General features: G+C 34.5%; 2 protein-coding genes, 2 long non-coding RNA genes and 3 pseudogenes across 17 annotated transcripts; 2 read left to right on the top strand and 5 right to left on the bottom strand.

The window, feature by feature from the left end:
* Positions 1-12,191: 12,191 nt before the first annotated feature.
* Positions 12,192-20,491, bottom strand: LOC149668096 (uncharacterized). 5 transcript variants are annotated; one of them, XR_016367954.1, is made up of 4 exons: positions 20,049-20,491; positions 19,576-19,653; positions 19,396-19,485; positions 18,792-19,333 (listed from the first exon to the last, which is right to left on the bottom strand). It is a non-coding gene; the product is annotated as an uncharacterized LOC149668096 (long non-coding RNA). The 5 variants fall into 5 exon arrangements; XR_016367955.1 differs by adding an exon at positions 12,192-12,493 and having other exon boundaries at positions 18,950-19,653; XR_016367953.1 differs by having other exon boundaries at positions 18,792-19,485.
* Positions 20,492-37,382: 16,891 nt separating this feature from the next.
* On the bottom strand, positions 37,383-47,667 carry LOC149668095 (exportin-7-like; annotated as a pseudogene). The gene is made up of 16 exons (XR_016368077.1): positions 47,653-47,667; positions 46,229-46,378; positions 45,993-46,172; positions 45,814-45,933; positions 45,607-45,753; positions 44,778-45,508; positions 44,567-44,705; positions 44,234-44,475; positions 43,887-44,152; positions 43,761-43,809; positions 42,630-42,795; positions 42,409-42,547; positions 41,886-41,926; positions 37,811-37,948; positions 37,631-37,729; positions 37,383-37,565 (listed from the first exon to the last, which is right to left on the bottom strand). The product of XR_016368077.1 is annotated as an exportin-7-like (transcript).
* A 1,377-nt stretch (positions 47,668-49,044) lies between these two features.
* Positions 49,045-49,519, top strand: LOC149668094 (queuine tRNA-ribosyltransferase accessory subunit 2 pseudogene; annotated as a pseudogene).
* Positions 49,520-49,550: 31 nt separating this feature from the next.
* On the bottom strand, positions 49,551-52,359 carry LOC149668093 (uncharacterized). The gene is made up of 3 exons (XM_089841290.1): positions 51,046-52,359; positions 50,176-50,680; positions 49,551-49,906 (listed from the first exon to the last, which is right to left on the bottom strand). Exons 2-3 carry the CDS (start codon positions 50,347-50,349, stop codon positions 49,721-49,723), a joined length of 360 nt encoding a protein of 119 aa, XP_089697416.1. The 5' UTR covers positions 50,350-50,680; positions 51,046-52,359; the 3' UTR covers positions 49,551-49,720.
* A 3,652-nt stretch (positions 52,360-56,011) lies between these two features.
* Positions 56,012-56,486, top strand: LOC149668092 (queuine tRNA-ribosyltransferase accessory subunit 2 pseudogene; annotated as a pseudogene).
* Positions 56,487-56,517: 31 nt separating this feature from the next.
* Positions 56,518-59,326, bottom strand: LOC149668091 (uncharacterized). Its single transcript, XM_089841288.1, has 3 exons — positions 58,013-59,326; positions 57,143-57,647; positions 56,518-56,873 (listed from the first exon to the last, which is right to left on the bottom strand). The coding sequence occupies exons 2-3, from the start codon at positions 57,314-57,316 to the stop codon at positions 56,688-56,690; spliced, it is 360 nt and encodes a 119-aa protein (XP_089697414.1). The 5' UTR covers positions 57,317-57,647; positions 58,013-59,326; the 3' UTR covers positions 56,518-56,687.
* A 1,837-nt stretch (positions 59,327-61,163) lies between these two features.
* LOC149668090 (uncharacterized) lies at positions 61,164-65,626 on the bottom strand. 9 transcript variants are annotated; one of them, XR_016368126.1, is made up of 7 exons: positions 64,006-65,626; positions 63,902-63,946; positions 63,702-63,788; positions 63,548-63,642; positions 63,245-63,449; positions 62,709-63,191; positions 61,164-61,457 (listed from the first exon to the last, which is right to left on the bottom strand). It is a non-coding gene; the product is annotated as an uncharacterized LOC149668090 (long non-coding RNA). The 9 variants fall into 9 exon arrangements; XR_016368130.1 differs by having other exon boundaries at positions 64,379-65,626; XR_016368125.1 differs by having other exon boundaries at positions 63,702-63,946.
* Positions 65,627-72,089: the final 6,463 nt, after the last annotated feature.

Raw genomic sequence — 72,089 nt, 5'->3', positions numbered from 1 at the left:
CGCGTGACGCCTTAAAGAGTGTCGCGTGACGCCTTAAAGAGTGTCGCGTGACGCTTTTAAGAGTGTCGCTTGACGCTCTTAAGAGTGTCACGTGACGCTTTTAAGAGTGTCGCGTAATGCTTTTAAAAGTGTCACATAACACATTTAGCAGGTTTTATAAAGCTAATACCACCTGATCACCAATTCCTTTTCCTTAGCTACTTTTTACTCAGGGATAAAAATATTTTCTTAAGAAAATATCATCTTTAAAAAATGCTGTTATATTTACTTTAATACGAACAATTACGTCTTTTTCCTTGCATTTATAATCTTTGGATTGACTTCAAAATTAAAAGATATATAGAAACGGAAGACCTCATATAAAAAAACAAGTTATTGATTTTCAATCCCGCAGTATTATTATTTAATTTCCATGTTTAATTTCAAACGGTGTTTTAAAGGTTTTTATTACCGAATTTACACCAAATTATCTGGAAAAACTCAAGGTGATGAAACTCTATTTTGGGTGTTTTTAATTTGCAAAACATTTGTTTTCTTAAATTACACTCTTTTGAAACTTCCATTTCGCTAAATATTAATTATCCACAAAACTATTTCATAATCATAAGTCAATGAAAAAATGCGAAATTGTTCTCTCGCCGCTCCCGCGTTATTGTATGGTACTGTATGAGACAGTTTAACTATAGCAATTAAAAATTTACAGAATTGTGCTAAAAAATACCAGTTTATAAAATTTAAAGTCTGAGATCTACCCTTATAACACCCTTTCCGAAGAAAAAGGAGTAATTCCAGATAGATTTTACACCTTTATTAACTAAGCTTTTTTTCGTAGATAATGGTCACCTTTAAAATACCAATATAACACCGTTTTTGTTATTCATGTGAAAATGTTAGGTGTTATATAGGTGTTTTTAAAAAGTACACCATTTTCACTCCAAAGAAACACTCAATTTTTTTTGTGTGTTGAAACAGTTTAACTGCCGTTCTTCTCTGATTCGTGGCCATAGTTCCCTAATTTTATCCTCCAAACAGTAATTGCATGCCATTTTAAAACTTAATGACAAATCCAGGTCACTTTGATTCTCTAGCAATCAGGCTAGGAAATAAGACAGGTTTACAGGTCAAAAAACCAGTTCATTAATAGCTTTGACCACTTTTTTTATTCAAAACGTGAGGGTCACTGGTCCCAGTGACTAGTTTATTAATTCCTACTTTTATTAAAAATTGATATGGGGACCTCTTTAATTATTTTCATTTTAACATAAATTTCGACTCCAGGAGTCCAGTCGTGTATACAACCCTAAGCCGAGAGAGATTTTTTAGAAGAGAGAACGACCACAAGTCCTGAGACCAGTAGAAAATTAAATAGGGGAAGGGTCACTGGTCCCGGGACCAGTTTCATATTTAAGACATCAGGGGTCACTGGTCCGGAGGACTAGTTCAGAAATAAAGCTTATTTCCAAGCCTGCTAGCAATAACCTGGCCATCTTGGGTCGATTCAATGGTCCTTCAACCGTCCAACTCAAATTGTCGAGATGGTGCTCCAAGCTGGTGTCGTTGACGTCGTCGTTAATTTCGTTAAGCCACTTAATTATTTCATGTCCTACGTCAGTCAATATCAACATGGTCATTTCTTTAAATAGTGTTGGTACGTTGGAGCGCTTTAGATAGACAATTGCTTGGTCGTTCAATGCCTTGGCCTCCAGACAGTAGCGGTTCAAGACAAAGTTCTCCGCAAAGGCGCCGTCGAACTTAAATTTATCCAGAAAAGATCGTAAGGATTCTTTATTTGCCTTAACCCAAACTGACGAGGCGAAATTAGTCAGGGCTTGACGTTGCAAAGAAATCATAGGCAGTTTGGCCAGCTCCATTTTGAATTATTCAGTACGACTTTCGTATGGATGCGTCGACGTTTAAGGATTCTCAAATGCGAGTAATAAACTTCACTGAATTTCGTGGCTTTTCAGAATCTGTAATTTATACGTTGTGGCTTCTCGCTGTTTTTCAAATGCGACTAACCTAAAAACCATACAAGAACTAATGGCTATTATTAATTGTTTACATCCGAAACGAAAAAGAAAACCATGACTTAATGCAGCCATAAGACATCCTACAGCAAAAAAAAAAATCAGAATATCGGCCGCCTTGCATATTACCGATTTTATCATAAGCTAGGGCTTAGCTTGTTAAGCCATTCCTCGGACAATACTTCAGTTTTACTATACTGATAACTAATCACATTTGTAACACTAAAATAGCGAAGCTCAGAATGTTTTTAACGCTCATACGACAAGCACTTACCGAACAAACTCTGCTCAAAATTAATTCATTCCAGTCCCAGCGACAAAAAATGGTTAACTATAATGGCGACGGTGTGTTTTAATTAGGCTTAAGTTTGAATATCACGCGCGTCACGACGCAAGCTGCTCGAGCTAGCAGCGCAGCGTCCGGGAGCGCGTGATCGAGTGGGTTATGTTTGAACGGAAGATGGAACTACAGAAGGATTTAAAAACAAGATGATAAAGACCCCTGGTTAAATGACTTGGAGATATTCATATTAACAGCACTCTATATGACCTCCGCCATATTTTAAAATGGCGGGCCAGGGTCAACGCCGCGTTCCTTCGCTCCTGGTAGAATCTCCCAACCGAATTTAGAATATATTTATAGGAACCATAAAACACCGGGGCATTTTTAAATAGTAAGCTACAATATAAAGCTATCTCAGTTGTGACGTCAGTGGCTAGGTAAAACGTCACAGACTTAGCTTTGTTAGAGGGCGGCCATGTTTGGTTCTAAGGGCAAATAGCATGGGTGACGTCACACCAAGGCTTCAGAATAAAATGATTGAAAGAATGTAACAACTACAATTGCAATTCTGAAGTACTCTAAATAATTAAAATTCTTGCGTATGAATTTAGATGGGAAAAAGTTTATTGTGACCAAAAAGTAAACATTAAATTGGTAAATATTTGAAAATAAAAGACTTTTATTACTCAGTGTAATTATTCTTTAAACAATTTTTACGTAAGTATCTAACTACAAATGCATTACTTATTTAAAACTGAGCAATTTTGGAAAAAAATCCTTCAGAACAAAATTCGATGAAAACGTGTTTAGAAAACCAAAACGCATTAATTTGGGAAAATACTTTGCAAAACACAAAATTTTAAGTAATTTTATACTGATTGTAACAGTTTAACAATCTAATCAAAGCGGTTGAGATTCCAATGCGGAAAAATCTCAATCAAAATCTCAGCAATAATATCCTTAAAAGGAACTAAGCGACGATCATACTCTGATGCCTTAATTAGGTTTTCAGCTACATTCTTGCTGTAAAGGGCACGAGCGAGGTAATATTTCAAAAGATTCAAGTCGTGTTTAGCCAACGAGTAGACAATTCTATAACGATGATTTAGGTCCTTGGGGTAACCCTTGGGTCCAACGCTTTCAATTACCATTTTAATGGAAACATCGTCTTCGTTGCGACACAGTTGATAAAAGATGCGAGGCAACAATGAAGAAACTTTTATTAACTCTTTTTTAGTGAATCTGGTCCAATAATGTCTGAACAAAATCCTAGAGTTGTAACGTTTGAAAAACCCCAATGATCCATCAGCTAGCTCTAACAAATCATTGCCATTTGAAGCATTCACTGTGTCTTCCATCTCGCTTGCGTGCTGGTCAAATGCCTTTACAAACTCGGTATTTTGCCATGCAAAGTAATTGAAAGTTGTCCTTAACATGAGGATAAGGCACCAAGGCATGATCTCGCGCATTTCCATAAAATTTAATTGACTTAACAAATAAGCGAAAACCGATTCGTCGCAGAGCAAATATTTTTTTACATAAAATGATTTGAAAACATTCAAGGCCTCATTTTTATCTGCATCACTTAAACTATTAAATAGAAATTTAACTGTTTCAATAGTATAACGACGACTAAAAACAACCTTAAGTAAACATCCTACATCAATAGACCTTCCATAAAAATTTAACACCAAGTCTAGACGGGTAAACAATACGTTCCGCAAGTGTTCGTCTAGTTTACAAATCCAGTATTTTACCAACGCATTTTCATCATCGAGATCTTTTAACTCCCGTTCTTCTCTGATTCGTGGCCATAGTTCCCTAATTTTATCCTCCAAACAGTATTCGCATGCCACTTTAAAACTGAATGACAAATCAAGGTCACTTTCATTCTCTAGCAGTAATCTGACCATCTTGGGTCGATTTAATGGTCCTTCAACCGTCCAACTCAAATTGGAGACTTGGTGCTCCAAGGTGGTGTCGTTGACGTCGTCTTCAATTTCGTTAAGCCACTTAATTATTTCTTGTCCTACATCAGTCAATATCATCATGGTCATTTCTTTAAAAAGTGTTGGTATGTTGGAACGCTTCAGCTCGGCAATTGCTTGGTCGTTCAATGGCTCGGCCTCCAGATCGGATCGTAAGAATTGTTTATTTGCCTTTATCCAAACTGACGAGGCGAAATTAGTCAGGGCTTGACGTTGCAACGAAATCATAGGCAGTTTGGCCAGCTCCATTTTGAATTATTCAATACGACGTTCGTATGGGAAAATGCTGGATACGTTGACGTTTCAGGATTCTCAAAAGCGAGTAACAAACTTCACTGAATTTCTTGGCTATACAGAATAGAGATGGGCCGATACCGATACCATATCGGTATCGGTACCGATATTTGGCTTTAACCGATATATCGGTATCGGTTAAAAATGAACCGATATTTCTACCTGATATTTTTTGAAGAAAATAAATACTTATGTTGAGAGTAGATAGTGCCATAAGACCTAAACTCTGAGACAGCACAGTTTTTCATCTATTTTTGGATAACGTAACTTGTGTCTAAAATGGGTTTTATAGTTTCAATTACCGAAATTGGATCGAGAATCATCTATAGAGATGGGCCGATACCGATACTATATCGGTATCGGTTTGATATCGGTTTAATCGAAGGATCGGGTAAAATATCGGTATCGGTACGTATCGGTTTCCCAAGTATCGGATCATATCGGTATCGGTTTAAACTGGTATCGGCCCATCTCTAATACAGAATCCGTCATTTACACGTTGGGGGTTCTCGCTCTATTTCAAATGAGCCTTACCTAAAAACCATATAAGAACTAATGGCTATTATTAATTGTTTACATTCGAAACGAAAAAGAAAACCATGACTTAATGCAGCCATACCGAAACCCCTCCCCCCCAAAAAAACCCATGAATTCCTGCAGCCATAGCATCATAAGACATGAATTCATGTAGCCATAGCAAAATAAAACATTAATTCTTTCATTTTACCCTTGTATTGACTCAATTTTGTTACAAACGGCAAAACTGAAGCTACAACTATTCAATTTTAGAGACTTCCCTACATCACAATATTTTATTAATTTTTTCTCTCAGCTGAACAATAAAGAATGAAATTACTGAAAGGACGCAACGACTACAATTTCAATTCGGAAGTGGAAGTATGAACTTTGTCGTGACAAAAAAGAGGAAACATAAAATTGGTAAAAACCCCCAAAATAAGAGTAAGCTACTGAGCTCAGTGTAATTAATCACTAAACAATCTTCACAGAAGTATTTAACTACAACTGCATCCAATTCTAAATTACTTGATTTAAAACTGAGCAGTTTTTTAAAAAAAATTCTTGAGAACAAAATTCGATGAAAACATATTTAGACTGATGGCGCCCCCCTATCGACGAGCGAAGGAGTTATTAAATATAAAAACTAAAGCGCGGAAATCCAAGTTGCAATTTCTTGATTTTTGAAAACGTATTTTTAGTTTACCTTCGCTACGTGTAGGGGCGCCACTAGTCTTTCACCCCATCACACATGCGAAGGGGTGAATGCCTTAAAACCGTCACAAAAACTGACTCTCAACAGTTCCTCTTGAATCTCTATGCATAAAATACGCTTCCAGCACAAAAAAACAGAGGTGATCCTAAACTATTTCAGTCCATATAACTATGTCTAACTAGTGTCTAAATCGTCCCAGTCTCTCTTTTATTCCTAAATGACCCTGGGTAATCGATTGAACCTAGTCACGCACTTCGTCCTAAGGTAAGCTATCTTTCGTAACGGAAATATTAACTTAGGGGAAGTTCCCAAGTCCCATTCTCCTCCAGTACAGTTCTTCTTAGGAAAACATAACTGAATTCCTCTTTTAGAATTTCCTATTTCTTCTCCTTACCCCCTTCCCGCCCCCACCTTATACACTTAATCTTAACTGAGAGCTTTTTATCATTATTTTTTATATAGGGACATATCTTTAAAGGAAAGGTATATTGTAGAATGTTTTACTCCAAAATTCCAAAGACCTACACATTTCAAATTGGAACTAAGAGAGTTCGGTCTTTTAAGGGTGGAAATTTAAACTCGAATTAGTTTTAGTTTTACAGTAATTTATAATTAGATTTGTTCCATAAGTTTGTCACTGGTTACAAACTGGAGCTTGTAATTTTGAAGTGATTGAGTAGATCATAGATTCTGGGTAAAGCGACGCCGACGCCTGGTGAGGCGCTGTCAAAGACTTAGTAATACCAGGGATAGATTTAATTTCAGAAGTAGGAATGGAGAACGGTTAGTATTTACTTCAGTCCGACTCAGCCCTGTGTAGAGCCCCTCCCTCCAACACGTAACGAAAAATTTAAACTATCTTATTGGCTGACTTAAACAACGTTTTGATGACGTTGCTGAAGGGGACGGCGAAAAATACGCAATCCCTTTTTACCTCTGTCGCTATGACCCGCCTCTTCTTTCATAACCCCCCCTCCGTCCCGTGGAAGGGGATCCGGGCGACGCGTGCCCAAATTAATATGTTCTCCAATCTCCATTCCTACTTCTAAAATTAAATCTATTCATGCTACCACCAACTATCGTCCAATAGAATTTTTACCCAAATGTCTTCTATCCAGCGCTGTCTAACGCGTAGAATCCAGAAAGTAAACTTAATTGCCCGTTATCTTATTTAATATTGAAAATAGACAAAAAGTACCATTTGAAATAGACCTACTATGTTATATGTTATTTCGAACAAAAAGATAATTCTATCCTACAAGTCCTTTCCTTTAGAAAGTTGTAAATTAAAGAGTCTCACGATATATACTTGTGTATTTAACGGTACTGTGTAACTTGGACAAATATAAGACATTACAGTTTCTCTATAGGCCTACAAGTTTTGTAATTTCCAGTTTTGGTAATGGAAAATTTTGAGTTGATAAAATTGAGTATTTAATACTTCTCTTCGAGAAAAGTGTAACACCACAAAGCGGGGTAATTGTAACATGATTCTTCCTAACCAACATTTATTATAGCAAGGTTAATTGCTAAACCGAATCGCATACGCCATGTAAATAGTTAATTCCTTATCATTACTATATCTATTAGCGCTGCTTAACTATTTGCCAAGGCGAATGCATGCGCTTGTGTGTTAATTTTTGTTACAGCACGTCAAGACAATCAAGGTTTGTTGGTTAATTGATTGCTGAGGATTTAGTAAATACCAAACAGTTATAGAATTCACCCTAGCACGGTGCGATGCCCATCTGAAGTTTGATGAGCACGAGAGCAAACAAAAAGGGACCATGACTCCTGGGTAGAATCATGTTACATAACTAAAGTATTAAGATGATACAGTGTCATCCTTCTTCTATTATCAACCCCTTCTGGTATGACCTTAAAAGCTACCAATGTCATAATGTAGAAGAGCTAAAACTAGTTGTTGGGGACTGGACAAAACCATCCCTCAAATATGGAAGCAGGAAGTGTCATGCCCTATTCCAAATTCCCTCACTTTCCAGGTTCAAGGCTTTTCCCTTGGCAAGTAATTTTTCCTCATAGATTTTCCAGTTTTAGTTGTTTGTTTGTAGAACAGTTTTTATTTGTTCGTGGAACAGTTTTTATTTGTTCGTGGAACAGTTTTTATTTGTTCGTGGAACAGTTTTTATTTGTTCGTGGAACAGTTTTTATTTGTTCGTGGAACAGTTTTTATTTGTTCGTGGAACAGTTTTTATTTGTTCGTGGAACAGTTTTTATTTGTTCGTGGAACAGTTTTTATTTGTTCGTGGAACAGTTTTTATTTGTTCGTGGAACAGTTTTTATTTGTTCGTGGAACAGTTTTTATTTGTTCGTGGAACAGTTTTTATTTGTTCGTGGAACAGTTTTTATTTGTTCGTGGAACAGTTTTTATTTGTTCGTGGAACAGTTTTTATTTGTTCGTGGAACAGTTTTTATTTGTTCGTGGAACAGTTTTTATTTGTTCGTGGAACAGTTTTTATTTGTTCGTGGAACAGTTTTTATTTGTTCGTGGAACAGTTTTTATTTGTTCGTGGAACAGTTTTTATTTGTTCGTGGAACAGTTTTTATTTGTTCGTGGAACAGTTTTATTTGTTCGTAGAACAGTTTTATTTGTTTGCTGAAAAGTTTTACTTGTTCGCTGAAAAGTTTTACTTGTTCGCTGAAAAGTTTTACTTGTTCGCTGAAAAGTTTTACTTGTTCGCTGAAAAGTTTTACTTGTTCGCTGAAAAGTTTTACTTGTTTGCTGAAAAGTTTTACTTGTTTGCTGAAAAGTTTTACTTGTTTGCTGAAAAGTTTTACTTGTTTGCTGAAAAGTTTTACTTGTTTGCTGAAAAGTTTTACTTGTTTGCTGAACAGTTTTGTTTGTTTGTGGAACAGTTTTGTTTGTTTGTGGAACAGTTTTATTTGTTCCGTTCGGGGAACAGTTTTTATTTGTTCGTGGAACAGTTTTTATTTGTTCGTGGAACAGTTTATATTTGTTCGTGGAACAGTTTTTACTTGTTTGTGGAACAGTTTTACTTGTTCGTGGAACAGTTTTACTTGTTCGTGGAACAGTTTCAATTGTTCGTGGAACAGTTTTTATTTGTTCGTGGAACAGTTTTTATATGTTCGCTGAACAGTTTTTATTTGTTCGTGGAACAGTTTATATTTGTTCGTGGAACAGTTTTACTTGTTCGTGGAACAGTTTTTATTTGTTCGTGGAACAGTTTTTATTTGTTCGTGGAACTGTTTTATTTATTCGTGGAACAGTTTTATTTATTCGTGGAACAGTTTTTATTTGTTCGTGGAACAGTTTTTATTTGTTCGTGGAACAGTTTTTATTTGTTCGTGGAACAGTTTTTATTTGTTCGTGGAACAGTTTTTATTTGTTCGTGGAACAGTTTTTATTTGTTCGTGGAACAGTGTTTATTATAAAAAACCGTCTTGGTTTGGACCAAGGCCGAAAAAACAAACGATATGTGTGGGGTTTATCAATTGACTGAAGTTTCAGATATTGAAATTTTTTTTCTAGTTATTTTTATCCACTCAATCCTTAATCAATATTTAATTCAATCAACTGATTTTACTGTTAATCGATCTAGTCCCTCTAAATTAATTGAAAAAATTACATATCTACGCTTTTTCAAGAACAATTACATTTTCCGAAAACATTTTATCATGAAATTAATTATTTTGAAGGGAGTACGTGTTGAGGGATCAGTATTGAATATTTGAAATGTTCTTCTGGATGTCTAAAAAGAGCAAGCGAACTTTGGCATAACTCGAATGGAAAATGGAAATATTTAATTGATGCCAAACCAGGGTGTTGCGCGAATTTATACATTAAATTTCGTATATCGAAATGCTACATTTCTATTGTCGCCTCTATGAAGGTAAAGTTGCACTGGAACTTCCATTTCCATACTTTAGAATTTCTTGGTCATAACTCAGTCTTCATTTGAAACGTCACCCCCCTACTTTACACCGGTTACGTATTACGCGTAATCATTTTAGCAAGCGTAAAGATCATTTCGGAAAACACAGGGGCGAGGCCACCATTGGGGTGTATTCTCCCTCGCACCAAGGGTCATCGCCAGACGGTGCCAAAGTTCACTACGGGCAGGACGCTAGTCAACTAGCACTGCCTATAGCGGTGCTTCTAAGCGAGCGAGAAAATGAAAGAGAGAAAACACCCCAATGGCGGGATCACACCTGTGTTTTAGTTTCTCTGTATGTAATTTCCAAACTCACTTACAAATGTACTGTACACCGATTAAACTGAGTGATCGGTCGTTCGGGCGCTAGCGAGTGTCAAGCCATAACCATAACCATTCATGTACACGAATGTTTTATAGTGTTAGGTTAACAAGGTTGGCGGGCAAGTCCGGAGTGTCATGTACCGTTTACTAATGTGAAAAGGTTTCGATCTATATGGTAATATAATATAGTGTGTTGCGACGGCTCAGATGACCCATACACTGGAACCACTGGTGATTATAAAATGCAATATATTGGGAAAATAGAGGAAGGGAGGGGGTGTCGGAGTTAAATGTGACCTTCTTGGCATAACTTGTAATGAATGATATGTTTAACCATATTATCTCCGCGGGAAATGAATATAACAAGTCATTGGTACTGAGAAGTATTTCTGTTTATGTGATCTTTACCCTTAACCACGCAGGATAAACTTTGTTGCTTTGTCTTAAGTAGACGACATTCACTGTAAACGACAGTCTTACCAACAACTTAAAACAGATTTAAACTTCTTTTGGTGCAAACTTGAAAATTTGTCAAGCCAGCAACAATTAAAACTATGTTGGTCAAGGTGCTTACAAGTTAGTGAACATCGACACGAAATCCCTTCAAAATAATTAATTTCATGATAAAATGTTTTCGGAAAATGTAATTGTTCTTGAAAAAGCGTAGATATGTAATTTTTTCAATTAATTTAGAGGGACTAGATCGATTAACAGTAAAATCAGTTGATTGAATTAAATATTGATTAAGGATTGAGTGGATAAAAATAACTAGAAAAAAAAATTTCAATATCTGAAACTTCAGTCAATTGATAAACCCCACACATATCGTTTGTTTTTTCGGCCTTGGTCCAAACCAAGACGGTTTTTTATAATATCTGTCACTTCAGTCTTAATGTAATTAAATTTTGAATAATCATGTTTGCTTCACCGTCATACATTTGCACTCTAAAATATAACGGTGCATTCAAACACCATATATGCTGTTTTTTCCGGTGCCAAAAAGACATCATTTAGGGTGTACTTTAACCCCATTTTTATGATCAATTCACGCCATTTGCTAAAATTATTTGCAAGTATTAAGGAAATATTAGGCATTTATGCACCATTTACAGTGGTTTTTAACATCTTTGTTAGGCAATCTGTTGAACTTCTAATATTACTTAGTTTAATGGTGTTAAAAGTATGGAAAAAGTACGCTACCTCTGTCACATTATTAAACCAAGTGAAGTGAAATGTTGTTAAATATTTATTTTTTCCATATTTAGCACCACGTTTATGGTGTAAAACAAACCGGTCAATACACCATTTCAAGTCCCTGTTTACCCATTTAAAGACCTGTTTAGCCATTTAAAGACCTTATTTCCCCCGTTTTAAGGCCCTATTGACCCATTTCAAGTTAATTGTACTATGGTAATTAACCGCTTGCCTGCCTTACTACCAAATTCCAACTCGGCTGAAAACTACCGCAATTTGGCGGTTTTGGATTTGGTCTAATGGGACAAACATCTTGGCTTAAATTAAAATTCTATCTACGCCCGTTAACATCTGAGTAACTTGAGTGGTTATGTAAAATGAGCAATAATCCCATCTATTTTGTAAAACATTAAGCAAAATTTATAGTTTAGAAGAATGAAATATTTTTAAATCGCAGAAATGCACCGTTATAAAGCGATTCGCTTATTTTAATTTTTAAGTCAAATTACGTAACACTGTAACGAACTTAAACGAAGTTTGAACATAGAATGAGTTCCCAAAAATAATTTTCTAACGTAATATAGTGCCTATGAAAAACCACATATTATTAAAAGCAAATATTTTTATTTTTAAACGCTGTCAACGATAAAACGTTTGTTATTATTGAACTTTTTTTTATTAAATTTATAACATTTATAGGATAAATACGTCTACTATTAAGAGGTACAATGCTTGAAATTTGTGTCTCAATGACACGTAACCTAACTAGCATATGCCTTACCTAACCCGACCTATAAAACAAGCAATATTTTCAACGTTTTTTGTTGAGGGACCTTGAAAAATAACCGATTTTTTGGAAAAGGCCCGAGTTGATTAGTAATGACCTAATATTAATCTCGGTATGTAAAATAAAAATAAAATTCTTATGCCATGAAATATTTTCCAATAAGCATGTATTTCTAAAAAATTGTGCATACAGGCCTCAGAAAGGTTTTTAAGTGATGTTTTAAAAAGTAAAACATGCTCATTATTAAAACCAATCTGACTCCATTACATTAGTTGTTGCCCAAAAGAGTTCATTTGGATAATTTTAACGGCATTAACTTTTTTACTTAAAATCGTGTTCAGTCAGGATTGATATAATAAGAGAGCCTTCAACGTGTACAAACACAATAGGAAAGGTAGTGAAGTCCCACTGAACAAGACTATAAATATTCCTGTAAATCAGGCGCATGGTCCTGAAATGGGGTGAACAGGGGTTTGATATGAGATTAATAGGGGTTTTAAATTGGGACATGAAATGGGTGTAAATATGGACATGAAATGGGGGTAAATTGGGACATGAAATGGGGGTAAATTGGGACATGAAATGGGGGTAAATTGGGACATGAAATGGGGGTAAATTGGGACAGGAAATGGGTGTAAATATGGACATGAAATGGGTGTAAATATGGACATGAAATGGGTGTAAATATGGACATGAAATGGGGGTAAATTGGGACATGAAATGGGGGTAAATATGGACATGAAATGGGGGTAAATATGGACATGAAATGGGGGTAAATATGGACTTGAAATGGGTCTAAATATCGACTTGAAATGGGTCTAAATATCGACTTGAAATGGGTCTAAATATCGACTTGAAATGGGTCTAAATATCGACTTGAAATGGGTCTAAATATCGACTTGAAATGGGTCTAAATATCGACTTGAAATGGGTCTAAATATCGACTTGAAATGGGTCTAAATATCGACTTGAAATGGGTCTAAATATCGACTTGAAATGGGTCTAAATATCGACTTGAAATGGGTCTAAATATCGACTTGAAATGGGTCTAAATATCGACTTGAAATGGGTCTAAATATCGACTTGAAATGGGTCTAAATATCGACTTGAAATGGGTCTAAATATCGACTTGAAATGGGTCTAAATATCGACTTGAAATGGGTCTAAATATCGACTTGAAATGGGTCTAAATATCGACTTGAAATGGGTCTAAATATCGACTTGAAATGGGTCTAAATATCGACTTGAAATGGGTCTAAATATCGACTTGAAATGGGTCTAAATATCGACTTGAAATGGGTCTAAATATCGACTTGAAATGGGTCTAAATATCGACTTGAAATGGGTCTAAATATCGACTTGAAATGGGTCTAAATATCGACTTGAAATGGGTCTAAATATCGACTTGAAATGGGTCTAAATATCGACTTGAAATGGGTCTAAATATCGACTTGAAATGGGTCTAAATATCGACTTGAAATGGGTCTAAATATCGACTTGAAATGGGTCTAAATATCGACTTGAAATGGGTCTAAATATCGACTTGAAATGGGTCTAAATATCGACTTGAAATGGGTCTAAATATCGACTTGAAATGGGTCTAAATTTCGACTTGAAATGGGTCTAAATATCGACTTGAAATGGGTCTAAATATCGACTTGAAATGGGTCTAAATATCGACTTGAAATGGGTCTAAATATCGACTTGAAATGGGTCTAAATATCGACTTGAAATGGGTCTAAATATCGACTTGAAATGGGTCTAAATATCGACTTGAAAAGGGTCTAAATATCGACTTGAAATGGGTCTAAATATCGACTTGAAATGGGTCTAAATATCGACTTGAAATGGGTCTAAATATCGACTTGAAATGGGTCTACATATCGACTTGAAATGGGTCTACATATCGACTTGAAATGGGTCTACATATCGACTTGAAATGGGTCTACATATCGACTTGAAATGGGTCTAAATATCGACTTGAAATGGGTCTAAATATCGACTTGAAATGGGTCTAAATATGCACTTGAAATGGGTCTAAATATGCACTTGAAATGGGTCTAAATATGGACTTGAAATGGGTCTAAATATGGACTTGAAATGGGTCTAAATATCGACTTGAAATGGGTCTAAATATCGACTTGAAATGGGTCTAAATATCGACTTGAAATGGGTCTAAATATCGACTTGAAATGGGTCTAAATATCGACTTGAAATGGGTCTAAATATCGACTTGAAATGGGTCTAAATATCGACTTGAAATGGGTCTAAATATCGACTTGAAATGGGTCTAAATATCGACTTGAAATGGGTCTAAATATCGACTTGAAATGGGTCTAAATATCGACTTGAAATGGGTCTAAATATCGACTTGAAAAGGGTCTAAATATCGACTTGAAATGGGTCTAAATATCGACTTGAAATGGGTCTAAATATCGACTTGAAATGGGTCTAAATATCGACTTGAAATGGGTCTACATATCGACTTGAAATGGGTCTACATATCGACTTGAAATGGGTCTACATATCGACTTGAAATGGGTCTAAATATCGACTTGAAATGGGTCTAAATATCGACTTGAAATGGGTCTAAATATGCACTTGAAATGGGTCTAAATATGGACTTGAAATGGGTCTAAATATGGACTTGAAATGGGTCTAAATATCGACTTGAAATGGGTCTAAATATGCACTTGAAATGGGTCTAAATATGGACTTGAAATGGGTCTAAATATGCACTTGAAATGGGTCTAAATATGCACTTGAAATGGGTCTAAATATGGACTTGAAATGGGTCTAAATATCGACTTGAAATGGGTCTAAATATCGACTTGAAATGGGTCTAAATATGCACTTGAAATGGGTCTAAATATGGACTTAAGTGCTCCTAAATAGGAAAATTGAGACTGGGTGAAAGATAAGTGTAGTTTTAATTTTAATTTTATAAGGTATCCATGAATTTAACAAAAACAATCGTGTTTTGGGTTAATTTCACCTTAATTTTACTTAAGTTTAAAGGTTTATCTCGATTAAGCTTAGTTTAAAGGCTTATCTCGATTAAGCTTAGTTTAAAGGCTTATCTCGATTAAGCTTAGTTTAAAGGCTTATCTCGATTAAGTTTAGTTTAAAGGCTTATCTCGATTAAGTCTAATCTAAAGGCTTATCTCGATTAAGTTTAGTTTAAAGGCTTATCTCGATTAAGTCTAATTTAAAGGCTTATCTCGATTAAGTTTAGTTTAAAGGCTTATCTCGATTAAGTTTAGTTTAAAGGCTTATCTCGATTAAGTTTAGTTTAAAGGCTTATCTCGATTAAGTTTAGTTTAAAGGCTTATCTCGATTAAGTTTAGTTTAAAGGCTTATCTCGATTAAGTTTAGTTTAAAGGCTTACCTCGATTAAGTTTAGTTTAAAGGCTTACCTCGATTAAGTTTAGTTTAAAGGCTTACCTCGATTAAGTTTAGTTTAAAGGCTTATCTCGATTAAGTTTAGTTTAAAGGCTTATCTCGATTAAGTCTAATTTAAAGGCTTATCTCGATTAAGTTTAGTTTAAAGGCTTATCTCGATTAAGTTTAGTTTAAAGGCTTATCTCGATTAAGTTTAGTTTAAAGGCTTACCTCGATTAAGTTTAGTTTAAAGGCTTATCTCGATTAAGTTTAGTTTAAAGGCTTATCTCGATTAAGTTTAGTTTAAAGGCTTATCTCGATTAAGTTTAGTTTAAAGGCTTATCTCGATTAAGTCTAATTTAAAGGCTTATCTCGATTAAGTTTAGTTTAAAGGCTTATCTCGATTAAGTCTAATTTAAAGGCTTATCTCGATTAAGTTTAGTTTAAAGGCTTATCTCGATTAAAATTAGTTTAAAGGTTTATCTCGATTAAGTTTAGTTTAAAGGCTTATCTCGATTAAGTTTAGTTTAAAGGCTTATCTCGATTAAGTTTAGTTTAAAGGCTTATCTCGATTAAGTTTAGTTTAAAGGCTTATCTCGATTAAGTTTAGTTTAAAGGCTTATCTCGATTAAGTTTAGTTTAAAGGCTTATCTCGATTAAGTTTAGTTTAAAGGCTTATCTCGATTAAGTTTAGTTTAAAGGTTTATCTCGATTAAGTTTAGTTTAAAGGCTTATCTCGATTAAGTTTAGTTTAAAGGTTTATCTCGATTAAGTTTAGTTTAAAGGTTTATCTCGATTAAGTTTAGTTTAAAGGTTTATCTCGATTAAGTTTAGTTTAAAGGTTTATCTCGATTAAGTTTAGTTCAAAGGTTTATCTCGATTAAGTTTAGTTCAAAGGTTTATCTCGATTAAGTTTAGTTCAAAGGTTTATCTCGATTAAGTTTAGTTCAAAGGTTTATCTCGATTAAGTTTAGTTTAAAGGTTTATCTCGATTAAGTTTAGTTTAAAGGCTTATCTCGATTAAGTTTAGTTTAAAGGCTTATCTCGATTAAAATTAGTTTAAAGGTTTATCTCGATTAAGTTTAGTTTAAAGGCTTATCTCGATTAAGTTTAGTTTAAAGGCTTATCTCGATTAAGTTTAGTTTAAAGGCTTATCTCGATTAAGTTTAGTTTAAAGGTTTATCTCGATTAAGTTTAGTTTAAAGGCTTATCTCGATTAAGTTTAGTTTAAAGGCTTATCTCGATTAAGTTTAGTTTAAAGGCTTATCTCGATTAAGTTTAGTTTAAAGGCTTATCTCGATTAAGTTTAGTTTAAAGGTTTATCTCGATTAAGTTTAGTTTAAAGGTTTATCTCGATTAAGTTTAGTTTAAAGGTTTATCTCGATTAAGTTTAGTTTAAAGGTTTATCTCGATTAAGTTTAGTTCAAAGGTTTATCTCGATTAAGTTTAGTTTAAAGGCTTATCTCGATTAAGTTTAGTTCAAAGGTTTATCTCGATTAAGTTTAGTTTAAAGGCTTATCTCGATTAAAATTAGTTTAAAGGTTTATCTCGATTAAGTTTAGTTTAAAGGCTTATCTCGATTAAGTTTAGTTTAAAGGCTTATCTCGATTAAGTTTAGTTTAAAGGCTTATCTCGATTAAGTTTAGTTTAAAGGTTTATCTCGATTAAGTTTAGTTTAAAGGCTTATCTCGATTAAGTTTAGTTTAAAGGCTTATCTCGATTAAGTTTAGTTTAAAGGCTTATCTCGATTAAGTTTAGTTTAAAGGCTTATCTCGATTAAGTTTAGTTTAAAGGCTTATCTCGATTAAGTTTAGTTTAAAGGCTTATCTCGATTAAGTTTAGTTCAAAGGTTTATCTCGATTAAGTTTAGTTTAAAGGCTTATCTCGATTAAGTTTAGTTTAAAGGCTTATCTCGATTAAGTTTAGTTTAAAGGCTTATCTCGATTAAGTTTAGTTCAAAGGTTTATCTCGATTAAGTTTAGTTCAAAGGTTTATCTCGATTAAGTTTAGTTTAAAGGTTTATCTCGATTAAGTTTAGTTTAAAGGCTTATCTCGATTAAGTTTAGTTTAAAGGCTTATCTCGATTAAAATTAGTTTAAAGGTTTATCTCGATTAAGTTTAGTTTAAAGGCTTATCTCGATTAAGTTTAGTTTAAAGGCTTATCTCGATTAAGTTTAGTTTAAAGGCTTATCTCGATTAAGTTTAGTTTAAAGGTTTATCTCGATTAAGTTTAGTTTAAAGGCTTATCTCGATTAAGTTTAGTTTAAAGGCTTATCTCGATTAAGTTTAGTTTAAAGGCTTATCTCGATTAAGTTTAGTTTAAAGGCTTATCTCGATTAAGTTTAGTTTAAAGGCTTATCTCGATTAAGTTTAGTTTAAAGGTTTATCTCGATTAAGTTTAGTTTAAAGGTTTATCTCGATTAAGTTTAGTTTAAAGGTTTATCTCGATTAAGTTTAGTTTAAAGGTTTATCTCGATTAAGTTTAGTTCAAAGGTTTATCTCGATTAAGTTTAGTTTAAAGGTTTATCTCGATTAAGTTTAGTTTAAAGGTTTATCTCGATTAAGTTTAGTTTAAAGGCTTATCTCGATTAAGTTTAGTTTAAAGGCTTATCTCGATTAAGTTTAGTTTAAAGGCTTATCTCGATTAAGTTTAGTTCAAAGGTTTATCTCGATTAAGTTTAGTTTAAAGGCTTATCTCGATTAAGTTTAGTTTAAAGGCTTATCTCGATTAAGTTTAGTTTAAAGGCTTATCTCGATTAAGTTTAGTTTAAAGTTTTATCTCGATTAAGTTTAGTTTAAAGGTTTATCTCGATTAAGTTTAGTTTAAAGGTTTATCTCGATTAAGTTTAGTTCAAAGGTTTATCTCGATTAAGTTTAGTTCAAAGGTTTATCTCGATTAAGTTTAGTTTAAAGGTTTATCTCGATTAAGTTTAGTTTAAAGGCTTATCTCGATTAAGTTTAGTTTAAAGGCTTATCTCGATTAAGTTTAGTTTAAAGGCTTATCTCGATTAAGTTTAGTTCAAAGGTTTATCTCGATTAAGTTTAGTTTAAAGGCTTATCTCGATTAAGTTTAGTTCAAAGGCTTATCTCGATTAAGTTTAGTTTAAAGGTTTATCCGGATTAAGTTTAATTAAAGGTTTATCCGGATTAAGTTTAATTAAAGGTTTATCCGGATTAAGTTTAATTAAAGGTTTATCCGGATTAAGTTTAATTAAAGGTTTATCCGAATTAAGTATGATTAAAGGTTTATCCTAATTAAGTATAATTTAAAGGTTTATCCTAATTAAGTTTAATTAAAGGTTTATCTTGATTAAGTGTGAAATAGAAATACGAGGCTTTATCAACAGCTATACAGTTTAAATATTAATTAAGTAGTCCATTTAAAATTTATTCGTGTTTTTATCCAAAATATGTATATTTTATGTTTAAATTCACCCTAATTATACTTAATTATGTTGAAATTAATGAAGGATTGTGGTTTGGCAGTATTGATTTAGCTATAATTGAGCTTCAAAAAATTATTAACCTTAATTTTAATGTTTAGATGAGTTTTTGATTAGTTCCAATGCATTGCGTTCAATTTTTATCATGCCCCGTGCTAAATTTGCGGTAACGTGAAGATTAACAATTAAATATGTTGTACCGGGGAGCCCGCTACAAGGGATCACTACAAAGGTTACAATTTTAATGAATGATGTGATTCCATAGTTTCGCTTAAATACCAGAAATTAAATCAAATACCTAAACAATTCATAGCAATTCTGACATATAAACAAACGGCAATAAGGACTGTGGAAATAGCGAACGCAACCCTCTGTTTACGTTGAAAAAATCTGCACATGGAATTTATTTGACTAAACGTAAAGACAATGTTCTCCTGGATTAACCAGCACCACTGTTACTTATATTTCTAAATTAAACAATCCACTCTTGGTAACAAATAATTTATAAAACGTAATATCATATACGGACTGTTTCACCAGGAAAAAAATTGTTTTAACGAATCGTTTCCAACGTGGTTACGTTGAGAGAATCTGTGCTGATGTAAACATGGAAATTCCTCTACATTGGTTTAGTTTAAGGAAATATATCACACATCTTCACAATTAGTAGCATTTTAGTGAGATTAACAAATAATGAAACCCTGTATACCTGCTATATTTGTTGGTAGCAGAAAACGAAGCAGACTGCGTATTTTTATAATACAGAGCTGGAAATTAGCTTTTTTATCTTTAAAGGGGAAAGACCAGGGCCGGAAATAAGCACAGGACACTGGACATTGTCCAATAAAATTTTAAAATGTCCCATAATTTTGTAAAAAACTAAGGGGGTCACTGGACAGTTTGACCAATGAATTTCCCGAAGTTTTGATAGCTTGACTATGGAGGTGCGATACAATTTTTACACACTCCAGTGGACAATGTCCTATAAATTTTCCAGTCAAGCAGGGGGTCAGTGGACACATGTCCTATAAGAAAATTTTCTTATTTCCGGCCCTGGGAAAGACACTATAAAGACTATATTACATTGACAAACTAAAATACAAATTAAGCCTTGGCCGTAAAGAACGTTCCAAAAACTTACTTTAAATGATATAAAAACCTCTGTTAACTGCAATTATTTACCTGAATTACTTTTCTAGACGAAAATTCGACCTGATAACGACGTATTTCTTATTAAGGGTGCTACAGTTAATTAAAAAATATATATAAAGGTGCTCAAGCTCGGATGAAATACCAAAGTAATTTGTCAGCGTCTACTGCTAGATAGTCTGACCCAAAAGTAATTTTTGACGTACTTTCAGAATTAACTAAAATTAACATACTTAGAGTTAATTGATTTAAATTAAACTAGCCGATAGCACACCTTGAATACTTAATTGTTAATTCAAGAGTATTCCGAAAAGTAACTTCGCTGTAGTTTTTCTGTGCGCGGTGGGGGTAAATCACGAAAAACCCCATGTTAATCTCCATAGGAAATTTAGTAAAAGCATGTGAATTTTGCTTTAACCTTACAAAAGGGTGTCAAGTCATATCTACAAGGGCCTACCGGCCCTGTAGAATTAAATAGGGGAAGGGTCACTGGTTCCGGGACCAGTTTCATATTTAAGACATCAGGGAGCCTATTCTCTAAAAATCTAAATCATTTGGACGATGATCCAAATCTAAACGTTTGGATCGGCTCCATTTGGATAGGGCGCTTAAAACCGTATTCTCTAACCCAAATCCAAATCGACATTTGGATCTCCCGCCAAACCTTTATCCAAACCAAATGTACGTCACTTCCTCTTTCATTACGTAATTTTACTTACTGTTTATTGGTCAATTCTTTTGCAGCTTTTAATATAAAAGTAAAATGTTTTTAAGCCTTGGGTTTTTGCATGTTAGATTGTAATAATTTTGTAAAATTAAGAAACCTCTTAATTTGATAGTTTAAGCTTATTAGGCCTAAATAATATTAAGTGGGAAATTAATTTGAATGAAAAATAGGTGGATATCTTTTATTAATTGGGAAATAATGCACACATTTTTACATTTGAATTTTAGAAGCTAAGTTATTATTTATTTTGTGTATATAAAATTCAGCGTTAATTTCACTAAGGCAATAAATTAATTACCAACGAGGAATTAACTAGTACATATGTTTAATATTAGAATTTAATTGTTTCAAAACTAATAAAGTTTTGAACCGGTTTTTGTAATTTAGTTATTAAAATTTGTGATTGTCGATTGGTCAATATTGTAAATTAACCAATGGTGGAATCAATTTTTTTTAAACTCAATGAAACTGAAATATCAATCAATCATCTACTGAAAGAGGTATCAACCTACTTTTTTTTCAAAAGAAGGTAAATAAGGATTAGATGGCTTGCTGCTTCAAACAAGATTTTTAATCATGAAGAGAATATTTTGTTAATTTTGGTCAAATTTAGATATTTGGTAATCGAGTTGATATGAATAAAGCCCTTTTTGCTCATGTCTATTTTAAACTTTAATCACAGATTTCGCTTACTATTTTACAAGCATAATAAACACTACTGAAGGACGCAAATCTATCTGTGATCGGTAATGGTGACCAATATAGCAATTTGCCCAATTAATCGGTTTGAACTTCATTTGCACATTTCTACTCGTTAATTTGATATGTTGCGAGAAATTTGGATGGAATATAAGTAGTTATCTCTTTCAGTAGATAATTTTTGATGTTGATATTTAAGATTCATGGAGTTAAAAAAAATTATTAAGCTTTGATATCAACATCGGTTAATTTACGATATGGGCTTATGATGGTAGTCTGTTTATAAGATTAAATCGTTACTTTAAGTGTCACTAGACAGTATCTACCTCCAAAATCGAGACTTAGTAACTTTATAACCATCTCCTAGTCACAGGATATCCGAGGGTCAATTTCTTACATCATTGACATGTGATAGTGATTATCGGAGGAAGGCTTGCTATAGCTGTCAACTTTTGGCAAGGCCTAATACCGTTTTGCTTGACTTTCGCCGTCAAATTCCTTTTAAAGCATAGATCATATAGTATCCCTTACAAAAATCTTCTTAAGAGTTCTAAAGGAATTTCTTTGGAACCCTACGGAGCCCTTGGGATCATTTTCTAAAGAAACTATTTCCAAAGACTTCCTTGGAATTTCCTAAAGAATTCTTGAGATAAATTTCCAAAGAATGTCTTGGGATTATTTTCTGAAGAAATTCTTTTGGAATTCTAGAGATAAATTTCCTAAGAATGTCTTGGGATTATTTTCCAAAGAAATTCTTTAGGAATTCCAAAGATAAATTTCCAAAGAAGGTATAAAGTTTATTTTCTAAAGAAATTCTTAAGGAATTCTAGAGATAAATTTCCTAAGAATGTCTTGGGATTATTTTCCAAAGAAATTCTTTAGGAATTCTAGAGATAAATTTCTTAAGAATGTCTTGGGATTATTTTCGAAAGAAATTCTTTAGGAATTCTAGAGATAAATTTCCAAAGAAGGTCTAGGGATTATTGTCTAAAGAAATTCTTTAGGAATTCTAGAGCTAAATTTCCAAAGAATGGCTTGGGGTTGTTTTCCAAAGAAATTCGTAAGGAATTATTCAGATAAATGTCCAAAAAAGCTCTAGGGTTTATTTTCTAAAGAAATTCGATAAGAATTCTAGAGATAAATTTCGAAAGAAGATCTAGGGTTTATTTTCCAAAGAAATTCGTTTGGAATTCAAGAGATATATTTCCAAAGAAGGTCTAGGGTTTATTTTCCAAAGAAATTCGTTTGGAATTCAAGAGATATATTTCCAAAGAAGGTCTAGGGTTTATTTTCCAAAGAAATTCGTTTGGAATTCAAGAGATATATTTCCAAAGAAGGTCTAGGGTTTATTTTACAACGAAATTAGTTAAGAATTTTAGAGATGAATTTCAAAGGGCCAGATATATTGCAATTATGCTTTACATATAATTATCTCAAAACATTTTTACCCAAATTGTTTAGCTTAAGTTTTCCTAGATAGACATTAACTTGATGGTTAAAAAATTTAAAAACGTTTCACGAAGGCTTGTCCCGTAGCTAAGGCTCAGCAAGCGCTGAAATGGAATGTATATTTACCTATTTTTTTATTTTTTTTTGCCTTTAATAATCCGTGAGGTGTTTATGTAAAGGATAAAATAGATTAAAAGTAAAATAAGATTAATTAAAATCGTTATGTTTAGATTTACAGGGAATCAAAGCTGTCAGTCGGAATTTTTGCTTAATTCTCTTATGGCATGTTTTATCTTTATTTCGAGCGTAATTAGAGTCCAAAATAAATATTTTTTTTTTAAATGTTGTAGAGAAAATTAGGTTAAACGCGTCTCTGATACTCGAAAAACTCTCAGTGAATATACATTATTAAATTTAACAACAACGTCTGTATCTACTGCTTGGCCATTAAAGCCTCCAAAACCCACTTAGTACCCCATACAATTGCACAAGGTTAAAACTTTCTGCCGTTTACGGATGTTTTAAAGTCGATTAAATGTCTGACTTTATAAGCAATTTCACACTGCATGCGAGAACTTCCCTCGCTATAAGGGGTGTTGTTCAGCATATAAGAACTGCACTCCCAGTATTGGGATATGGTTCTGCATGTGAGAACTATCCTCGTTTCTAGTGGCCAAATTAATTTACCCAATAACCTTCTCTATATGTTCCCCAAGAAAATTCCATACATATTTTCCAAGGAAATTGCAAAGATTTTTCCCAAGAAAATTCCTAAGACATTTCCCAAGTAAATTGCAAAGACATTTCCCAAGTAAATTGCAAAGACATTTCCCAAGTAAATTCCAAAGACATTTCCCAAGTAAATTCCAAAGACATTTCCCAAGAAAATTCCAAAGATATATCCCAAGAAAATTCCAAAGATATTTCCCAAGAAAATTCAAAAGATATTTCCCAAGAAAATTCCAAAGATATTTCCCAAGAAAATTCCAAAGATATTTCCCAAGAAAATTCCAAAGATATTTCCCAAGAAAATTCCAAAGATATTTCCAAAGTAATTTCCAAAGAAAAAGAGGCCAATATTCCCCAATTTCCTAAAGAACGCCTTAAGGATTTCCAAAGAAATTTCCCATGGAATTTTCTTAAGAGTTCTTAAGAAGATTTTTGTAAGGGATCCACCCTTGATTTTCATTTAGCAACACACGTTGGATTCGTAAACCTCGACGCGTACCACGATTAGAAGCATTAAAATGGAAAAACAACACACTGACCGCATACATTTTTTTAGTAAATAACATTCACTACAGCTGTTTTGGGGGCTGACAGACGATAAAGAAAAAGCCTTCGGAGTCCGGCCCCTTAAAGGGGGTGGTTTCGAGGGAACGAAATTCAAATGCAAGGCGCGTCCCTTGAATTCGTAAATACCGACGTTTAACGCAATTATAATATTGAAATCTTATACAATTAAGTTAAATTTAAGAAAACAAAGCACTACTTTCAAAGTCTAAACTTTAAAAATACGACGATAAGAGAAGGCGAAGTAACGGGCAACGACTCGTTGCCAACGAGACTCGAGAGGCAAACATTTAAATGGCAAAAATTAATGGTAAGCCAAGGCTTAGCGCAATTTCACCGCCTTAAAAAAAGGGCCAAGTTTAGAAATAGATTGTGGGACAATAAAAAGGTGGAAAATTATGATATTAGGCTTATATTAAAGCTTGAAACCTACTTTATATTATATTTAAAATCCATCCATAAGCAAATCCTCAAAAAATATGAAAATGACCACGAAAAAGAACCCACTCTCAATTTTTTTCCCCTTAAAAAAAATGGCGGCCACAAACGGGGTGAAAATGGGGAAAAGAGCTATCCAAATGACGATTTGGCCGGCCATTTGGCTTGCCAAATGTTTGGATAGGGTTTGAACCAAATGAAAAGGGATTTGGAGTTACAGAATACGGATTAGTGTCATTTGGGGATGAGCCGACCCCAAATCCAAATCATTTGGATTAGGAACGATCCAAATGTAGTTAGAGAATAGGGTCCCAGGGCTGATACTCACTCGCGCGCTCAAATTTAGTTGAATAACTGATTAATTAATTTAACAAGATGGCACCGGCCAGATTACACTTTTGCGCGGCCTCTAGTGACTAGAATTATTATTACTATATTCATTATAAGATGACCCCGGCAAATTTATAATTTTCGGGGTTTTTCCATTGTTTATAAAATATTATTCCGATTATGAATAAAACCAATCTAGTTAGAATTTGGTTTAAGGTTTAATTAAATAAGTGAATCGCGGCCGTTCCCAGGTGACGATTATCTCTTCACGAGATACGCTTTACCAAATAACTGTAGCTATTATACCTCCGTGGCTCAGCTTGCTTAGTCAATAATCTGAGGAGAAAAGTGGGGATCCAAAGCGCAAAATATTTCTTTGCAAATATCCGACCGTGTACGCGAAAAAAAGGGGGAAACGGGGATAGAAAAGGCGCCCAGCCTGCCAGCAAGGGTCGGAACAATACTTTCGCTAGCTCTAAAGAGCGCAAAAGTAAAAAAACAGAATGTTTTATGAGTAAATTTGACGAATTTTGGACTCGAAACCATTTTTTTTGGACTCGAAAATGGACTCGAAACCATGTTTTTTGGACTCGAAAATGGACTCGAAACCATGTTTTAAGGACTCGAAAATGGACTCGAAACCATGTTTTTTGGACTCGAAACCATGTTTTTTGGACTCGAAACCATGTTTTAAGGACTCGAAAATGGACTCGACGAGTCCTGCAAAATTGGACTCGAGGACTAGACGAGTCCACTTTTCCAGGACTCGGACTCGGACTCGAAACCTAAAAATGAGGACTCGCACACCTCTAATTAAATAATATATTATTAAATATTCTACATTTTAGGATGAACTTAACTGACCAGAAACCTTGTTTTTCCTCTTTGATCCGGCTGATCTAGTAACGTAATGCTTATTATTTGTAGTTTCGCTGGCTCCTTCGCTATCGTCACTCTCACTTTCCTTGCTAGGAGAAAACTGCGGTGGTCTTGGTCTCTTTTTTCTACTCCTTCTGTTAAAGTTTGAAGCTTCCTTTGATTTCTCTCGATCCGATTCCGTTTCAGAGCCCTTTTTTTTAAAATAGAACAAAATTCAAAGAAATAAATTTCAAAAGTAAATAACAAAAATATGGTACAATTTCGGTATGAGTGAATAAGGTCAAAAAATCATTTTAGAGCAAAATCAAGCACACCATTCGATAGAGCGTAAAACTTAGATCTAAAATGGCCGCCGCTTTTTTCAAATCCCCCATAAGAATTGCCACCTTTTCCAAAATATTGATGTTTAACGTTAGGGCTCATTTTCACTTAAAGGGATAGAATCGATCTTTTGACTACTAATGAAAAGCTTTCATTTTTTCAAATCAGATAGAACCTAAAATTACGTTTTCAAAAATATATAGATATTGATAGTTTAAATAACTTAACTATTTTTAATTAATGTTTAAAAGTATTAGTTTTCGGCGCCGCTCCGATCACCGGTCCCTCTACAGTCGTTTGCAAAAACACGAGCGAAAAAACTAAATTACCCCCGCCACCCTCCTCTCACACGGAAATATGGTAGATTTACTCCTAAAAGTAGTTTTCATACTATTCTGCATTTTCGCCAAAATAATATAACTCATTTCGATACGGATGCTTTGAAAGTTATAAAGGAAGGTAAATAGTTTCACTGTAATTTTGGTGTTCAAAGTAATAGTTTTACTATGTTTAATTACAATTAAAAATATGTTAAAGCCTAGATTAGGGCCATTAGGCTAAAATAAAGTCATACCATAATTATACATGGAAGCTAAGCCTTTGCCAAAATAGCGCAAGGGTCTTCTCAATAATGCGCCGCTTCGCCAGTGAAGGTGAAAAGCTACTATACACGGTCTAGAGCTCCCTACATTCTCCTATTTCCAAACAACCAATGAATCAAGAGACATTAGCAACGTCACTGTGTGAAAAACAAGTTGGGCGGTATTTCGCGGCTAGTTTGAATTTCAAAATATCTAACGTACTTTTCTTAATTTTAAACGTTTTAATTCTAAACTGCCCTCATCTTGTACTAGTCGGAAAACATTGATTCTATCCTTTTAAGGACCCGGATTGTAGTTCTGTGGAATTTTTTCAGAACAGTTAACACAACACAAAAAAAACTACATCCAAACAAAAAACCCTCCTTATACATTAAGAGCAGTATGAAGTCTTATCTAAGAGAGCTACCGCTCTCTCAGAATAGAAAACCGTGGTTGCTATATGTATACATGTATGTGTAAAGAAAAAATGGTGGAAGTCAGGAACGACACATTCTCAAGACTGTCAAACAATGCGAAATTCTTCATTTCCAGGACTAGTTTAAAAATGATTCTACATTTCTACAAAGATACGACAACCTGAGCTTTATACTGAACTTCAAAACCACCCAATTTAGTCTAGTCAGGTCACTCGTTCACACCACCCAACCAGTCGGGCCGACTACCTTTGAAACACAAGAGGACGTACAAAGCGGTACATAATGATAGGAATGATTTGTTTTGGTTTATAAATAAACTCACATTCTCGAATAAATTCGACTACTTTACGAGCATCAAAGCTATTCCCACTAAATTTTTGCAGCTCAGAACATAATAAAGGTCAATAATATCAGAAGTTTATAGGAAACTTCCCTACTATATTACTTCTGATAATATTCAATGAGGAACAACCATCAAAACGTAAATTAACCCATGTTAAAAAATGGCCAAGGCCCGAAATCATTTTCAGGCTTTCATCGACAATTAAATAATGGCCGATACTCTCGGTTCTCTCTCGAGCTGAAAGAAAACCAGCACGTGTCCCATGACGTAATAGCCAAGGCTTATTGTGATTGGTTTGCTCCCTCTCTGACTTTAGTCGGCCCGACTCCAATCGCCTACCTACCCGATTAAAATCCGAGCTTGAACCTGACAATAGTACGGTTGGGTGAAACGTTCATATTGCCTGACAATCTGGCCTGACTTGTCAGATCGGCTTTGTCAGCTGACTCAAGTTGGGTAATGTGAACGGGCCTTTATTCCTCCTCCACAGGGAAACATTCCACTACAAACAGTTCACCAAGGAACCCCTGAGCAGGAAAATACTACCGATGCAGCAGACCGAAGTCCAGGTCACACAGATCATAAATTACGACCTAAAACTACATCAACGCCAACGATTGTGAGACTGCAGAAACAGGATATACCGCGACGATCCACCAGACATAAAGCCCCTCCAGCCAGATTTGCAAACTATGAACAATAATTCAGTACACATGTCATGTCTTAAATTTAAATTACTACAAAACATTCAGCTAAATGTTGTTTATATTTCTTTAACAAAACGGGATGTTATGTATCATAGACAAACCACTGTAACACATTCTCTGAACCTATGCATATTCTTGTCCCTCGAGAAAATAGAAGAGGCGAGAGGAGTAGACCAGACAATGTGCATGCCGAAGAGTATTAAAAGATATTTGTTAGTTATAACTTCGTCTTATCGATAAATCCTAACAAAATACAACATGTTATATTTTGTTATTTTCTCGAGGGACAAGAATATGCATAGGTTCAGGGAATGTGTTACAATTCTGCCAGAATGTGTTACAGTGGTTTGTCTATGATACATAACAGTCTGTACACCTGGCCTCTAACACCACCATCTTTTGGTCTTTGTTTTTGTCCATCACACATGGACACCAGTCTGTACACCTGGCTTCTACTCCATCATCATCCTTTAGATTAAGACATACGCGGCGATCGGCCAGGGTTACGAGAAACGCCTGGCCTCCCAATGCCGGTGCTCCCACCAAAGGTTCACGCAATTGCGCTGTTCTTATCCATAGCTGCGATTCGAAACCTTCATATAATACCTATTTGAGTAAGGCAAAACAACAGTCGTATCCTTCAATTGAAACGTCAATATTAGTCAAGTCTCTCAAGAATGTTTAATTATTCTTTTTAAAAAGGATGTAACGCTGAATAAGGTGAATAACTAACGAAGAAAATTTATTATAATAATTATATTTATTTTAGTATTTAAGATAATCATGTCTCTCAACTCAAAATTAATACGGAAAGGGTAAAACAGCAGTCTATGTGTTTGTCTGTGTGTGTCTGTCCGTTGTTACACTAGTGCACCGCGTTAGCAGTTCGCATTGTGGAAAGAAATCCTACAAAACCTTAATATTTGATTTTCTTATAATGTAAAATTAATATATGGAAATATTTTTCGTAATTTCGATGTCTTTAGTAGTTTTGTAGCCTGAAAGCTCTGTTTCATTTAGATATCCCAAGAATATTTTTTAATATTGTTATTTGAAGTGGATGTTTATATATTACTTAAACTATAATACATCTGTTTATAGCATAATCCTTTCTTTAGTGATTACACAGTTCAAAAATCAAAGGCCCCCGTATTTAAGATTTCTTGCGCAGAGGTAAATATATTTACTTAATGTTATAATTAGACCTAATTTTATTTGACGTTTGTGATGAGTTTCAATTATGATTTAATGTTTTAATTATACCGCCAATTAATTTTTAAAATAGGCTTAAGATGGATTGCTCTCCCTCGGAGTGGAAGCAAGGCATACCTGGACCAGCTTTGCATAAGATAAACTCATTAGAAGAACAATGCGAAAACTTGATTAAAATTAATGAAGAGTTGATTAAAATTAATCAAAATAAACAACTTCAACTGGATCAGCTTGAACAAGTGGTTCAGAAACACGAAAAAAAGGTGAGCTTTTCTTTATAAAATCCCTTACTTATTGACAGGCCACAGCTGGATTTAATTTAATAGAAATAGAAATGTATACTTTGTTTACGTTCATTGCCCTATTACGGAAGAAGCTAGTTTCCATTTTCCTATTGTGATGTTTATTTTGAAGCTGTTATTTCTTTAGAATTATTGAATGTGTATGAGCTAATAAGGCTATGTAGTTCTTTTATTTGTTAAAACATTGGCTTTAAAGTTGAACATGAAATTTTTGAGTTTAATTCATAATTTTGCGCATTTTCTTTAGTTTAATCCATAATTTTGCGCGTCTTAAATTAAAATTAGATTGACGAATTGCTCAAATCAAATGAAGAATTAGAAAAAGATAAAAGCGCCTTAAAGAGAAATATATTCTACAGCAACTTAATGCTTAAACGCTGCGAAGATGATCGCGTTGCTGACTACCAAAAAATTAAGAAAACTTTCGAGGAAATGCAAGTTGAGAAAGAAAAATTCGATAAACTTCATAAAGATCTCGAAAAACAAATCAAATCCCTTCAGAAAAAACTCGACCCCCAAGATATGCAAATCGGTATCCAACACCACGAAAACGACATGATTTTGAGAACAGATTGTAGTGATACAGAATGCAAAGTTCAATAAATTTAACTTTTCTTCCATTTATTACTTCATTTTTCTACTTTTTTATGTTTTTCGAAGTTATTATGTGGTCCTTGATGGAAAAAAACATTTAATAACTACACTACATCTTTTAGCTGTCGCACATTTTTATATAAGTGCTGTAAAAATTGCTTTCAGTTTAATAATAAATAATATTTTTAAGGGCCTTTGTTTGTTTCTTATAAGAGTTGAATAAAGGTATCTTCTTTTCTTAAAATTCAATTTATTAATAGGCCTATTTATTTATTATATTCAGTATAGTCTTAAAGTCAAGTTAAATCGTTCAATTCAACATTTCTAGCTTAATTTTCAACGAAAATATTAAGGTTTGTTCGATTTTTAAGCCTAAACACGCGTAGATTCGAAGTTTTAATTTTGGCGCCTTTTATAACGGTGTAGTAGGGGGCGCTTTACTCGTTGGAACTTTTTGAATCACTAGGCATAGCAGACGACGTTTAAAATTAGGCTTACGAAATTAAATTTAAATACTAATTAATTTCTTGGAACAGATTGCGAAAAATAGTCGCCGGGTCAAGCCGGAAGGTATGGCGGAATTGCTGGCGGGGTCTGGCCCTGTTAAGAAGAGACGAAAGTCGAGCCAGCCTCGAGAAAGAAACAGAATACTGTATTTGTAAGCCACGAAGCAGACAACGAAGAAGACAGCCTTGATTGACTAAAGACAACATGTTGTGCTTCATTATCCCTTTAAATTCATAATCAACTTTAAATATTTAATTTTCTTATTCTAACCATGCAGAGACTGTTAGAGGATTAAAATGTTTCAAGGAGGCCACTGTTTCAGATGTTGAGAAACATATAAAATCATGGTTTAATCACGCATCCGAACGGGTAAAATCAAAAGAAACAACTTCAAAAAAGCAACTTCAGCAAACCAACGAGTAATCAATTTTATGATACGATGATGTTCTTTTTAAACTGACAAATAAAACGGCCGGGTTTTTAATTTGGAATTATTTTGGTCTTTATTAACTATTAACATCACAACAACGTTATTTGGATGTATCTATGCTCAATTTAAGAAATACCCAAGATATCCTTAGCATATTCATATCAACAACGATTCATAATCCAGAGACGTTCTCAGAACATTTGTGGGAGCAAGGCATATATTTTATATTTTCGAGCTGATGTTCTTAGAACCTACTCGGCATTTCGGAAGGACATAATAAATGCCCCCCAAAATCCGTGGAATGTCAATAGGTTGTCCCAAAGTTTTGAGCTAATATTCTTAGAACCTACTCAGCATTTTGGACGGACATAATAAATAACCCCTCAAAATCCAAGGAATGTGAGAGGGATGTCACAAAGGTTTTACTATGGATGTCCTGGGGATAGGGATAATGCGGACATTTGGAACTCTAGGAATATCCACAATTGCTCTTTTTGGGTTTTTTGGATGTCCTCTCAATATACCGAATCCCCCACAATAATCTCCCTGGAATGCCCCGAGGATCTTTTGTGTTTGCTGGGTACTTTGTTTACGTTCATTGCCCTATTACGGAAGATGCTAGTTTCTTTTTTCTTTAGAATTATTGGATCTGCGTGAAATAATAAGGCTATGTAGTTCTCTTATTCGTTAAAACATTAACTTTAAACATGAAATGCTGAACCTGAATTGCTTCAATTCTGTAGATTGGTTACTTTTCCATCCCAGCCAATCTACATTTTAGTCCTGAATTAATTAATCAATATTAGGCCTAAAGTTAATTAATATCGGGCTGCAAATATTAAACGGTTTCACCTACATTATAAACTAATCTACGTTTTAGCTCAAAGCTGACAACCTCAAAACGGAAGTAATGAAACAACTTCAAGTTGTTTTGAGCGAGAAGGAAGCGGAAGTTCTATCGAATTCCGAGGAAATCTCCAATTTGAAGCAATTAGTACACGATTACGAAGAGGAAATTGGGAATTTGAAGTTGGCTTCCGAGAAACTTTCGAATCAGAACAACCAAGATGAAATTCAGCGTTTAAATGAAGAGATTGAAGTTATCATGATATCCCTGACTTTTTAGGAAATATTTTTAAATCTCTGACTTATCCCTGAGTTTTTCCCCTATTTTCCATATCCCTGACTTATCCAGGTTTTCCAGGTTATCCAGGTTCCGTACGAACCCTGAACCTTGCCCGATTGAACTTAACGTAACCGAACTAACCAAATCTAACCAGAACCACACTAAACCTATCATAATCACTATGAATACTATGGGAGGTCAGGTATCGCGCTAGGAGGTAAGTGTACCCATTTAACCTAACCCAACCCAAGCATCCCAAGAACAATCACGCCATGGATACAAAAAATAGTAACCATCTTGTCCCCTGTTTTCGTGCTTCTAAAACTCGCCATTAACAAAAAAGAAACGTGTAGGAAAACGTCTAGAGCACCAGACATTCTCAGGAAGGCGTGAAATGTTCAACCCCACTGAATCATGCGACGAAATTTCTTAAGATAGCGCGGGAAAAGACAGCTCTAAATCAACACCCCCCCCCCCGAGAATACGGTATTTCTTATTTCTATTCTAGACGACGAGATAAAACGAATTATAATTTCCGTTTCTCGGATGGCACCCAACTCCCTCCTCCTCCACGCACGACCGTGAGCTAAAAATATTAGACGAGAAAATTATTTAGGAGCATCCTTATATATCCGTCCGTACACTTATGCCAGACACGTCACATAGAGGTGACAAAAAGCGGAAGTCGGAAGAAGTTGAGAACTGAGGAAGAGACCGCGATATTACTTCCGGTTTATATATAGAACTGGGGATTCCTAACTAGTCAAGTCTGCGTATGACAAACCACGCCGCGCGGCAAAACCCTGAAGCCAGCGTGCATGCACCCCATGAAGTGTCTACTCGAAGCTTCATCAAGAGCCTAGTAGGGTTTTTAGAGGGAAACCCTCCATTTATTTCTCTTTAAATTAATTTCTACCCCTCCGCCGCTGCTGCAGAGTCGAGGGTCTCGCGACCAGCGCGCGGTAAAGAACAAAGAAATATCCCCCACCTCCACTCTCCCATTTACGCTCCGCTCTGCTTTCTGATTATGGTTGTGCCTAGAAAATATTATTCTTTAACCCCTTCTTGCTCCTCCTTCCTTTTGTGTTAATATAAAACAAGGTACTTAAGTTTCAAAGGGCGTTTTCTAGCCTAAGGCCGTACCAAAATAATACAAGTACAAAATTGTCAATTTTAAAAATAAGGGTAAGATGGTTTTCTTCTAGAGGAGATGGTTGAGGGCTGCAGAATAAATACTCGTAATACGGGAAAGGTCAGTGGATTTCGCAAATAATTATATTGATAAAAATCATGGAAATTTACGTTAATTTAAAATTGAGTATTAAAATTAGCATTAAATCAATAACCACATCATCTAGTAGTATAAGGGAAGTTCTAGCCCTGTAGATTTTTGGGGAGCGATTCAAGAAGGAAATTATATCCAAATGGATAAACCGTAAGCAAAGAAGTTTATTTCAAATTTTTCCTCCCGTATTTTTGTTGCGCCGGGGCATGGCTGATAACAGACATGATTTTAGACTTGAAGGGGGACCTAGTTGGTTCCCCGGGGGACCATCTAGGGTTAAAAGAAATAAGATGGCTTAGCTTTTTACCCCTGGAAGGTAGACGTATGCATATACCGTCAGAAAAATTCCAAAATTTAAATTTTAAATTTTTTCACGGAGTTACCATATTTTGAAGGGTACCGGGGAGTTGACAATTTTTTCTTTTTCACGAATCGTTTTCTATCAGCAGCCTTATTTTGAATTCGCCGAAACTTTTTATCTTTGTCGGGACTTGTAACTAAAGAATTTTGTATAAAATCTCAAAAACTACGATTTATTTTAAGTTAAATATATTTTATAATTTTTTTAACTAAACCGAATATTTTTTTCCCAAATCTTGTGTTCTAAGCCAAAGCCGACTACCAGGGGTAAACAGCCCCGTGTTAATCCTATGGCCCCTGCAGAACCCGCAATACATTAGTGTACAGCAGTGAAGTCGCATTACAGGCGTTATACAAAAATACATATTTCTACAATTTTTACAACAATATAAAACTCCACATTTTTCATCGTTAGAACCGGGAATTTATTAATTTAATAAATTAAATTCATTCATCTGCGGCGCTTCTTTTAATGGCATAAATTATTTCCGAAACAAAACCGTCTGGGTCACCGAAGAAATTAAGTCATAATTTCTCAACTTTTTGGTTGGATATTTAAATAGAATTTAGAATGTAAAATAAAAAAAGAAGAAGAAAAGGTTTCATGTTCCGTTCTTAGCTTTTTCCGAAACCAGAGAGAAACGTTTGAATCTCTCCTATTCCGAACTCATCCTTTGAAAGGCCAAAAAGGAACGCCTCGTTTAAGATTCATGTCATCAAATATCTACGTGAAAAGTCTGAAAAGAGTACTGGCCTCCTCCTTTGGTGCATCCCATAGGCTATAGCGTTTCTCCAGAAAGAACAGCTAGAGCGGAATTTTTCTCTCGGCGCGAGCGAGAGCGTTGGATCCCGGTGGAATTTCCCGCCAGCTCTTTTCTCTTAGTTCTACCTAGGCTTAAGCCTACTTCTCTTTAGACATCCAAGACGAAGAAGAGAAAAAGAAAGAAGACTTTTATTTCTATCTCTCCATGGTTACACCCCTTCCTCCCCTCCCACTCTCATTCGAAAGGTCTCGTTCGCAGTTGAAATAAAATTACTTAAATCAGTTTGCGACTCCAGTCAACCGTTACTCATTCTTTTTCGCGAGAAAAACATTTCAATTTTGAACGTGTTTTGTTTTAAAATTTATAAATTTGACCCTTTCATTGTCTCGTGGCGTATTTCGCGCGCATTTTTGTTTTCTCTTTTTGATTCGAACTGAACTCCGAAACCCCTAAAACCATGGTAGCTATAGCTGCTAGATTCCCGAATAAAATGGTACGTCAGAAGTAGCGTTAGGTCTAACCTAGCCACGTATCCCCACGGTACTTCGCTCGGAAAGCCTCGAGATCTTTCAGAAAAGGGACGAGAAAATCAGCGACGTGTATAAGTTGTCAAAGCATTTGAGGAGCTAAGGCGCGCGCCAGACTCAAAGGGGGTAACGCGCCAAAAGGCGGGAAGACAAAAAAACGAGCCTAGTTTAACCTGATCACGGCTATAGACGGTGGCACTCCGGAGAAGCCACCGAGGAGAATATAGCGACATCCAATAAACGTCTTATTGCATATTCAGTATCAGTTTTTAATTCGGCAAATCAAATGACTAGACGGTAAAATCCAAAAAGCCATGATTAAAACTAAAAAACGACTTCATTTGAATATAATACACTATACTCCATCCTCATCAAACGCAAAACCATTTAAATATTACAAATCAAAGTAATTAAAACGTTTTCTCTCAATAAAAAAAGCCTGCGCCATCAACTCAAAGCCAAACTTCAACCAAAAGTCTGTGACAAAAATTTAAAACTCACAGAAGAGTGCAGCACTGCCATCCCCCTTTGACTGCACTAATAATGGTCCATGATTGATGTCATCCTAAAACTCAGACCTAAACGCACTGACAGCTATCATGCCTTTCAGCAGTACTACGTCATGCAACGTCAGGCTACCTTCCACTAGTGCTAAAAATCATACCAGGAGGAGGGGCTTATGTAGCTTTCATTCTGTTAAAAAAAACATACCATAATGGCGCTGGGGGCGGAGTTAAGCCCGAATTGCCAAGTCCCTATAGAGTTAATGTCAGTTCTACGCATGCAAACGTTATACCCTTCTATCTCTTATAAGGCTCAATGTCATCCCCCCTACCAGGCGCGTACAGTATCTCCTCTTACAAAAGCGCGCCTAGAGGGAGTGATACACCGTCTACTCCCCTCTCTACCGACACTACTCTATAAGGTTTAACATAGTTGCGATAGGCTTAAAGAGTACTCCATTTTCTGCTCAGGGATGCTCACAGAGAACTTTTGTGTTCCATTTATAGCTCTAGATGAGCTCGCACTAGAATTTTCGTTTACCGAGAGCCCGAAAAACGTCTCAAGTAGGATTAAACTCGTCGACATTCTTAAGCACACCTTAAAGGGAGGGTGAAGTAAAAAATCAAGTGATTTTTTATCGATTCTTCTACTAATTACAACACCAGTCTGCATAGTGAAACATTCAGGAAATATCTCCGAATGATTTTAAAATTCAAATTAGGTTCAGATTTTAAGGATAATTTTAAAGAAGGACTTCCGACCAATCGCGTAACGCCCTGCCTTCCATTTAACAAAATTCTCGTGGCACGTTCCGTGTTGAATGAAATTTATCACGAGATTTGATAAAATTTGGCGCGCAACGTGACAATCGTGGCGCGAGACATGGAGCGTGCCACAAGAATTTTGTTAACAAAAAGGCAGGGCGTTACGCGATTGGTCGGCAGTCCTTGTTTAAAATTATTCTTAAAATCTGAACCTAATTTGAATTTTAAAATCATTCAGAAGTATTTCCTGAATGTTTCACTATGCAGACTGGTCTTATAATTAGAAGAATCGATAAAAAATCACTTGATTTTCTTCTTCACCCTCCCTTTATGTCAGTCCTAATTGATAACTTGTTAAAATAAAATTGTAGAAAGTTATTGTAAAATTTTTTTAAATTTTATTAGTTAAAAGATAACTCAGCAACGAAGAAACAGGTGCAAAATATAACGACCAGGATTTTTCTTATATTATCAACATTTTAAACACATTTTTAAACGGGTTAGCTTATCATACAATCATGGGAGCGTTGAGAGTCTTTGATATCACGACGAAAAAGAAAGTTTTTCGTAAATCTGCGCAAATAGTGATAATTTCAAATTAAAGCGGCAACCCCTTATGTATGTAGGCATAGTATTCTTTGAGATGGGAATAGAGAGAACACTACAATTCGCTAATTTGCGTAATTAGTAATTACTCAAGTCCTGATTGTTGTAACCCCAAGTATTACGTATCATTTTAAAGGAAAGAAATATGTCTATGACATACTAAAAGAATTTCCCTGAATCTCTTAAATAAAACCAAAGTTATGACCTCTAAAAGTGAAGAGGTCAATTGTACATTACCTGTCTCTATTTTTGGTCAACAGATTCCTTTCAATTCCTTCCATGAGACTGTCAAACCATTGCACCATTGCATTTTGTTTATCCAATGGCTTATTTTGAATAATAGACTGACGTAATTGATTAAAATACTGGAAAAACAATTAAAAAAATCGATTATCTACCTCCGAAAGAATAATATTACAACAACAAGTACCTCTTCATTGAGTAAAATTAATCCCAAGAGCGGCCTGGACATGGAACATTCATTACTCCAATCTTCTAACATAATAATATTAAGAATTTTCGACAACATCTGAATAGCGAAAAAGAAAATGAAACGAAAATATTGAAAGCTACTAATTGCAAATTTAAAAAACAATTAATTACGAATTACCTGTTGTAGAATTTCCGGATGTAATTCTAAAACCCTAAGACAAGCTTCACCATTAGGTGCTGCTACCTGTCCCTGTCCAACAGATCTAGTCTCAATTTTGCCCGTTTTAGACAACCTCTTGAATAAATAAGTTACAATGTGGCAGTGGCGCCGCCAGGGGGTAGGCTGGGTAGGCTACAGCCTACCCGTAAATTTAAGAGGGGCCCCGAAATTAGGTTCCAATAATAATAAAATACCATTATTACAATATTATGACCTACAAGACAATTTAGTTTTACAACGTTTCACAAGGATGATGAACCTTTTGGCATTTGATTTTTACTAGAGATGGCCGATACCGCAGGCTTAAAGCAAAGCGCGGGTCCAGTGGGTCCCCTACAAGTTGACTTTCCTTACGAACTCCAGTTTTGGCTTGGCGAAGGCAGGAGGCATTTGTGGGCGGGATTTATAAGTGCCCATATAAATCCCGCCCACTAGGCTTTGCCAAGCCAAAACGGGAGTACAGGAGGAAAGTCGCCTTGTAGGGGATCCACTGGACCCGCGCTTTGCTTTAACTCGATACCGGTGCAAAAATGAACCGATACCGATATTTGCTCACTATGACCCAAAACCCGATACTTAAACCGATACCGATATTTTTAGTAGTTCTGTGCCACTTACATATGAGTTAAAAATGTCTCTTTAATAATTTAAAGAGTAATTTCATGAATTATACTACTAAGTACAATGTTTACAGGTACTTCCAAAATAATATCATTGCTTGTCTTTTTGAACTAGCATATGCTGAGACTGAGAGGCCCTTTTATACTTATACTTTTAGTAATTGTTAGTGAGTTTTCATTGAATTATTGAAAGCAAAATGTTAAATTTATTCAAAATTTGAAAAATATTTGCGAATCTAACTTTCAGTTTAAACATATGGTGATATAAAACATTTTTTTTGTTTTATCAATAGTTTTATAGCTATTTTCGCTTATTAATTATTAGATAGGCTAAATTCAGGTTCTTTTTATTTAAATGAGAACTGATCACGATTGACATTCATAAAAATGAGATATTATTATCACCATCGATACGTAACTGAAAGACCTAAAATGTAATGTAGCGCCATCTAACGCGCATTTTAAACGAGTATCGGTTTAGTATCGTATTAAACCGGGAAGCCCTCACATGAGCCTTTTTCGTATGAGCGGATTTCATAATAGCGCTCCTCATAACAGTAGTTCCCTAAATAGCGGTTTCCCGAAATGGCAGTTTACCCGTTATAGCAATTACCGATACCGTGGTTCTCTTTAACGCGGCGTACCGTTACTGCAGTTCTCTAAAGAGAAGAAAAACAGATATGCGAAAAACGATAGTTGTTTTTATGGTGTAATCTGGGTTATATGAACTCAAATAGAACTAGGTCAGATATGGATAATTTGGTTGGGTTAAAGTTGATTATTTCAGCTAAATATTATTTGGTCAGGTCAGGTTAGGATAGGCTGTGTTGGGCTGTTTTCGGTTAGGTTTTGTTTCGTTTAGTTAGACTTAGGCTAGTAATATTTGGAAATAGTGTAACAATGTTACGCCTTTTTCAAGATATTGTTGTTTATCTTTATTGACCTCCCAAGTAATAATATGCCTTTTCCAAAAAATTACTGTTCACAATTATCGACTTCCGAAATGAGATAAGCTTTCTCGAATTATTTCTCTATCCTGGTATGAGATTTGTCAACTGACGCAGCCTGAAGAATATTATAATATTTAAGTGTACTTAAAAAAATTCAAAAACACGATCCGTTAGTAGGTCACATTATTGATTAAATGATCACAGAAAAATGTAGTTTTTGAAACCAACGAATATAACTGTATTGTTAAGAAATGCTCGAAACTCAACACAAACACTGCTATGTCCCAAAATAGCAGCCGCTTTTTCTAAAACAGCAGCCTTTATTTCTAAAACAGCAGTTTTGAACATCGGCGCTGTTGTTTGGAATCGTGGTTGCTATTTCGAGAACTGCTCTACCGGGAACTGCTCATACGAGGTACACTACTATCGGGAAACCCCGAGTATCGGTGCCGATACCGATATGGTATCGGTACCGCTTCATCCATAATTTTTACAGTATTCTACAAAATGGAAAATGGGTTAACACACTCGTGGTAAAAGTTTTTCACTAGCATAAAAAGTTATCTAGCTTTTTGATTTTTTGTTTCGCGCTCTTTAACCCTCTTCTCTCTCATTCCTTCTGCCAACATACAGGGTGTATCTGAAATGGACGTAGGAGCGAAAGTATTTGGGTTCCTGGGGCAAATATAAGGTGAAACTGGGGTATGACATTTTGTCGTACGCCAACCCATTTGCAAGTTACTTGAACCTAACACTTGCTAGTTTGCATAAATCACAGCATGTTGACTTCTCTAAAACAGTAGGAATTAAGTTCATTATTGCAAATTAGTGGTTGCCAGCTAAAACAAAAAAAGCCTCATAGCCATAGAGTTAAGTCAATTTTTAAGGAGTAGAAAGTTGTACAGTCGGTGACTCATAAAGAACATAAATGTAAAACAACATGTTACGATTTAGTGTGTTGAAACAACTGACCGATACAAACGGTAATTTGACAGCAATAAGTAGCGCAAACTAATAAGGAACACCGACATTTTGCGTCATTCTTCAAACAATCGAAAGGTTGCATTTAGTTTAAAGATAAGGTTAATGTTGCAACTTATCGAAATCGGTATTCGTGAATAAATGTTTGTGGGCGAATGTTTGGGATGGGATGTTGGGCAACGCCTGTTAAAACTGAGTAGTAAAATGCATAATTTGTAAAATTTAATGCTTATAAAAATCAACAAATAATGAAGAAACCTAAATGTTGAAAATGAAATAAAATTTGTTATGGTTCAAAGTGACCAAAAAAGGGAACATTCCTATCTCTAAAAAATTGCAGTGAGGGAGTAATGGCGTTTTTCTTGGGGCCTCACCCGAAACTTCACCCGAATGTTGAATAGCGTACTTAGGAGTGGGTTTCACGAAACCTAGCATTCCTTCTCAATGTCACACACTACTAACTTGTTCAAGAAAGGGTTGAAGGCTCGTGATTGGCCTACACTGATCACGAGGTACCACCAAAAGTAATAGCAGAGAAAAATTTGAAGAAGAAATTTTCGTTCATATGCTATGAAAATTACCAATAAAACGGTAAAAAAGGTTGTTCTTTTAAAGGTTCAGTGTTTTAAAGCTTGTAAAAAATTTGCTAATTTAATGGAAACAAGACGTCGCCGGATATGTAGTCTTGTACACAAACCAAAATAAACGCTTTTGCAACCTTTCGATTGTTTGAAGAATGAAGCAAAATCTCCAAGTTCCTTATTAGTTTCCGCTACTTATCGCTGTCAGTTTCCCGTTAGTAACTTATCGTAACATGTTGTTTTACAATGATGTTGGTTATGAGTCACCAGATGTACAGCTTTCTACTCCTTAAAAATTGACTATGGTTATGAGGCTTTTTTTGTTTTAGCTGGCAACCACTAATTTGCAAAAATCATCCTATCTTAAACTTAATTCCTACTGTTTTAGACGAAGTCTGCATGCTGTGATTTATACAAAGTAGCAAGTTCAAGTAACTTTCAAATGGGTTAACGTACGACAAAATGTCATACCACAGTTTCGCCTTATATTGGCCCCAGGAACCCAAATACTTCCGCTCCTACGTCCATTTCAGATACACCCTGTATAATTTCTATGTCAGACTCATTTTGGTAAACCGACTTAACTTTTCCTCACAACATCGACAGTGTACAGTGACCTCGTAGGGGGCTTAACTGAAAATCCCCCTCAGCTTCCGCTTTCTCTCCGACTCGGTGTTTTTATTATTTTCGCAAACTATAGTTTTTATAATAATATGTCTCTTGTCTGGTAATACTGAACTTTAATATATTTAACTTCTCTATATCAATGATATGATAAAAATAGTTGTTAATTTAATATTATCGACGCTGTGGAACTAGATTTTTCTCTTGAAATTTTATAAGGGGCCCCCAAATCTTCCTTAGCCTATCTCCAAAAATATCCTGGCGGCGCCACTGCAATGTGGTCTAAAGTGACGCAGCAACCCGTGCAAACCCTAGTATCTGAAAAACAAAGCGTGCTAAACGACGACTACTAAAGCGTGCTAAACGACGACTACTAAAGCGTGCTAAACGACGACTACTAAAGCGTGCTAAACGACGACTACTAAAGCGTGCTAAACGACGACTACTAAAGCGTGCTAAACGACGACTACTAAAGCGTGCTAAACGACGACTACTAAAGCGTGCTAAACGACGACTACTAAAGCGTGCTAAACGACGACTACTAAAGCGTGCTAAACGACGACTACTAAAGCGTGCTAAACGACGACTACTAAAGCGTGCTAAACGACGACTACTAAAGCGTGCTAAACGACGACTACTAAAGCGTGCTAAACGACGACTACTAAAGCGTGCTAAACGACGACTACTAAAGCGTGCTAAACGACGACTACTAAAGCGTGCTAAACGACGACTACTAAAGCGTGCTAAACGACGACTACTAAAGCGTGCTAAACAACCATCCTTTGAAATTATAAGGTTACCTAATGCCGTTAACCCTTCCGATATGGAGGACAATATGTAGAGGAAAATATGAGGTTCCAAATTGCTCAGGAAATTAATATGGTCTTGAGCCAGGCACTCCAAAAGCGCGTAATAAGTTCGACTTAGTTTAGGATAATCCTGAAATAAGTAGTAATAAAGTTTTTCTCTTAGTTCATTATCACTTTGAAGTGTTTTGATTGTGGAGGGACTCGGTACTTACTAGTAGGTGTGATTGTGGAATGGATAGGAGTAATTCGACGACGGTGTTGAGAGAATCGTCCAAGGCACTGTCACCATAAAACCTAAAGACTGCGAAATTAACGTAACCCCCGCACAACGTCGACTTTAACATTGAAAATGAAATCGACACTCCTTTTAATGTAATCACAATCGAGTTAAGATGAAATAATACTAATTCATACGTTCTATATCGCGTTCACGAGAGAAAACTCTGAACACAACAAATTTCAAAAAGGATATTTCATTGGATAAACTCAGAGCTGTGCTAATTAATTAGTTAGCTAATTGAATTTCTAATTAATTAGCAAAATTTACTAATTAAAAATGGTAATTGTATTTTAATTACCTTAGTGCTAATTGAGAAGTAATTCTAATTAATTAGTATGAATCGGAAAGGTAATTATCTAATTAAAATTTAATTAGATTTAGGATTAACTAATTAGCTAATTGAATTTTCAATTAATCTTTTACGCCAATTTGTTGTAAAAAAATCGAGGAATTAACTCTTGATTCATCTATTTGAATATGAAAAAGCCTTATTATATCGATGAGGAAACCTTAGTGCTACTCTAAATTTTTCAGCTCCTCAAACATGAGAGAATACTAGTACTAGTAGAAAATTTCGTAGTTCGCAACTGCCCCATTTCGAAATTTCGACTGTTTTACCTACTCGAATTAATAGCAGTGCGCATGTATTTACTACTCAGGGGTCCATTATAGGCACTGTGGGAAGAAAATGAAGAAATGAGTCAAATTTTAACATGACGGAAGGCTCGAGGCTTGTCTCATTTTTCGAGAATAATTCATGGCTTCCGTACCCGTTTTTCAATGACATTAAAACATTAAACTTTGCATTACCAAAGTACTAAATCCATGGGCACTTTTAAACTTTTATGTTTACTTATGGTCTCTTTTTTTACCTTAATTAGACAAGTAATTAATTAGAAATTAGTAATTCTAATTAATTAGTTTGATAAATAAATGCCTAATTTCTAATTGAATTGAATTAGTTTCTATGTCTAATTGCTAATTGACTAATTAATTAGTTCATAAATATTTTCCTAATTGCTATTTCTAATTCAATTAGTTGTCAGCTAATTAGCACAGCTCTGGATAAACTTGATCTTTGGGAATTTCACCAAGTGTTAACACTCGCGTTCCTGAATGAAAAGCAAGCAAAAACATTTGCGCGTAAATTAGTAAAATTAAAAACAGAGCAAACTAATTGATGACTAACCATAGTTAACGATCATTTTACTGGTTTCTCTGAATAGTAATATTCCATTGGGGCTTGAGACGTCAAACTGCAGCCTCTGCGATCTATTTTGCACAAATTCCGCCATTAATTTGAGAACTGGTGTTGTGACAGTAGGGTCGTGAAACCAGAGTTCGATAGCTCGTTGCAAAATAGGCGTGTATACTGGATAAATCCGTTCGAACAACATCGTGTAACTTGTTTTTGTGTTGAAAGCGATCGCCAAACCCCGCAAATTACGAACCAACCTGGAAATAAGAAAAAAAGAAGGGAGGGGGGCTTTCTTCTTAAACAATCCCAGTTTGAAAGAAGCAAAAACTTTCACATACCCTATTAAGGCCTTCTTAGTTTCATCCGTATTGAAGAGTGCCGAGGTATCAGTGTTAACAGCGCTTAACATGGCGCCAATCGCGTCAAAGGCGCTGGTCAAGGGGACCATGAATTGGTCAAATTTCTTTTCATCTTCTCCCAAATCCACCATCAAAAGTCGACCAAGAGAAGTGTAGAATGTCGAACGACATCGCGTATCAGATATTTCCATATTGTTGCCCAGAAATGGAAAATGTTCACTCTACATAAAAGTATGCAACGGAAATTTCCACAACATTGTAAAGTGATACCCAAGAAGTGAGTGTATAGGATAGTGAAGTGTATGCACTCACAGTGTGATTATTTAGCATGAATTGAACTTCCTCCAGTTTAACGAGTTTCCTTCTATATTCTACAGACAGATCATAAAGTAATTGCAGCGTTTTTGTTATAATTTGTTCACTACCGCTCCAATACTTTAAATTTGTAATTCTAAAAACCATTAGAAAAAGAAAGGTAACCGAGTTACTTTAAAGAGTTAATAAGGGGAGAAGGAGACCCTACATTTTTCTAATAAAAAGGGCTAGAACCATAGATTCGTCCGTCAAACCCAAAACTTCAGACAGCCTTCGATAAACTTTGGATGTTTTCTGAACTTGGTCCCCAACATAGATTAGGCGAAAGTGTTCAAAGAAACTCAACATGGCTAATTCCAATTTCTCGCAACCACCCTGAGCCAAACGAGAATCCGTTAAGGTCATCAGTTGCAATACTCTGCAAACTAATTCTCCATCCATGGCGTCGTGTTCATCAGCACCGAAAGACACGCGTCCAAGAACAGCGACTCCGATAATATACACTAGCCACGATAATCTGCCTTCTTGGATACTGATATCTAATTGACCGCCTCTGGCTGGCAGATTCTCTTGGTAACTAGAAAATGATTGGTCAAAAAGTTGAACCAATAGCGTGCACGTCTTCTCGTATTCGTATCGACCGATTGTCCAAACTTTTTCCAATTGTTGCTGGCCCATTCCAACGTCATCTAAAGGGTCTTTGAGCCCTAACCTAAAATTTTATGGTAAGCTTAACTCCGTAACAGCCTGTAGCATTTAAACAAACCTAATTACGGCGGTAACGGACTCTAATCTGGAAGTTATGTAGGCTCTGGTTACTTCTGGGAAGTAAGTTTCTAGGAGGTGAGGCTCTGAAGCCTTGACATATGGCGCAGCTGCAACCATACCATTCCAAAAGCTCAAAAGGTAATTAATACTACTCGGTGCAAACTGCCACATCTTAAAAAAAAAACATAACCAAGCCTTAAGAATAATGCCGACTCATGATCAGCAACCAAGGCTTAAAAATATTGCCGACTCATTATTCTAGATTTTACCTGTAGACTAGTAACTGTAAATTTGGCAATGAGCGCAATTGTTTCAGGATACGTCTCGACTTTTACAAGTTCCCCTAATTGGTAATTAGACTTCAATCGAGCCAGTAATCTACAAAATTCGTGGTAATTATTTGGTTCTGAAAGACCCTAAAAATTGAAAAACAGAACGTTAATAACAAAAAACCTGTATAAATTAGCTATTCATACCTGTGGATTAACTAGTATATTTTTGACTCCATTTACAAGCTGTCCTAGGAATATGGTCCGTTCTCCATTATAAAACATTGACCGTTGAACTGAGGCAATTTGGACGAGACAGGAAAGAGCCTAAATGCAAAATATGTGGATCAAAAACAGTCACGTACTAATTTAATGATTAAACTGACCAATGGTGACAGAAACGCTGGTAGTAGATGATACAAGTCATAGAATAGCTGTAAAGTATTGAAATCGAGAAAGACAGGTCTCCAACTTGTGGGAAACTGAACAAAGCACAGATAATCCAATGATTCGTCAAATGAAAGACAATTGCGCGACAGCCTTAACAGGTGACTCATCAAGTTGTGCTGTCAATTGAACAATAATTAAGGCTGGGTGCAATGAGCAATTGAGTTGTGGTTACCTGTGCCTCATCATTGAAAGAAATAGCTTTCCAGCTGTCCAGAGCTCTACGCAGAAGATCACAGCTCCTTAGAAAAACTTCATATCGTTGAGTATCGCTTGTTGATGAAGCTATCTCATAGTTCTCATGTTGTTTTGTTATTTCTTCCGCCTAAAAACGATGTTGGCATTAATTATAATTTTTATTATAAGTTATTTATAACCTTGAATCAATCTTTTGACTATTAATGAAAAGCTTTCATTTTTTTAAATCAGATAGAACCTAAAATTACGGTCTATATATATATATATATATTAATGGTTTTAATAACATTACTATCTTTAATTAATTTTTAAAAGTATTAGTTTTAGTTTTCTCGGCACCGCTCCGATCACTGACCCCTCTACAGTAGTTTGGCAAAATACACGAGCGAAACACCTACATTACCCCCCCCCCGCTACCCTCCTCTCACACGGAAATATAGTAGATTTACACATAAAAGTAGTTTTCATACTACTTTGATTTTTAGCCAAATTAATATATTTTATTTCGATATGGATGCATTGAGAGTTATAAAGGAAGGTAAATAGTTTCACTGTAATTTTGGTGTTCAAAGTAATAGCTTTACTATGTTTAATTACAAAAAAAATATGTTAAAGCCTAGACTAGGGCCATTAGGCTAAAATAAAGCCATACCATTATTATACATAGTTTACACGCAAGGAGGATTCATACCATTTACACAAGGAGACCAGGCAACTTGGAGTGTAAAATAACAGACGATTTTACACACTAAGTCGCTTGGTCTCCTTGTGTTAATGGTAGGAATACTCCATTCCTGTAAACTATATATACATAATACATGGAACCTAAGCCTTTGCCAAAATAGCGTAAAAATGTGGGGTTTTGGACATTACCTGTAACAATTTTGACAAATCGCTATCATCCTTACTCTACAACGTAACCAAGAGTTAAGAGAACAAAGGATAATAAACATGAAAAATCAAAATTATGTTTAGAAAGGTCTTCTCAAATATGCGTCGCTTCCCAGTGAAGGTGGGTTCCCTACATTCTCCTATTTCCAAACAACCAATGAAAAAAGGAAACAAGGTCCCCATTACGACGTCACAATGGGGAAAACAAGATAGCCGGTATTTCGCGGTTGGTTTGAATTTCAAAATATCTAACGTACTTTACTTAATTTTAACCGTTTTTAGTGCCGATTTTTTGTATCACACATAATTTTAGGCGCATTTTTCTACCTAAAACTGCCGCCATCTAATACTAGTCGGAAAAGATTGGTTCTATCCCTTTAAAATTTAAACGTATGAAAGGGGGCCTAATTTCACGACTCACAAAGAATTTAAACTAGAAAATAGACTAAGACGTTCCCAGGTTCCCGTTTAAAGGACTTATGGTCCATGACTGATTTAAAACATATTTACCAAATTATAATCCATGGTGAATGGCTTAATAACAAACACAATTCTATTGTCGCGAGACTCGCGGGTCAAGTTCAGTCAACTAACTTAGCTCGGCCAGGCCGCCAGTCCGCGCCTTTTTATCGCGTACATAAAAAATAAGATGCAGTGGCGCTCGAGACGCCACTCCGGGAAAAATTCGCACTATACAAAAATATAGTGACGCTTAACGGCTTAAGGCGCCACTCTAATAGCGTTTTTCTTTGAGGTGATCCGAGCGCTCCCGGAGCGCTCCGAAAAAAAAAATCGTCTTTCAATGGAAAAAACGAGCTGCTCCGAGACGGAGGCGCGTCTTACATTGACCCAGTCGCTCCCTCCCGGTTTGCTCCCGGATATGATCCCAACCGCTCCGACTCTAGAGACGGAGCGACCAAAATGGAGCGCCTGATGACGTCACAAAACCGCTCTGAAAAAACTTTTATCTTTCATTGGGAGCAACTACATTCGGTCCTCCGAGCTAGAGCGATGACGTATCACGAAAATATGGAGCGATCTCGGAGCACTCTCGGGCGACCACAAAGAAAAACGCTCCGTTGTTTTTCTGATAACTACATGAAAACTACCTTTAAGTTATTCTACGTAGAACTATTAAAACTTGTAAGTATTTGTTATTTAAAGCATTGTTTCTAAAATTACCACGGAGTTAACGTTAATGTAATTTATTGGTAGTTACCAAACACAATGAAATTTGTTTTGAAGCAAAATGGACCAGCAAGGAGTAGACTGGGTAAAATTGAAATGGAGATAAAAGATGAACGTAAAATTGAATTAAAAACACCCATGTGCTTCGTTTACACTGAATCTGGTAGTGTCCCTCACATTACTTACAATGTCCTTGAGAAATTGCCAGAGAAAAACTGCCAGTACAAATGCCTTTACCCAACATAATAGATTTTGAAGAATCTATTAAGAATTATGGAAAAGGAATTGGCCCTTTTGTGGGGGGTACGTCAGATAACTTAATATACATTCCAGTCCAAGACCCAGCTAAAGAAACCCAATCAGGATTCAATGTTAAAAAGGGTATCTCCATAAGGAATAACGGTGGAAGGATCCAGGTTAATATAGACAGATTCATGAAATTACAAGAAAGCTACCAACCCCACATTTATCAATGCCTAACTGATAGTGATACTTCAAAAGAATCATCTAATAAGAGAGTTAGCCATTCCGTTAGCCGCTCAATCGAAATGTTAGACCAATGTTTAAAAATACACAATGAAAGTAAAATCCTTAAAAAATCCGCAATATTTGGGGTAATTCAAGGCGGTTATCAGAGAGATGCTAGAAAATATTCCGCCACTGAAACCGCTTTGAGACCCGTAGATGGGTTTGTAATAGAAGGTTTTCACAACAATGGCAATGCAGTTTGAAGATATTAAAGAATTGTTAGAAGAGGTTATTTCTTACTTACCCGAGAATAAACCAAGGATTATGCATGGACCATTTGACCCTGAATTTATATTAAAATGCGTCATGGCGGGAATTGATATGTTTGATTCTTCTTACCCATATTTGGTAACTGAACGCGGGTCTACCCTTGTTTTTAAGCTACAGGCAAAGTCAGTTGATTTTAAGCGAAACAAAAGAAATATGCCTAGAAGAGGAAAAGTTTAAGGAAGATTTTACCCCTATTTTAGAAGGTTGCGAATGTTACACCTGTAAAAGGTTCACAAAAGCTTATATCAATCACTTATTAATTACATTAGAAATGCTTGGTAGTACATTGTTAATGCTTCATAATCTTCATCATTATCTTGAATTTTTTAAAGATATACAAAATGCTTTACAAATTGTAAAAGAACAACTTTTAGTTTGTATGATTTGCTGATTCTTAAAAAACAAAACAAAATCCGGTTCTAAGTCATTTGTTATGAATTATTTAAAAAAAAAGTCTTTCTACTGTAAACAGTTAATTATTTTCGAATTAAAATGTTAACATCATTAATTCCTGGTTTTATGATTAAAAAATATTTCCAGTCTAGCCAGGCCTATGATAAATAGGTCAAAATTTATCATCGTAAAACAAATTTTAGGCCAATATGTCATATACATTACCTTCCTTAAGTTCGTCCATTGGTTTAGTAAAAAGAATCCTAAACCATCCTTTTTCATCGCTTTCGAAATTAACACCGGCAGAGATAAATATTTGACACTCATCTATGATAGCTTGAAACAAAACATTTTCTGATTCATCATCAAGCAGGGGTTGGCAAAACTATAAATTAACAATACATAAAGTCAATTAAAACAATATTTAAGAGAAGACGAAAATTACTATTATAATCCTTGCTTATAAATTTTTGACACCCTAATAAAGCTATCTCAGAAGCCTTAGTGTGACGTCACCCACGCTATTTGGCCATAGAACCAAAGCCATACCACCAACATGGCCGCCCACTGGCAAAGTTAAGCCCGTTACGTTTTACAAAGGCACTGACGTCACAACTGAGATAGCTCCACCGTCACTTCACGATAATTGCTTACTTTATTCAAATTGGCCCATATAAAGAACCCAGCTTCAGATTTTACATGCTCAATGTTCATATCTGTCAATCTTCCGCTAATAAAATCGTAGGCATCTGACAGTCGCGATGAAGATTCTCTGAAGAATGTTTCGCACCAAGATAAATCTTCTAGAATCCTAGCTGTAGTAACCATAATAGGAAAAGACGGCGCCTGACAAGGATTAATTGCCGACCATGCATTTAGAATTCCTTTATTGTAAGTATGAACAAAACCAAGGTGAAATTTAGTCAGCCCAAAATCCTGTTCAAAAGTAGCGGAAGAAATTGATAGTAATATTAATTACTATAATTATTTCTCGCGAAGATTTGGCAAATTATAGGGTTTGACCTTGCTTATTCCATAAAGAAAATGGGTTCTATTTGGATCGGGAATGTTTTGAAAGCTAAGAATGCTTTTAAATTTTTTTTTGTTGTGGTGAATGCTATTAGCGTAGATTTCATCTACTATCAAATGCAAACTATTCCTAATTAAATACAAATAATAAAATTAGTAAATTACACGTAAGATCAATCAAGCATAGTTTCGACTTTTGTGTTGTCATTAACAAAGTACACAATCAGATTTTTTTTAATAAAAAAGGCAAAATTTCACTAAAATAAGCGAAACAAAAGGCACACTGAACTGAATCCACAGTTTCTAAATACTTGACAGGGAAATTATTGCACTGTTATTTGTCAGCCACATTTTGTGTTGGGAACACAACAAATGAAACTTTTTAAATACAGAAATTACAAAAGTTTTTTTTGTCAACTACAATCAAATATTTACAACATTTTTCGCGCGGTTTCCTTATTGACACTGAGAGAAGTAAAATTATACATTTCATACTTGGCACAAAAATCCATGATTTCACGTAACAGCTCTTCACTATATATTCGACCCATTGGATTTCCAGGATTGAGTATTAAAAATCCACCAACACGTTTCTCCTAATGTGAATTTTTTTATACAACTGAAGTTCTACCTAACATTTATGTTAACATAAATACATTTTTAACAGCACTATCATAAGCAACGTTCACTTTATCCATAGTTAAGTTAAAATTGTCCTTGCCAAGAAAATAATAAAGTTATTATTATTTATTTTGTAAACAAATAACGGACAACAACAGAGGTATAAGAGTTTATAAACAGAACTGTTAAGAGGTTGCGTTAAATATCACTAAACATGCCTGGCTTGTTAAAGGAATTGGCCACATTTCAAGCAAGGACCTGCTGGTAATCATTGTCTTAATCTTTGGGTATTGCGGAATTACGCATAGAACAACATCTGAAAAATTAAAGGGAAAGGAAAAATATTCTCTGGGTGTTCATTCAGTGAACAAAGGAAAGATTAAACTCAGGAATTAACAAGTTGGGAAAGCCAAAATATTACCTCTCCGAGTGGAGATGACTATCACTACCCCTTAAACAACCTAAATATATGCATCTATCGCTTTTTTTAATTCTTTGCAAGTGCAGGAATTCAATTTTAAAATAGTCAATTGTTCAAGCCTTTTCAATATCTCTCAATTGCTGTGGAAACTCTACTCTCTCGCTATACCTCAACCGTATTCTTAGTCTACCAGTATGATTTGTAACATTTGTCCATATCAAAGCTGAATCATACCTCGCCACACAAAAAGCAAATGTCCCCAAAACATGGAAGCCACAACCCAATCACACATAAGCTAGGCTCCCACTTAACCAAAATAATTATTAAACAGTTAAATACTCACAAAGATTGACAAAATCAATCTCCTTCAGTAATACGTAGCGCTTAAATATATTATTTTCCGAACAAAATTAATCGAGCAAATTTAACGTTTAACTTCTGCCTTTGAAATTCTATCATCAAAGAGTGATTCAACTGTTAAAAAAAGGTTTTTTTCGCAAATAGGGCGCTATCATATCAACCGCAATGCTGTCATATTTAAAAAATATACATTGCCAACACTTTTTTAGACACAATAGAGGAAGTTTTAGCCTCATTTAAAACATGTAAAACATTATCTCATCTACAAATAGCTTACACATGTCTTTTTTACCAATACCTAGCCGTTTGGATTTTCCTAAAGCAATCTTAGCACCAAAATATTTTTTGAAAATATATTTTTAAGCGTTTATAATGATTACTCTCTACACCTACACTAATCTTACACAAACAAGGAGTATAAATCCACTAGTGGGAGCGGTGTTTTTATTGAAAATATATATTTTCAAGTGTTTACCATGATTACGCTCTACAGCTACACTAATCTTACACAAACAAGGAGTACTATAAACCCACTACTGGAAGCGGTATTTTATATACTTTATATATACTTTATATATTATACTTTAATTTAATTAATATTATACTTTAATTTAATTAATATTATACTTTAATTTAATTAATATTATACTTTAATTTAATTAATATTATACTTTAATTTAATTAATATTATACTTTAATTTAATTAATATTATACTTTAATTTAATTAATATTATACTTTAATTTAATTAATATCATACTTTAATTTAATTAATATTATTGAATTGAATTGAATTGAATTGAAAGTGTTGTTTATTGTGCATTGAAAAATGTTTTTACACACACGAGATCATGCACATTCCGAACAGTATAGTCAAATGAAAAAAAAACGGAATTGTATTAGATAAAGCACACATGGACTTATGGTAATTGACAATTATTATACAATTTATACAAATGATGTTATAAAGAATTTATACAAATGATGTTATAAAGAATTTATACAAATGATGTTATAAAGAATTTATACAAATGATGTTATAAAGAATTTATACAAATGATGTTATAAAGAATTTATACAAATGATGTTATAAAGAATTTATACAAATGATGTTAAAATGAATCTCAAAACAATGTAAAAATCAATTTAATTAATATTATACTTTAATTAAATTAATATTATACTTTAATTAAATTAATATTATACTTTAATTAAATCTATATCTATATAAATCAAAGTCCTGACTGACTGACTGACAGACTGACTGATAATCAACGCCCAGCCCAAACCGCTTGCCCTAGAAGGCTGAAACTTTGCAGGAACGTTACTCATAAGTAGTAGGCGCGTACTAAGAAAGATTTTTCCAACCGCCGCCATCTTAAAAAATGGCGCCCAGAAATGTAAAAAATATTCTCTTTGCAATAAAGTACGCGCGTTTCAGGCGATTTCGCAAATATTTAATACACTGGTTTACTTTAACCTTAAGACGGGCTAAATAGTCTTTCGGGTTCGATTTGTCGCCATCTTTTAAAATGGCGCCCAGAAATGTAAGAAAATATTCTCCTTGCAATAAAGTCCGCGCGTTTCAACCGATTTCACAAATATTTAGTACAATGGTTTCCTTTAACCTATAGACGGGCTGAATGGTCTTTCGGATTCGATTTGTTGCCATCTGTTAAATTGGTGGCCTAAAATTTAAAAACCCTTCTATATGGAATAATGTCCGCATGAAAAGTAATGAAAACTGTCCCGACGGGCTGACGGGCAACGCCGAGTTCTTATTACACGCGAGCGACGCCGCGGGTTAAAAGCTAGTTAATATTATACTTTAATTTAATTAATATTATACTTTAATTTAATTAATATTATACTTATGTTAAAGCCTAGACTAGGGCCATTAGGCTAAAATAAAGCCATACCATTATTATACATAGTTTACACGCAAGGAGGATTCATACCATTTACACAAGGAGACCAGGCAACTTGGAGTGTAAAATAACAGACGATTTTACACACTAAGTCGCTTGGTCTCCTTGTGTTAATGGTAGGAATACTCCATTCCTGTAAACTATATATACATAATACATGGAACCTAAGCCTTTGCCAAAATAGCGTAAAAATGTGGGGTTTTGGACATTACCTGTAACAATTTTGACAAATCGCTATCATCCTTACTCTACAACGTAACCAAGAGTTAAGAGAACAAAGGATAATAAACATGAAAAATCAAAATTATGTTTAGAAAGGTCTTCTCAAATATGCGTCGCTTCCCAGTGAAGGTGGGTTCCCTACATTCTCCTATTTCCAAACAACCAATGAAAAAAGGAAACAAGGTCCCCATTACGACGTCACAATGGGGAAAACAAGATAGCCGGTATTTCGCGGTTGGTTTGAATTTCAAAATATCTAACGTACTTTACTTAATTTTAACCGTTTTTAGTGCCGATTTTTTGTATCACACATAATTTTAGGCGCATTTTTCTACCTAAAACTGCCGCCATCTAATACTAGTCGGAAAAGATTGGTTCTATCCCTTTAAAATTTAAACGTATGAAAGGGGGCCTAATTTCACGACTCACAAAGAATTTAAACTAGAAAATAGACTAAGACGTTCCCAGGTTCCCGTTTAAAGGACTTATGGTCCATGACTGATTTAAAACATATTTACCAAATTATAATCCATGGTGAATGGCTTAATAACAAACACAATTCTATTGTCGCGAGACTCGCGGGTCAAGTTCAGTCAACTAACTTAGCTCGGCCAGGCCGCCAGTCCGCGCCTTTTTATCGCGTACATAAAAAATAAGATGCAGTGGCGCTCGAGACGCCACTCCGGGAAAAATTCGCACTATACAAAAATATAGTGACGCTTAACGGCTTAAGGCGCCACTCTAATAGCGTTTTTCTTTGAGGTGATCCGAGCGCTCCCGGAGCGCTCCGAAAAAAAAAATCGTCTTTCAATGGAAAAAACGAGCTGCTCCGAGACGGAGGCGCGTCTTACATTGACCCAGTCGCTCCCTCCCGGTTTGCTCCCGGATATGATCCCAACCGCTCCGACTCTAGAGACGGAGCGACCAAAATGGAGCGCCTGATGACGTCACAAAACCGCTCTGAAAAAACTTTTATCTTTCATTGGGAGCAACTACATTCGGTCCTCCGAGCTAGAGCGATGACGTATCACGAAAATATGGAGCGATCTCGGAGCACTCTCGGGCGACCACAAAGAAAAACGCTCCGTTGTTTTTCTGATAACTACATGAAAACTACCTTTAAGTTATTCTACGTAGAACTATTAAAACTTGTAAGTATTTGTTATTTAAAGCATTGTTTCTAAAATTACCACGGAGTTAACGTTAATGTAATTTATTGGTAGTTACCAAACACAATGAAATTTGTTTTGAAGCAAAATGGACCAGCAAGGAGTAGACTGGGTAAAATTGAAATGGAGATAAAAGATGAACGTAAAATTGAATTAAAAACACCCATGTGCTTCGTTTACACTGAATCTGGTAGTGTCCCTCACATTACTTACAATGTCCTTGAGAAATTGCCAGAGAAAAACTGCCAGTACAAATGCCTTTACCCAACATAATAGATTTTGAAGAATCTATTAAGAATTATGGAAAAGGAATTGGCCCTTTTGTGGGGGGTACGTCAGATAACTTAATATACATTCCAGTCCAAGACCCAGCTAAAGAAACCCAATCAGGATTCAATGTTAAAAAGGGTATCTCCATAAGGAATAACGGTGGAAGGATCCAGGTTAATATAGACAGATTCATGAAATTACAAGAAAGCTACCAACCCCACATTTATCAATGCCTAACTGATAGTGATACTTCAAAAGAATCATCTAATAAGAGAGTTAGCCATTCCGTTAGCCGCTCAATCGAAATGTTAGACCAATGTTTAAAAATACACAATGAAAGTAAAATCCTTAAAAAATCCGCAATATTTGGGGTAATTCAAGGCGGTTATCAGAGAGATGCTAGAAAATATTCCGCCACTGAAACCGCTTTGAGACCCGTAGATGGGTTTGTAATAGAAGGTTTTCACAACAATGGCAATGCAGTTTGAAGATATTAAAGAATTGTTAGAAGAGGTTATTTCTTACTTACCCGAGAATAAACCAAGGATTATGCATGGACCATTTGACCCTGAATTTATATTAAAATGCGTCATGGCGGGAATTGATATGTTTGATTCTTCTTACCCATATTTGGTAACTGAACGCGGGTCTACCCTTGTTTTTAAGCTACAGGCAAAGTCAGTTGATTTTAAGCGAAACAAAAGAAATATGCCTAGAAGAGGAAAAGTTTAAGGAAGATTTTACCCCTATTTTAGAAGGTTGCGAATGTTACACCTGTAAAAGGTTCACAAAAGCTTATATCAATCACTTATTAATTACATTAGAAATGCTTGGTAGTACATTGTTAATGCTTCATAATCTTCATCATTATCTTGAATTTTTTAAAGATATACAAAATGCTTTACAAATTGTAAAAGAACAACTTTTAGTTTGTATGATTTGCTGATTCTTAAAAAACAAAACAAAATCCGGTTCTAAGTCATTTGTTATGAATTATTTAAAAAAAAAGTCTTTCTACTGTAAACAGTTAATTATTTTCGAATTAAAATGTTAACATCATTAATTCCTGGTTTTATGATTAAAAAATATTTCCAGTCTAGCCAGGCCTATGATAAATAGGTCAAAATTTATCATCGTAAAACAAATTTTAGGCCAATATGTCATATACATTACCTTCCTTAAGTTCGTCCATTGGTTTAGTAAAAAGAATCCTAAACCATCCTTTTTCATCGCTTTCGAAATTAACACCGGCAGAGATAAATATTTGACACTCATCTATGATAGCTTGAAACAAAACATTTTCTGATTCATCATCAAGCAGGGGTTGGCAAAACTATAAATTAACAATACATAAAGTCAATTAAAACAATATTTAAGAGAAGACGAAAATTACTATTATAATCCTTGCTTATAAATTTTTGACACCCTAATAAAGCTATCTCAGAAGCCTTAGTGTGACGTCACCCACGCTATTTGGCCATAGAACCAAAGCCATACCACCAACATGGCCGCCCACTGGCAAAGTTAAGCCCGTTACGTTTTACAAAGGCACTGACGTCACAACTGAGATAGCTCCACCGTCACTTCACGATAATTGCTTACTTTATTCAAATTGGCCCATATAAAGAACCCAGCTTCAGATTTTACATGCTCAATGTTCATATCTGTCAATCTTCCGCTAATAAAATCGTAGGCATCTGACAGTCGCGATGAAGATTCTCTGAAGAATGTTTCGCACCAAGATAAATCTTCTAGAATCCTAGCTGTAGTAACCATAATAGGAAAAGACGGCGCCTGACAAGGATTAATTGCCGACCATGCATTTAGAATTCCTTTATTGTAAGTATGAACAAAACCAAGGTGAAATTTAGTCAGCCCAAAATCCTGTTCAAAAGTAGCGGAAGAAATTGATAGTAATATTAATTACTATAATTATTTCTCGCGAAGATTTGGCAAATTATAGGGTTTGACCTTGCTTATTCCATAAAGAAAATGGGTTCTATTTGGATCGGGAATGTTTTGAAAGCTAAGAATGCTTTTAAATTTTTTTTTGTTGTGGTGAATGCTATTAGCGTAGATTTCATCTACTATCAAATGCAAACTATTCCTAATTAAATACAAATAATAAAATTAGTAAATTACACGTAAGATCAATCAAGCATAGTTTCGACTTTTGTGTTGTCATTAACAAAGTACACAATCAGATTTTTTTTAATAAAAAAGGCAAAATTTCACTAAAATAAGCGAAACAAAAGGCACACTGAACTGAATCCACAGTTTCTAAATACTTGACAGGGAAATTATTGCACTGTTATTTGTCAGCCACATTTTGTGTTGGGAACACAACAAATGAAACTTTTTAAATACAGAAATTACAAAAGTTTTTTTTGTCAACTACAATCAAATATTTACAACATTTTTCGCGCGGTTTCCTTATTGACACTGAGAGAAGTAAAATTATACATTTCATACTTGGCACAAAAATCCATGATTTCACGTAACAGCTCTTCACTATATATTCGACCCATTGGATTTCCAGGATTGAGTATTAAAAATCCACCAACACGTTTCTCCTAATGTGAATTTTTTTATACAACTGAAGTTCTACCTAACATTTATGTTAACATAAATACATTTTTAACAGCACTATCATAAGCAACGTTCACTTTATCCATAGTTAAGTTAAAATTGTCCTTGCCAAGAAAATAATAAAGTTATTATTATTTATTTTGTAAACAAATAACGGACAACAACAGAGGTATAAGAGTTTATAAACAGAACTGTTAAGAGGTTGCGTTAAATATCACTAAACATGCCTGGCTTGTTAAAGGAATTGGCCACATTTCAAGCAAGGACCTGCTGGTAATCATTGTCTTAATCTTTGGGTATTGCGGAATTACGCATAGAACAACATCTGAAAAATTAAAGGGAAAGGAAAAATATTCTCTGGGTGTTCATTCAGTGAACAAAGGAAAGATTAAACTCAGGAATTAACAAGTTGGGAAAGCCAAAATATTACCTCTCCGAGTGGAGATGACTATCACTACCCCTTAAACAACCTAAATATATGCATCTATCGCTTTTTTTAATTCTTTGCAAGTGCAGGAATTCAATTTTAAAATAGTCAATTGTTCAAGCCTTTTCAATATCTCTCAATTGCTGTGGAAACTCTACTCTCTCGCTATACCTCAACCGTATTCTTAGTCTACCAGTATGATTTGTAACATTTGTCCATATCAAAGCTGAATCATACCTCGCCACACAAAAAGCAAATGTCCCCAAAACATGGAAGCCACAACCCAATCACACATAAGCTAGGCTCCCACTTAACCAAAATAATTATTAAACAGTTAAATACTCACAAAGATTGACAAAATCAATCTCCTTCAGTAATACGTAGCGCTTAAATATATTATTTTCCGAACAAAATTAATCGAGCAAATTTAACGTTTAACTTCTGCCTTTGAAATTCTATCATCAAAGAGTGATTCAACTGTTAAAAAAAGGTTTTTTTCGCAAATAGGGCGCTATCATATCAACCGCAATGCTGTCATATTTAAAAAATATACATTGCCAACACTTTTTTAGACACAATAGAGGAAGTTTTAGCCTCATTTAAAACATGTAAAACATTATCTCATCTACAAATAGCTTACACATGTCTTTTTTACCAATACCTAGCCGTTTGGATTTTCCTAAAGCAATCTTAGCACCAAAATATTTTTTGAAAATATATTTTTAAGCGTTTATAATGATTACTCTCTACACCTACACTAATCTTACACAAACAAGGAGTATAAATCCACTAGTGGGAGCGGTGTTTTTATTGAAAATATATATTTTCAAGTGTTTACCATGATTACGCTCTACAGCTACACTAATCTTACACAAACAAGGAGTACTATAAACCCACTACTGGAAGCGGTATTTTATATACTTTATATATACTTTATATATTATACTTTAATTTAATTAATATTATACTTTAATTTAATTAATATTATACTTTAATTTAATTAATATTATACTTTAATTTAATTAATATTATACTTTAATTTAATTAATATTATACTTTAATTTAATTAATATTATACTTTAATTTAATTAATATTATACTTTAATTTAATTAATATCATACTTTAATTTAATTAATATTATTGAATTGAATTGAATTGAATTGAAAGTGTTGTTTATTGTGCATTGAAAAATGTTTTTACACACACGAGATCATGCACATTCCGAACAGTATAGTCAAATGAAAAAAAAACGGAATTGTATTAGATAAAGCACACATGGACTTATGGTAATTGACAATTATTATACAATTTATACAAATGATGTTATAAAGAATTTATACAAATGATGTTATAAAGAATTTATACAAATGATGTTATAAAGAATTTATACAAATGATGTTATAAAGAATTTATACAAATGATGTTATAAAGAATTTATACAAATGATGTTATAAAGAATTTATACAAATGATGTTAAAATGAATCTCAAAACAATGTAAAAATCAATTTAATTAATATTATACTTTAATTAAATTAATATTATACTTTAATTAAATTAATATTATACTTTAATTAAATCTATATCTATATAAATCAAAGTCCTGACTGACTGACTGACAGACTGACTGATAATCAACGCCCAGCCCAAACCGCTTGCCCTAGAAGGCTGAAACTTTGCAGGAACGTTACTCATAAGTAGTAGGCGCGTACTAAGAAAGATTTTTCCAACCGCCGCCATCTTAAAAAATGGCGCCCAGAAATGTAAAAAATATTCTCTTTGCAATAAAGTACGCGCGTTTCAGGCGATTTCGCAAATATTTAATACACTGGTTTACTTTAACCTTAAGACGGGCTAAATAGTCTTTCGGGTTCGATTTGTCGCCATCTTTTAAAATGGCGCCCAGAAATGTAAGAAAATATTCTCCTTGCAATAAAGTCCGCGCGTTTCAACCGATTTCACAAATATTTAGTACAATGGTTTCCTTTAACCTATAGACGGGCTGAATGGTCTTTCGGATTCGATTTGTTGCCATCTGTTAAATTGGTGGCCTAAAATTTAAAAACCCTTCTATATGGAATAATGTCCGCATGAAAAGTAATGAAAACTGTCCCGACGGGCTGACGGGCAACGCCGAGTTCTTATTACACGCGAGCGACGCCGCGGGTTAAAAGCTAGTTAATATTATACTTTAATTTAATTAATATTATACTTTAATTTAATTAATATTATACTTTAATTTAATTAATATTATACTTTAATTTAATTAATATTATACTTTAATTTAATTAATATTATACTTTAATTTAATTAATATTGTACTTTAATTTAATTAATATTGTACTTTAATTTAATTAATATTGTACTTTAATTTAATTAATATTATACTTTAATTTAATTAATATTTTACTTTAATTTAATTAATATTGTACTTTAATTTAATTAATATTATACTTTAATTTAATTAATATTTTACTTTAATTTAATTAATATTGTACTTTAATTTAATTAATATTGTACTTTAATTTAATTAATATTATACTTTAATTTAATTAATATTATACTTTAATTTAATTAATATTATACTTTAATTTAATTTAATTTCGGACGAGTGAGTCGCACGGATTCTAGCTCCCGTTAAGCCTTGGCTCGACGGTGAAACGTTCTCAACCTGACTAAGGCTTAGTAAAGTTGACAATAAATTTTAATTTTTATTAATTTATATTCTATTTTAAATGAGTTGTAACAAATAATAAATGGACGAAGATTAAGTTAAGTTAAGTTAGGATTGGAAACGAAGGACGCGTTAAAGATTCTCTAACTGTGACCAAGGCCCATTTCACGGGTCTGTTCGCCGCAATCTCACGTCGCGCTTCGTCGCTGTCCTGAGAACGATCCACACCTGGAAATAGGAAAAGAAGTTTGCCGGGTTTTTAAATAAGTACTAGCAGAAGACTAACACTACTATCTGGCTATTAACATATCCTCTGTACTTGTCAATATTCTCAAAACACAACTCTGAAAATAGTACAATGCCGCCCGCTAAAGACCCATGTCCAATCTGTGAAGAAAGCGTGTTTGGTAGTCAAAAAGCAATTCCCTGTAAGGAATGTAAAGTGAAGAGCCACACCAAATGCTTAAATCTTATAAGTGAGGATGAAATCACCTTAATATATAATGGAATTAATTCCAAACATCTTTGTCATGGTTGCAAAAGAAAGAGCCATTCTGAAGATGCCCTATTATCTCTTACTTCAAATCCTAGCCAATCAACCAACAACATACCGCTGAGCCAATCTAAAACCCTAAAGGAAAATAAAATTGAAGAACGGTCCGCTGCGGTTAGAGACATTGAGCATCACATAAAGAAAAAGGAACCTAAAACAGCAAATAAAAATAAACTTGACAGTATTATAGACTCCCTCATGAACGAATTACCAAAAATGTTAAATGAATACTTTAGTGAGGAAGGAATATCTAGGGATAATAAGTCAGTGTTTGATCAACTTAAGAGTTTGATGAATATGTTATTAGATGAAATTGGCTCTGTAAAATCAGAATTAGAGGACATAAAAAGTCAAAATTTGTCTCTTAAAGTTGACACAAAGACAATAAAATCGCATCAGGACATTAATCATGACAAAGTAATGGCATCCATACAAAAAGACATTAAGGACTTGAAAACTCAAACCAACATTCTTTTACATAACTCGAGCACTATTACTACAGCATCGATGTCCCCAATAGACCTCACTCCAATCACCGAAGAGCTAAACGAACTAAAATTACAAAACTCTATAGTCACTGGCCAGTTAAGTATTCTGACAGAAAGCTATAACAAAATTGCAAATAGATCAATAGAGAACACATCACCAATGTGCACCTATAGTGACATGGTACAGAATAATACTGGGAACGGCAGTACAAGTAGAAGGGATAAAGTTTTTTCTAATACTAAAAGCCGACAAACAAATCAAAGTAAGCAACACAATAAAGTCAAGCCCCACGGGGTAGGAAAGAACAACTCAACCACAATCCGGGCGCTTCTACCAGAAAACACAAAAATTATAAGGAAAAAGGCCTATTTTGTCTCTCGTATAGATCCAAGTCTATCAACGACAGACTTCAAAAGCTGGTTACAAAAAGAACATACTCTTCAAACAGTTGTGGTGACTAGACTGAAAACCAGATCCCCTGCTTACGCGTCCTATCACGTGGCTCTGGGAGACACAGAGTTTGAAAAACTTGATAACCCTGAATCTTGGCCAGAAAACTCAGTTTACTCAGTCTACAGAGGATGGCTCAGGCACAATCGCAAATACGATGAGGTTAGGGATAGTGTCCTGGACGAAACCACACGGATAGACACTCCGCCATCTCCAAATGGTAGCGTACCAAAAGTCACGGCCACAATAAACAGAGACAATAGCCTGAGTAAGGACTTATCTACAAACGAGAAGTAAGGAAAGGGAAGACGTTTACTACTTACCACAGTGTCTCGGATAATTATGGCAAAAACGACCAAAATGCATGACCACAAGCACTCACTAAACATACGCTACCAAAACGTGAGGGGTCTCCGCACCAAACTAGAAGACCTCCATCTAGCACTAGTCAACTGTGACTCGGACATCATCTGTTTAACAGAAACCTATCTTAATGAAACCCATTTTAACGCTGATTTTATACCAGAAAATATGGTGGCATTTAGATCCGACCGACCACAAAACTCCGGACATAGTATCCGCGGTGGAGGTTCAATGATCATCGCAAAGCGACTCCTTAAAGCCATACGGAGATCTGACCTAGAGCTCACCAGCGAGTGCGTTTGGATTGAGATAATCACGACCAAAGGCCGAAACATATTACTTGGTAATCACTATTTCCCTCCAAACTGTAAGGTCGAAGAGTACGGACATTACATCCAAAAAATAAGTGAACGACTTCAACTCTATGACGGCACACACCTAATCCTTGGTGACTTTAACCTACCGCGAGCTGATTGGGAACGTCTAACTTCCCATGATTGTAATAGTATGGTGAAACCAAAAGCTGAAATTATCTTTGACCTCACATGCGCACTAAATCTGAAACAGAAAAATACACTTAAGAACCAATCCGGCAATACTCTGGATTTAGTACTTACCAACATCGACGACATATCTGTTACCATGGACAATATGCATCTGCTACCCGTCGACGTCTATCACCCACCTCTTCTAATATCGCTTAGCTGGGAAGACATAAGACAAAACCTTTCAGATGACCGAAAACGGCGTAATTATAGCAAAGGTGATTACAAACAACTATATAACTCTCTCAGGACCAGAGACTGGACAGACTTACTCCAAACAAAAGTACCAGACAAGGCAGTAGACATTCTGCAGAAAACTGTTCAGGAAGTAATAAATCAAAATGTACCAAAAGCGGGCAAAATAATTCATAGATACCCATTATGGTTCTCGAAAGAGTTACGCCAATGTCTAGGGAGAAAACTATATTTCCACAAAAAATATAAGCGCACAAAAAAACCGGAAGATCTCGAGTTCTACAGAAATAACAGAAGGGAATCTCAAAGACTTCTAAAAATAGACCGCTTACATTTCACCTCGTTAGTTGTGGCCGACCTGAAAGAAAAACCAGACAAACTATGGACATACGTTAATAATAGATTAAAACCGAAAGAAAAGGAGGCCCTTATTCTCTCAAAAAACGACGGGACATATGCAACGTCGAATAAAGTACTAGCGGAAATATTCTGTACACATTTCAAAGCCATTGGTAGTAACCCTAAAGGAACAACGACAATACATAAACCCTTACGTGAGGAAACGAATGCCACAAACCACGGAACCTTTAGCCAACTTCAAATCACCACTCAGGACGTCATAGAAGGCATCAGGAAGCTGAAAAATAAAAAATCAACCGGATTAGACGAAATACCTGCATTTATAATCAAGGGCTGTCAGGATGTGTTTGCTCCACTGTTACTACATATTTTCAATCTCTCACTATCAAACGGAACATATCCAGCAGCATGGAAAACCTCAGTCATAATACCGATACATAAAAAAGGTCCTAAAGATGACATAAACAATTATCGTCCGATTTCACTGGTACCGGTTTTTTCGAAACTCTTTGAGAGTATAATCCATAAATACATAAGCGCCTGGTTTTCACCCATTCTTGCCAACGAACAACACGGTTTTTGTAAATCCAGATCAACCGCTACCAATTTAACATCACTACTAACGTACGTAGCTCCACTAATCGAACACCAGCAACAAGTGGACTGCATATTTATGGATCTGTCTAAGGCCTTTGATTGTATGAACCATAAGATTCTTCTTTCCAAGTTGACCAGTCACGGAATAGGCGGCCCGCTACTTTGTTGGATGGAAAGCTATCTAACCAATAGATGGAACATCATAAAGATAAACAACGTTCTTACAGCGAGTAGTTACAAATCATTAAGAGGCGTTCCACAGGGGTCCTCTCTGGGCCCATTCTCAATTTTCATTAACGACCTATATGACAAACGATCCAAAGAAGCACAAATAAAAGCCTACGCGGACGACAATAAAACCTATAAAAACGTTGGAAAGCTATCAGATTGCATCGAACTTCAAAAGGAACTGAATAGAATTAACCAATGGGGTCTGCTTAATGAAATGAACCTTAATGCCCTGAAAACAATAGTGGCGTCTTTTACTAGAAAGGTCAACCCTATTACTTTCGAGTGCAGAATAGATAACACCATAATAAATAGGTCAAATCTAACTAAAGACCTAGGCACATGGCTAGATAAGAAACTGTATTTCCGGGAACACATAGACATAACGATTTCTGAGGGACTTAGAAAATTATATGGTATTCTTAGAATTTCAAGGGAACTTAGAAGTGCAAAGGTATTCACTCAACTATATAAGGCAATCGTAAGACCAAAACTAGAATACTGCGCTCTCGTATGGGGAGGCACTGCTAATTATAATATAACAAAACTCGAACGCATACAAAGAAAGTTTGTTAAACAACTTAAAATATATTTTGCAGCACAGGGTCAGCTTGATTACATAGAAACTCTAAGGAAATTAAATATACTTACCATTGAAAATAGAATTAAATATATAGAAATTATATTTTTATATAGAATAGTTCACAACCGCGTTGACTGTATGGAACTGTTCGAAAATATACACTTTAGAATACCAAACTTAAAAACAAGATGCAAAGAAATCTTTTACATAAAAACTAATTCAAATCTGAACCCTGTAACCAGAGCCCAAAGACATTATAACAAAATTGCCGACCGTCTAGATATATTTGAAAATAACCAACAGAAATTCAAAAGAGAATTAAAAATTGCATTAATGACTTAATAATAATAAAAAGCGACGAAAACTTTTACTAAATAACGAAAATTTATAGAATTGGATATTTTACCTTTTTGTTTTTGTTGAATGACTGACATAGGAAAATTATAAAAACTAATATAACTACTCTGTATAATTGTAAAAAGTGCGCAAGCATGTTATTATGCAGATATTAAACATTAATTGAATTGAATTGAATTGAATTATACTTTAATTTAATTAATATTATACTTTAATTTAATTAATATTATACTTTAATTTAATTAATATTATACTTTAATTTAATTAATATTATACTTTAATTTAATTAATATTATACTTTAATTTAATTAATATTATACTTTAATTTAATTAATATTATACTTTAATTTAATTAATATTATACTTTAATTTAATTAATATTATACTTTAATTTAATTAATACGGTTTCATACAAATTAACTAAGAAATTGCATTCTCTTTCGCATTTTCGGCTTCTATTTCTAAGTCTGGTCAGGTCGAGACTAACATTTGGCTGGATTGCTTGGGGGGGTTGTAGCGCCTACCTTCTCGCTAAAATAGAGGGAGTTCAAAAAAAATTTGTCGAGTATTGTTTTAGAAATTATCTTAAAAATTTAGACTATAACTATGAAGGTATCCTTAATCTCCTTGGACTCCCTACTATAAAAAGTCTCTGTTTACTCTCTGATTTCAAATTTGTTTTCAAATTGTTACATAATTTTATGCCAATACCGTCCCTACTAGAAAAATTAAATTTTAATGTTCCCCGACTTTTGCGAATCAACCCTGATACATTTTATGTAAACAGCTCAAGCCTAATACCTATTAACAGGATGCAAAGATCTTGCAATCTTCTAAAAGGAAAGTTTGACATATTCTCTGTCAGTATTAAGCAAATACATAATTTATAATGAAACTGTTAATTTATCGAGTTAAACGTCTTGTCCATATGTAATATTTTTGCGATTTTGCCATGATGTTTTCACTAAGTGTATATTCTCGTGAATCTTTGTATGATTCTTTTTATGCACATTAAACAACTTTTCAATTCAATTCAATATTATACTTTAATTTAATAAATATTATACTTTAATTTAATTAATATTATACTTTAATTTAATTAATATTATACTTTAATTTAATTAATATTATACTTTAATTTAATTAATATTATACTTTAATTTAATTAATATTGTACTTTAATTTAATTAATATTGTACTTTAATTTAATTAATATTGTACTTTAATTTAATTAATATTGTACTTTAATTTAATTAATATTGTACTTTAATTTAATTAATATTGTACTTTAATTTAATTAATATTGTACTTTAATTTAATTAATATTGTACTTTAATTTAATTAATATTGTACTTTAATTTAATTAATATTATACTTTAATTTAATTAATATTATCATGATACTATAGTTTATGATAACTTTACAAATAATGATGTAGTTTAGTTAAGTTTAAAACTAACCGATTGAGGAAGTTACTATAGGGTTGGTACTGGTAATTGTGAACACTTTTTGCAAATCTTTGAATAACTTCCGTGGAGCTAACGTTAGACACCAGAAACTTTCAGGATATGAAATATGATTCTTTAGACAAAATTCGCTATGTTTTCAGCTTTTTAACTCTCTTAAATTTTGCACAATATCATATTTCCCAATCCCCGTAGAGGACCCCAAATGTGAACAATCGCTGGTAAATGTAAACACCCTGACCCTAAATACTGAAGGAGGTAGTGACTGAACACTGGACCCAAATGTGAACAACAATGATAATCAAATGGCAGCTAATTAATAGAAGAACCCTCCCTCTCACTCGTTTTGCTAAGCCCCCCTCTCACTCGTTTAGCTAACCCACCCTCTCTTTCGTTTAGCTAACCCGCCCTCTCACTCGTTTTGCTAACCCACCCTCTCACTCGTTTAGCTAACCCGCTCTCTCACTCGTTTAGCTAACCCACCCTCTTACTCGTTTAGTTAACCCGCTCTCTCACTCGTTTAGCTAACCCACCCTCTCACTCGTTTTGCTAACCCACCCTCTCACTCGTTTAGCTAACCCGCTCTCACTCGTTTAGCTAACCCACCCTCTTACCCGTTTAGCTAACCCGCTCTCTCACTCGTTTAGCTAACCCATCCTCTCACTCGTTTAGCTTACCCACCCTCTCACTCGTTTAGCTAAGTTGCGGGCCCCGGGAAAGATTATGGTCGGGCCCCTAGAATGATTCACCAACTCATTGGGAGGGAAACTATCTGGGTGCACAGCAGTGGGTTCGCCAAATTAAGCATTCTGTGCACTTGCAGAAAGTACTCCAACTACTCTTTTCTTATAGCATTTTAGGCTCTTTTAAGCCCTGGTATATTCGTTTTGGTTAGAGGTAGAAGTCTGAATTTTCATTAACTAATAGTTTTAATAGGCCTACTTTTATAGCCAAATAACATGTTTTTACTTAATATAGTTTACGAAATACCTTAGGTCCAATTTTTTTACTTCATTGACCGACCGATCGTGGAAATAGAAACTTAAAATTTAGGATTTATTTAGTATTTAAATTATAAAGTAAGGAAAAATTTAAAACTTCTGAAATTTGTTTAAATGTTTTTTTGTTCTCACTAAACTCCCTATAATAAGTTGGGAAACCAAAATAAAGCTCTCTGAATCGAGACGAAATTAAGAGGTTTTTCTTAAATAACTATATAAATATAAATGATATTAATTATTTTAATTGTCTTTAATTTAGCTTCATTCTTGTTAAATCGTTTTAAGAAACTTTATTCCTAAAAAGCTATTGTCGACGTTTGAATTCAAGCGTATGCCTCTTCAACTATTGTTGGAAATTTATTGTATATAAGACGATTGATTCATGATAATAATAATAATAATAATAGTGTTTATTGTGCAAATCAACGGTACAATGTTAATGTCCTACAGGGATTTACACCGGTTAGTGCTTGGCACTATTAAGTTAAGGGGATGGCAATTTAAATTTTAGAAGAATTAAAATTTCTATGGTTAATTAAATCATTTCTATTAAAAATCTAATAATAATGGTTTTAAAAATTATTTTTATAAAACAATCTTTTGGAGAGTGAGTCTTTTCTTGCTGAAGATTTCCACTTTAGTGCCGTATTTGTTATAATTATCCAATATGCGGCTTAGGGGTCGAGTCGACGATATATCAGGTTTAAAAGGTTTGTAGTTCGTTAGTCTAGTTACCTTGTTGGGAATGCAGAAGTTTACTAGGTTCAATAATTCGCGGCAATCTATCTTATTTGTGACCAATTTTTGGAGGAACAAGATATCGTTCTTAATAAGTGTATCCTTTATGGTGTCATCTTGAGTTTATCTAGCATTGTTTCGTAACATGAACTTGATTTATATAAGTAAATGAATTTTCTTTGGATTCGTTCTAACTTCCATTTTTGAGAGTAGCTGCAGTTGCCGTAAACCGAGGCCGCGAATAGTATATTCGGTAGAGTTTTTTGAAACATAGCGGCGAGTTTATGTTTCGGGATATTTTGAGAGCTAGGCATAGAGTTCTAATGCATTTTGTATAGACGTCGTCAATGTGGTCGCAAAAAAATAGCCTTTCTTCAAATCAAATGATAAATGATAAGAAAACAAGCAATTGCGTGAACCTTTGGTGGAAGCTCTGCCATTGGGACGCTAAACATTTCTCGTAACACTGGACGATCGCTGCATACTTCTTAATCCTAATGATGGGAGTGATACCAAAAATCGCTTTCTGCGAAAACGTTAGCTCCGATTTGCCATTTTCGAACGCGGTGAGGGACCAGGGTTGGAAATAAGCTGAATTTTGTTAGTGGTCCTCGGGACCAGTGACCCCTAATGTTGGAATTATTAAACTGGTCCTTGGGACCAGTGGCCCTCGCATTGATTATTATTCTACCGGTCCCACTATAAATTAAATTTCTAAAATGGTGAGAATAAAAAGCACGTAAAGACACAAAAGTAAAGAAGCTGAAAATTCTAATTGATTTTGAAGTTTTTACTGTAGGAAAAAGTAGCGTATCAAAATTAAAAACAGTTAACTTTTATTTCTTATCACAATTTTTCAACTAGTTGCCACTAAATATCAATCAACATGTCTAATGATATTTGAAGTTCTTAATCCTTTTCTGAACTATCCTTATTCCTTATTGCATTTTACATAAATTCGGTGGCAAATGGCAGTATCTTCTCTCGCTATCAGTAAGCCAGATCAAAATCCTGTAATGTGACCATACAGTACTGACTAATGCAACCACTGACAACTAGTACTGACTATCGTCTAGGCTGTCGACTACAAGAGACTCATTCTAGAATAGTCGCTAGTCAAGATCAATAGTCAATAGACTACAAAACATTTGTAGGGAAGTTGTAACCAAGGAGTACAAACTACATAAGAGTAAAATTGGTAGAAAATGTGTTGAGCTTGAAAAATTCTAATAAGGAACCCCGAATTATTGAACTGGTCCCACCGTCTATTTTTCCAAAAACGATAATTAATAAAGTGGTCCCTGGGACCACTCACCCCAGGTTTTGGAATAAATAAACTGGTCCGCCCCTTACAAAAATCTTCTTAAGAGTTCTAAAGGAATTTCTTTGGAACCCTACGGAGCCCTTGGGATAATTTTCTAAAGAAACTATTTCCAAAGACTTCCTTGGAATTTCCTAAAGAATTCTTGAGACAAATTTCGAAAGAATGTCTTGGGATTATTTTCTAAAGAAATTCATTAGAAATTCTAAAGATAAATTTCCAAAGAATGTCGTGGGATTATTTTCTAAAGAAATTCTTTAGGCATTCTAGAGATAAATTTCCAAAGAACTTCTTGGGATTATTTTCCAATGAAATTCTTTAGGAATTCTTGAGATCAATTTCCAAACAAAGTCTAGGGTTAATTTCCCAAAGAAATTCGTTATGAATTATTGAGATAAATGTCCAATGAAGCTCTAGGGTTTATTTTCCTAAGAAATTCTTTAAGAATTCTAGAGATAAATTTCCAAAGAAGATCTAGGGTTTATTTTCCAATGAAATTCGTTTGGAATTCAAGAGATAAATTTCAAAAGAAGGTCTAGGGTTTATTTTCCAACGAAATTAGTTTAGAATTTTAGAGATGAATTTCAAAGGGCCAGATATATTGCAATTATGCTTTACATATAATTATCTCAAAACATTTTTACCCAAATTGTTTAGCTTAAGTTTTCCTAGATAGACATTAACTTGATGGTTAAAAAATTTAAAAACGTTTCACGAAGGCTTGTCCCGTAGCTATAAGACTCAGCAAGCGCTGAAATGGAATGTTATATTTACCTATTGTTTTCTTTTTCTATCTTTTTTTGCCTTTAATAATCCGTGAGGTGTTTTTGTAAAGGATGAAATAGATTAAAAGTAAAATAAGAGTAATTAAAATCGTTATGTTTAGATTTACAGGGAATCTAAGCTGTCAGTCGGAATTTTTGCTTAATTCTCTTATGGCATGTTTTATCTTTATTTCGAGCGTAATTAGAGTCCAAAATAAATGTTTTTTAAAAAACATTGTAGAGAAAATTAGGTTAAACGCGTTTCTGATACTCGAAAAACTCTCAGTGAATATACATTATTAAATTTAACAACAACGTCTGTATCTACTGCTTGGCCATTAAAGCCTCCAAAACCCACTTAGTACCCCATACAATTGGACAGGTTTAAAGCTTCCTGCCGTTTACGGATGTTTTTAAGTCGATTAAATGTCTGACTTTATAAGCAATTTCACACTGCATGCGAGAACTTCCCTCGCTATAAGGGGTGTAGTTCAGCATATAAGAACTACACTCCCTGTATTGGGATATGGTTTTCCATGTGAGAACTATCCTCGTTTCAAGTGACTAAATGAATTAACCCATAATCTTCCCTATATATTTCTCAAGAAAATTCCATAGACATTTCCCACGAAAATTCCAAAGACATTTCCCAAGTAAATTCCAAAGACATTTCCCAAGAAAATTTCAAAGATATTTCCCAAGTAAATTCCAAAGACATTTCCCAAGTAAATTCCAAAGATATTTCCCAAGAAAATTCCAAAGATATTTCCCAAGAAAATTCCAAAGATATTTCCCAAGAAAACTCCAAAGATATTTCCCAAGAAAATTACAAAGATATTTCCCAAGAAAA

Source organism: Phalangium opilio, unplaced genomic scaffold, assembly GCF_054372755.1.
Source record: "Phalangium opilio isolate 3A_F unplaced genomic scaffold, DU_Popi_V2 ptg000056l_1, whole genome shotgun sequence".
NCBI lineage: Eukaryota > Metazoa > Arthropoda > Arachnida > Opiliones > Phalangiidae > Phalangium > Phalangium opilio.
The sequence above is the reverse complement of the archived record's forward strand: the minus strand, read 5'-3'. Positions and strand labels throughout refer to the sequence as shown.

Bases quoted from the DNA above. Each gene is read 5' to 3' on its own strand.
- LOC149668093 (XM_089841290.1), bottom strand. From the start codon at position 50,349: ATGGTTACTACAGCTAGGATTCTAGAAGATTTATCTTGGTGCGAAACA. The intron at 49,907-50,175 runs GTAAGCAATTAT...GTTAATTTATAG, and splicing joins TATGGGCCAATTTGAATAAA to TTTTGCCAACCCCTGCTTGA.
- LOC149668091 (XM_089841288.1), bottom strand. From the start codon at position 57,316: ATGGTTACTACAGCTAGGATTCTAGAAGATTTATCTTGGTGCGAAACA. The intron at 56,874-57,142 runs GTAAGCAATTAT...GTTAATTTATAG, and splicing joins TATGGGCCAATTTGAATAAA to TTTTGCCAACCCCTGCTTGA.